This window comes from Leptinotarsa decemlineata, unplaced genomic scaffold (assembly GCF_025532065.1).
Source record: "Leptinotarsa decemlineata unplaced genomic scaffold, Ldec_3_MD MMD2_tig00078363_RagTag_RagTag, whole genome shotgun sequence".
NCBI lineage: Eukaryota > Metazoa > Arthropoda > Insecta > Coleoptera > Chrysomelidae > Leptinotarsa > Leptinotarsa decemlineata.
In genome coordinates this window covers 645,403-713,830 of record NW_027412728.1, presented here as the reverse complement: position 1 = coordinate 713,830, position 68,428 = coordinate 645,403, and the positions used below count along the sequence as shown (strand labels likewise).

Below are 68,428 nucleotides of genomic sequence, written 5' to 3'. Positions count from 1 at the left end.
GTTTTTTTTCCATAATAATCACTAGAATTTCTCCTAATAATCGCTCAGAGTTTCATTCTTGATGTTTTCGAATCTCAAACACTGTTCTACATTTCACCCCCTCCATTTCATTTCTTCCAATATAAATATAGCAACAATCCCAGTTCTATATCATTCTTCCACAATGTCGAGTACAGGACCCATCCAAGTACATGAAATAGATTCAACGTCTGATCATTTGAGTACAACCTTCGCTCAATTTCTGCAGCGAATCTATGATCTTCCTGATGATTTCGCAGAACGAGTGGAACAAGGTATTCAGGACGACATAGATGCTGTTGACGATAATAATGCGGATGATGTGATTAGTATATCATCTGATTCAGCTGATTATGACGACGACGACATCATGAGTATATCATCTGATTCAGATGACTACTATGAGGATGATATCATTAGTATATCATCTGATTCAGATGACGATACCATAATTATTGTTTCTGATGATGAGGAGCGTTAGTCCATATCATTGCATGGATTAATAAAAAAATAACAGCCCTTTTCAGGGCTACAATTAAAGACTGAAACAATAAAAAAAATAGCTCTTTTCAGAGCTACCATTATACTTTCAAACAGAAACAGATTCATACCATTGTTAACATTATGTTAACATTATAATCTCAAACGAAATATATGTATGTGAAAGTATTCATCATTATATGCATATGAATGATTGACAAATGCCAACTTCAACTTTCATTTAAAGTAGTACTCATCATATGCATAGATATTCAATGACTATCAAATTCCAAATTTCGACTTTTCAGTCAAAGTAGTAATTTATTTGTCATATAATGTATAGATATTCAAAGACTAACAAATTTCCAACTTAGACTTTTATTAATCAAAGTATTCATTTGTCACATAATCTATGAATACTAATACAACTAACTACTGTTTGTGTGAATAATGTAGCCCTGAAAAGGGCTGTTGTTTTTTTTTTGACCAGTAGGTCCACGGTTATTGTGCCACAGGTTGGACATTATTACATATAATACATGTAGATACTCGGGTGAAGTTTGTTAGTGGCCTCTCGCAAGCTTCACACCAATTCTGTCCCATTTCCATAATTGAGACAGTGTTGTGGGTGTTGACATGGGCATACCACCCTCCATTATTGTTTCTATGCGAATAAAACCGAAAGCAGCACCAACATAGTTTTTTGTTCTCTCCATCTATTGTGCTGATCAATACGTATGCATCCAATGCACAATACAAATCCAAGGGATCTTCCAGTGTCTCACTGACATTGAGTGTTCGCATACCGATCCTCATAGCACCATCACCTTCAGTTGTGTCAGCTTCTATCCCTTCATCATCTCCTTCTTCATCCATGACCCTCTCAAACTCCATCACGTCATCATCTTCGTCGCTTTGGTTGGCCTCGTTTTCAACTTCGTCTATCTCATCTTCATCGACTCCAACATCTTCTGCTTCAACTATTACTTCCTCTAGCGGAACATTGACATCCTCATCATCTGATTCGTCTATCCAATTGTTTTCATCAACAGCAGCTATTCTATTTAATGCAGCATTTATTTTTGCAGAATTCATCTTGTTGTTGTTTGCTCACAGTTGTAGAGAGTGAATGAATGAACTCTAGGTTTGCAAGTCAACTTATATAGGAGGTGATGCGACTCCCACTTGACTCGTTTAGAGTGGAATAGTAGGAGAAGTTATCCCACTATACTTCCACATGATGTTGATTTGTATAAATAGAGATCGTAGGTATAGGAGAGAGCATTCAGAGTTTCTGTAAGTCATCTCTTTATATTTCTAATCGAATTAGTAAAATGCCGTTTCCAAAAGAGTGGAATGAAAAACCAAAAGTGTGTGTCTACCCAATGATGATTGCAGGGGCTATTGTGTGCTACTTTTGTCAAATAAGTAGACCTAAGGATTCAATCAATCCATGTACTGGTATGTGTAGTGATTGCGTGTTGCGGATTCAACTATCGCCTCCTTCTCATCCACCGAAGCGAACAAAATCGGATTATCGTCAACAACAGTTACAGTGTCTGAAGTGTTCCGAACCTATAATATTTAACAATATAGGTATCTGTAGAAATATTTGTGGTATCTGTGCTGCCGTTCCAACTCCACTGCAACGTTGTTTGCGTTGTGATACATATTCCATGAATTGTTGGAATCATGTATGCAATGCATGTAGAAGTACTTGGGATCTGTGTGAGAAGGTTGGTCAACTCTACCCCAATAGGAGAATCCATTTTTTTCAATGTTGGTGTTTGACGCACGAGCAACAACTATTGAGGAATAGAGTCAAAGAACGTTCCACATCCACAGAGACATATTAACATTTTTCATTTTTTATTATCGTTATTGTCCTCTATTATTAATAAATATATATATATTTTGAATTTATTTGTATTATTTTCTAACATTTAAAAATACATGCATGCAACACAAAGTTTTCCTCTTAAATGACAAAGATTGTTACATGCGTGAATAGTTTAGTGAGAGAGCGCATGTGCCAGTTGATGAAAGAGCGCATGCGCTAGTTTATTTTCTTCTATAAATGGTGAGGTCTCAGTAACATCATCACCTTTCCTATCCACATTCTATTGCTATCACATATCATTCCTCAGACCTTAATAATCATGAGCTCTATGCCGCTATTGATTGCTGAAGATGGTTCACCACTTGTTGATATCGATCAGACTGATTTTGAAAATATTCCAGTATTACATTTATCGAGTCAAGATTCGATAAATGATTTTGATATTAACGACTTCGTTAACTTTGCAGATGTGCCAGAACCAAATGAGCAAATTATTATTGAAAATCCGATCGTTTCGCAATTATCATCACTCAAACACTCTTCATCTACCCTTCCTCTTGGTGTTGATAAGAAATCTAGAACAATCAAGAGGAAGGTTACTAAGGCATCTTCATCGATTGTCACTGACTTTAAAGAAAAGAAAGAATCCAAAAGTGTTGTGCGACAGAAAAAACCCGCAACGAAAAGTGACAGATCGAAGAGGAAGCCAAAAGGTACTCCTAAAGAAATGAAGAGTGATTTGAAAGCTGAACCGCTATCTTCTTTCAGCCCCCTCCATCGGTTTGGGGAAATGAAAAGGAAAGCAAAATGCCGTCTTGTAAAGGCACAGATGACTATTGCTGAACTTGAAAAGAGTGAGCGAGCTATTAATGCTAATAATGAAACTCTTGAAGCATTAGATGCCAAGATTGCATTAGCGAAGGTTGAATTGGCTAGAATGTCTAAAGATGCTGATGAACTCCGTTCAAAAATTGGTAAAGATAAGCAATTCCATCAACGTTCGAGAATGCAAGCTCAGGCTGAGCTTGAGGAGTCGACTAAGCTTTATGAGACAGCATTATCAGTGAGAGATAATTGGCAAAAAGAGTTGGATACTGCATTTCAAAGTGACGGCGATTAGTTTTGGGAATGATAATGTGTTTTCAATATCGTGAGTTGAAAAATATAAGCGGGAATGGAGTATACAATTAATTTGGTTTGGTATACACAGAACATTGCGAATGGCTGGGGCAATGTTTACCGCTGCAATATTTTTCAGTTCACATACTTATAATTGAAATGAAAACAATAATGAACTTTAATATTACTTTATTCATAAAAGTCACTATTATATACATTTAAACCATATTTGATTCATCAATCCAAGAATTTTGTTCGCTAGGAAGGCCTAACCACTTTACATATACTTTATTTTTTCTTCTCTTCAACACCTTCTCAATCAGATATACGTCAGGATTCTCGGTTCGTAATAACTCTTCTTCGTAAAAACATCCTCTAATCGGCTGTTCATTCATATCTTCAAGATTATAAGTCGTTGGGATGGTTTTATTAATTTTAACAATCTTGAATAGCTCCGTGGTAAAATTCGCAGTGTAAGACTTTTCAAAAATATGTTTGTATTTACTTATACGTACAATATCATTTAATTGGAATTTGGGTTTACTTTGTCTTCCTCCAATTCCATTGATACCCTTGAATTTTAATTTTGTTGTTGAATCAACATTGATGGGTGCCATACCTATTGTACGATGAACTTTATTATTATATCTACTAGTTATAATTGGAAGAATATCAAGCCATTTGTGGTGACCTCTCATCGAAAATTCCTTGTAGAGCCATGCCTTTATTGTACGAATCACTCTTTCTGCTATAGCTGCCTTCTTTGTGCTAAATGTTGAATAATGATTGATATTATATTCTCGCATGAGAGATGAGAAGCTTTTATTGAAAAATTCTTTCCCTTGATCGCTTTGTATGTGTTTGGGGGAGTATTTGGCTTCTTTCAGTACATGTTTCATTGCATTAGTTACTGTACTACCTGTTTTATCTTTAACTGCTACAGTCCACAGATATTTGGAGTAACAATCTATCACTACAAGTATATATCGGTATCCTTCATTACTTTTTGCATAAGGTTGCAGTTCAGCTAAATCTATTTGCCATAGATCTGCAAAACCTTTGATGGTGGTTATTCTTCTACGAAAATTACGTCTTGCAGGTTTATGTAATTCATTAACAACTTGTCGTTTGACATCACTTATTTCATTAGTCATTCTATTTCAATATGATTAAAGAGAAAAGGTGATAATGTTACTGCATTGAATGATGATGTGACAGTGATCATTACATGTGAATATGTTAATATATTATACCTTCTTCACGTAATTCTTCAATTATTGAAATTATTTCATTATCATGTCCGGTATGTCCGGCTGACTTTGAAGCTACCAATAGTCGTAGGCGAGCAACTAACTCTTTCGGTGAATTCCAGTACACATAATTCACAGGTTTAGAATTATATATTTTCTCCATTTTCACTCGTTTGAGTGCTCCACCAATTTTACTTCTACTTCTTATTGGATATTGTCGTGAGTCTAATAGAGGTTTGATAACTTCACGAAATTTTTTAGAATTTGTATTTTTAAAACCATTCTTCAGATGATATTGTTTATATGGAGCATTCGTTATTTTCAATATTTTGGAATATACTTGACGAGTTTCTTCATTATCAACATCTTGTGGATTCTTCAAAAAAATCATATCATACAATTCTGGACTACCTGCGCATTCATATTTTTTCACTTTATTAGCATCCCAAAATGAAATGTTTCCATCTTTGAAATTTACCACTAGACTTCCCATTTTCAGCTTTTGTGTAATTGGATCCATACGTACGCCAAATGTTCCATCATATGCTGGATTTCTAGATTTTATATTATTCAAATGTTTCATCAAAACATCTTCACCACTTTCATTCATAACAGGTGAGATGTCAGGATCCGAGGAATCGATGTGGGACGATGATGGTGTTTCGAATAGAGTTGTTCTCATATCGTCTTGAAGTGTGCTCGTGTCACTATTCACAGATGATACACTACCAAAAGATTGTTTTCTTCCTATTGGAGTACTCATGGGATAATTTGAAGTAGATTGAACAGTTCCATGATTTGGTGATAACACTGGTGATTTAGAAGTAGCGTTTGATGATAAAACATTCAATGGTTTCATTATGGGCTCATACAATCTTTCAAGTGTCGTACGATTTTCAATATTATCATTCTTGATAGAGTTGAATTTCTGCCTGACAGCTTCTGTTGTCTCTACTAGTTGACGTTTCAAATTTATTTCATTGTTTTTATTTTCAGGATCTTTTTTTGTATTCATAATGCCCTTTTTTTTGAATTAAAGCTTAATTCGTTGGTGAAGTGACCACTACAATATTCAGTGATCGAATAAGTTCCAAAAACAAGATCATGGGTATATAAAACTATCGAATCCTTTGCGATATCTACCTTCATCTATTTTTCTATCCTTATCAATGACTAGAAATCCATATTGGTCCTCCCAGCATTTAACACACATCAATTGGAATTGTTTGAATGTTACATCGGGTGAAACATGATCTGAATAAATGTGATGTAAATTCGTCTCATCTTGTTTGAACATTATAATGAAATTGGTATTGTCACGCACTAACTGTTTGGGTACCCGTGAATATGTCTGTGCTAGATAAAAACAATCAACATCCTTATGACGTCCCATACAGAAATATGATCTAATAATATCTTGCTTTTCACATATTACATCATCGAAAATGAAAACAGAATTAGGCTTAGCGTCGGAGGGTTCCACTATTTCTGCATTATTGCTGAATGTATAAAAACCTAATCCTTTTATAGGTTCCAAAACACTTCGCAAGTACTGATATTTAGGTTGATTGAGTGATTTCGAATAGAGATACACATTTCTAAATCTCAGTCCTTGTGGATGTGTTAATAGTGATATCATTGCATTCGTCTTTCCACAATTTGAAGGTCCTATAATGAGTCCTCGAACTGATGATGGAAGTAGTGGACCATGTCTGAATACCCTTTGTCCATTCAATCCACAACCAAATTTCTCATCTAGATTATCTACAGCAAACTTTTCTTTCTGTTTTACAATGCGCATCGTGCCGTGGTTGGAGACTATATAAATGTTATTAGCTTATTCATTTCAATGTGTACCATCAAACGATACGGACGTATTGAAAGTGATCGTAAAATTAAAAGAGGTTGTGGTTTTGTTAATGATTTAATAAACAAACTTCCTTTCGAATTACATCTACCGGAGGTTATCAATACTGTGGACCGGGTACAAAATTGAAACAACGTTTAGCTCGTAACGACCCTGGAATCAATAAATTAGATATTGAATGCAAAAAACACGATATTCAATATTCTAAGCATCCATCCGATCTTGCAGCAAGACATTTAGCCGACAAAGAACTTGAATACAGCGCTTGGGATAGGGTTAAATCGAAGGACGCGAGTATTGGGGAAAGAGCAGCTGCATTACTTGTCACCAACATTATGAAAGCGAAAAGACATATGGGCATGGGTTGTAGTACCAATAAGAAAAAATGTAAGAGGAAACAAACGAAGAAAAATAAAATTAAAAAAGTTGCATTTGGTGCTGGGATAGTCCATAAAGTGCGAAATGTATTGAAGAAAGCTGGTGGGAATCAATTTGTGACGAATAATAGCAAAAAAGCTATCACTGTGGCATTGCAGGCGGCACGTAAATACCTTAAAGCTGCCGGTGGAAAGAAGAAAATCCGCACACCACGCATAATTCCTGTTCCCAAGATCGGTGGACTTTTACCATTGATACCAATTTTTGCTGGACTATCCGCACTAGGAAGTTTGGCGGGAGCTGCTGCTGGTATTACCAAGGCCGTGAATTCGGCAAAAGCCAGCAGAGCGGCTTTAATGGAAGCCAATCGTCACAATAAAACCATGGAGGCTGTAGCATTAGGCAAACGCGGAAGTGGAATATATCTCAAACCATACCGTAAAGGTTTAGGACTATATTTAAAACCATACAAAGCCACAAACAAAACAAAAAACTAATTGAACCCCTACCTCAGAGGCCTCTTACTGATCTCGATCTCAGTTATTATGCACAAAAAATGAAAATTCCACATTTTCGTGGTGTTTTTATGCGTGATAGATTACCATCTTCAGGTCCAAAACAAAACGAGACAGCTATTGTTAATTTAGATGGAATAAGTGGACCAGGAACACATTGGGTGGCATATAAAAAATGTGGGAAAGAAGTCACATATTTCGATAGTTTTGGAGATCTACCCCCACCATTGGAATTGACTCGATTCTTTCGAAAATGTTCGAATGTAAAAATCAAATATAACTATGATCGACAACAGAAATTTAATACAGTTCTCTGTGGTCACTTGTGCTTGCAGTTTCTCTCTAAATAATTTTCCAAATAAAAATGGATTCAACACCAAAACTGGATCGGGAGGCTATCAAGGGAATGGGGTTTTCACTTAGAATGTTTTCAAAATATGGTACCTTGAAAAAAATGGATAAAGTGATGCTTGCAAATATGCCTAAGGAAGTGATACTTGCATGTGTTGCACATGAGATTGCATATGTTTGGGAAAAGTTGCCTAAGCATCTGCAAGATGACATCGATATAATGAAACATAGATATTGTTATGAGCACCACCACCACGATCAAAATTCAGAATCGGATGTTAATGACGGTCCTATACCTCGGAAATCTATGTGTTGTATTTGTAATATAGAGGATGTGAATATTGGTATCAATAAAAATGATACTTATTACAATACAACACCTTCCAAAAAGTGTAAATTGTCTCAAATGTGCTGTTGCTGTGTACAATAATAAATTGAAATGTGTTTCAAAATATTCATCAGTCATGTCACGAAAGTTCGAGCTACAAGCTGTCGGGACAAGTGTCTTGAGTGCGGATTTTTTTCCACCAATTGAATTGGATAGGAACAGTCGTTATGGATTAGGACTTTTGGGATTCTATGGATGCAATACAATCAATAATATAACTGAAGCTAATAACTTAGTTAGTTTTAGAATCAGTAATGACAACTCATCGATACCCCAAAAGTTGACAATTGAAATTCCATGTGGTGCTTATGAAATAGAAGAGATCAATGCCGTCATACAGAAACATATCATGTTCAGATTGTTTCATGATAAAAAACCAAATGATGTCGTTGCAGATGATATTTTCTATCTACACGCCAATAATAATACATTCAAATGTGAAATGCGATCCAAATATGAAATTGATCTGACACATCCAAATTCAATAGCAGAAATGATGGGGTTCGCTCATGAAATATTTCCACCAAATCAGATACATGAATCATCATTACCAATAAACATTACAACTGTGAGACTTATCCGCTTAGATTGCAATATAATATCTGGTTCATATATAAATGGTGAAGAATCCCACATTCTTTTCTCATTCGATATTGATGTTGAACCTGGCTACAATCTCACTAAAGAACCACACAGTATTATATATATGCCTGTCAGTCCAGAAGGTCGTCAATTGATTCACAACATTACAGTGCGTATTTTGGATGAAAAAAATAACCTTATCGATTTTGGAAGTGAAGAAGAGATTTTCATTATTTTGGAATTGAAGAAAATCGAATAACTGTTGTTATGGGTTTCATTTATAATAGACAAAATCGCATTGAACAATCCCAAACGAGTTGCACTATCAAAAAGAAAGGTGTGCATAAAAAGAAGCTCATTCCACAAGTGTATGCTAAACAGTTAGCACATAACGCTCTGTCTGTGAGTGATCTTAAATTTTTGAAATCGATTGGATTGAAAGTGAGAAAATAACAATGGTGCTCGAAACAAACAATGAAAAGTTGAATATATTCAATGAACCAGTGCTCGATCATTCTCTCATAAGTTTACATGAGCACACATATAAGCCCTATGGATCACCGCTATTCAGGAATTCGGATGAAATCAGAATTGCAATCAATAATCAAGATGTTATACTAGATATTGCCGAGAGCTTCATTTACATAGAAGGTAAATTCACCCCCAAAGATGTAGCGAAAACATGCTATCTCTCGAATAATGCAATTGCATTTCTCTTTGACGAAATTCGTTATGAAATGGGAGGTGAACAAGTGGCTGTTGTTAGAAAACCTGGGATAACATCTACAATGAAAACCATGATATCATTTGGACAATCTCATGCTAACACATTATTGACATCTGGTTGGGGACTTTCACAATTGAAGCAAGATATCTTGGATACAAACAGTCATGTTTTTAGTGGAAAACTACCACTGAAATATTTGATGGGTTTTGCTGAAGATTACAACAAAAGTATCTTGAATGCCAAACAGGAATTGATTTTGATTATCGCTCGATCATTCAAAAACTCATATATAGGTGAGGTTGATGCTGATTTGGAAATAAATAAAATCGAATGGAAAATAAGGCATATTGTACCAGATGATAAACACAAGCTCAAACTTTTGAGTAGAATAAACAAAAGCGGTCTGAATGCCAAAATCAAGTTGGCGTATCGTATGTGGGACCTCTATGAACTACCATCATTACGTGGGACTTCTTCAGACATATGGGCCATCAAAACAACTAACGCATTGGAAACTCCTCGTTTTGTCATCATCGCATTCCAAAGTACTACCACATCTGAAGATAGAACACAAGATATTACAAAATTCACAACTGCTGATATCAATAGTATTCGAGTATACTTGAATTCTGAAGTTTATCCATATGAGCGTTGGAATTTGAATTTCGATAAAAAACTTGATGCTCCTGCTTATTATGCTTTTGAGAGTTTCCAGCGAAGTTATTATGATAAAGATATGAGTGAACCTCTGATGGACATTGGACAATTTAGAGAGAATCCACTATTCGTCATCGATTGTTCCCATCAACCGAATGCAACAAAATCATCAACTATTGATATAAAGATTGAGTTTGAGACGAGGAAGACCAAGTTTCCAGACAACACTAAAGTATATGCATTAATTTTGCATGATACAGTTTTAACATACAATGCATTGGATGGTTCAGTTCATAGCAGATATTGACACTTTTTTTTTCACTCTATCATGTACTGTTTTATGATCTTTTTTTTTTATTTGTAACTGACTTATATCATGTATTGTATTTTATATCATATTTATTGTTTTGTAATCATTTTCTATTGTATTTCATCAGATTTAAATAAATAAAACATGAAAATAATACAAAGTTTTTTATTTGACATTATTTATGATTCACAGGAACATACAGACTATCTAAAATAACTTCTTCCTCATAATCATCATTTTCGCGACCATCTTCAATTTCCTCTCGATTTTCATCATTCAATTCAAAGTGATGAATAATCCATTCTGGCAAGTATGGTTGGAGGCTATACAGGAATCTTCTTAGGTTCAGTTCAATCATAACCTCACAAAGTTGCCACAATTCCAATTCATTATCCAAAAATTTGTTGCAAACTTCTGCACCACTCCAATAGTTCTCAGCATCACGAAGGCATAATTCGATTTGTTTTTCATCATAGCATACACTCATATCATAAACGCTTGCATGTTCGGCTCCATCACCCAACACCTTCAATTTAGACGACAAATGTTGAACCGATGATTTGAGATCTACAATATCGACCCAATCTTGACTTGCGTACTGCATCCACATCTTTAAATGGTGGAACTGAAATCGAACAAAAAAAAAAAACAATAAGCAACCTCCAATTTTTCAGTGATATAATACTCACATTCCCATTTTACTTGTAGTTACAAAGTGAGTGTATTCAACTAAGTTAGTAATGTTTATATTTCCATATAATTATCATCTAATATATGAATATTAATAAAACAATAAGAAATTCATTATAATTACTATTATTATTCAATCATATTGAATTTGACTAGAGTTATCGTTTTCACACCAAAAAAAACTTTGTAAGCTATGACCTAAAGAAATTCACTATAAATTATTACTATTATTCAATCATATTGAATTTGACTAGAGATCGCGTTTTCATGCCAGCAAAACTTTGTTGGCTCTGTCCTAAATACATCATCGTATATTTACCACCTGATGAGTTGATACAAGATATATCGTCATCACTGAATTGCAACGAAATACGTTTTGGTAGCCATGTTTTAAATAATTTATCATTGCTCACATCTTGCAAAGTTAATAAAATTGATTTACCAAATCGTGTAGAATAAGTTGACATATTTTTAATTATGTACACTTCATCAATTGGCAATGATGATAAGGCCTTTTGCTCTAGTATTTCAACCTCCTGTACAATCAAATTATTAATTTTATTCAAGTCTACTTTTGAAACGGACATGATGAAAATATATATGAAAATATAAACAATTTCCAACAGACAAATACACTCACCGTCTTCCTTCTATTACGAACTGAATAACACTCTACCAATTGCTAACTGCTGCAGATATATTCGTCTACTGATTTCATAGTGTGCCAGGCATTTCTTTTATATTAAACAGTGTGAGTCACCCCCACCATGAAACCGTGAAAGATTCACATTGCTAGTTGCTATCCACTAGAGATGCCTGACGTCACAGCCAAGCCCATCTCCCAACTTGATGCGATAACAGTTGCCGGTACGAGCAAGCAGTGGTCGTTGCGGTCTCGGAGAGGGTAGACGCTAGGCAAACAGTCCTCGGCTGCCGTTGTGTCACCATGGATAGCGGGGCTAGAGCGAACCTTCATCGCTTCAGGAGAGGTGAGGGCAGACCGATGAATACGCATTACTCTGCCACACGTCGTGGAGTGAACATGTCGCTCTCTAGCCGTTGAACGGTTATTGCTGTGACGTCACTCCACTACTAACTTGGTGCCCTAACACCGATGGAGCATTTATTACTTGGAGGATCTTCGAAGTATGCAGACGTATGTTTGTACATAGACAAACAAGCACATGATGAAACCCTGTACCGTGCATTCTCCTACACACACACATAAACACACAAAATCTCATATGAAAAAAAAATCTGAACGATCCATGCACCAGACACTTCAAGGTCACAACGCCTTGACTTCACTGCACAACAAAAAAAACTTCACCAAACAACAACCAATAAAAAAAGCAATTAATACGTCATAGTGGTGGGGGGAGGCCGAGAATCAGCTGTAAACAACTACTACCCCTCTCTCCCTGTTCAGGCTAGCTGTGAGCATAACCCTTTGCTTCACCTTGTTTACGTAACCATTTGATATAGTTGTTTTTTGTACAGTTCAAAGCTGTTAAATTTATTACGTAACAAGCCCTTACTCACTCTGTTTACAGTTTTCCATGTGATTCAGTTGATGTGATGTAATATCGTGAAAAAAATGATTCTGATATTGCCAAATTGAAGAATGATTTCAACGCACAATGGAGAGAGAAATTTACGAATATAGAAATGAAAATATTATATGTATCATGATCAAGTATCAATTCACCGATTCTGAGTTTGCTGCCATTCCACTGTCATTTCTGGAACTTCTGGGAAGCGTTGCTTTTTACCGAATGTGTTTGTAATACTGAACAAATATTTTCAATTATTTTGGAAAGCTGACATTTGTGAAAATAACTAATATTCGTATGTTGACTTCTGCAGTTTCTTATAGTGGTAATTGTTAGATCATCATTATCAGTTATTTTTGAGGTGTCGTATATTGCTAGTGTTATGGAAAACGAAAAATGTTGCTGAATGTCAAAATGAAATGATAAGTTGAAAAGTCAAAAGTATATCTTTCTTCTGGACCAAACTACGGAAAAGGCATTGACCAGTTGAAGACCTGTTTTGCTAGAGACGAATTTTTGATCGAGATTTACGTGAGAGAGCTACTGAATCTTGTACTCAAACAAATGACTTCGAGAAGTGAAGCAGGTATGTCTTTATCCACTCTTTATGACAAACTAGAAACCCAGTTAGGAGCGATAGAGTCACTTGATACGCAGATATGTTGTTTCTTTAGTGCAGTCGGAGTTATCTGATGAGCTGTTGGAAATTTGGGAGAGACATCCCAGTTATGACCTGGAAAATCAAAAATAGAGTGATTCAGAAAGTTTTAAAGATACTAATTACTTGAATTCATTGTTGGATTCTCTGAAATTTGAAGTGAAATCGAAGAAGCGTTTGAATTTTGCACAAAAGGGATTCCGAAAGGACAGAAAATAGACTAGAAACAATGATATGTTGAAGTTCACTCCGAAAACAGGTGAGCTTGAATTATATTCCACTGCTCTTGATACATTGAATACAAAAAATTATTCAAGAGAAGGTGAAAAACCTATTGTTTATTCTGTTACACGACATCACATAAAACACAAGATTATTTGAAGGCTCAAAAACTTCCAATTGACGAAAATAATAATGCGAAAAAATTATATTTTTCTTGCCCAAACCAACCATACTAGCAAAAGTTATATAATTCTTTTTTTGAATAAATTTCATTAGTTCGGACTTCCATCATCTAATAATATGTACAATGATTTATTTCAGGGTTTTTTTTCTTGATTCAATTCTTACTTTCAGCAGAGATAAATACACGAGATGACTATGAAGAGGAAGTTTCCAAGCATTTCAACGAGTCAGTTATTTGGTATCCAGAGAGCAGATATGAGATACATTTACCATGGCAGGAAAGCCATTCTACAATTTTAAATAATGAAGAAGTAACCTGTCCAAGATTTATGTCGAGAACAAAAAAACTCAAGGCTATTGGTGAGTTAGAGGATTACGACATACTTTTGAGAGAATGGTAGAAACTTAGAAATTATAGTGGAAGGTGTAGAAGACAGTGAAAACGTGACACAATTACTTACCACACCATGCTGTTTTGAAAGACGTATATAAGACAACGAAGGTTAGACCTGTATTTGACGACTCAGCTGAAGATGAAAGGGGACTTATTCAATGTTTGGAAAAGAGTCCAAATTTAATTGAAATGATACCCTCACTTCTTATACATTTCGGAATAAGTAAAATAGGAGTAATTGTTGATATTGGAAGTTCTTTTTCACAAATTGTTACTCCCGAATAGCATGAACGAATGATGATGATAATAAAAGAGCAGTTGCGGCGGAATTTAGGAAAATGTTCAGTTTATTATGATGAATTTATGACTGTGTTGTGTGATTGCGAGGCAACTATAAACTTCTTTCCACTGACATATATATATATATATATATATATATATATATATATATATATATATCTAATGATGAAGAAGTTTTAGTGCCTATAACATCTTCCATGTTTACCAATACCAACATCCTATACGGAGATTCCTAAATTGGACATAGTAGCCAGACATATCTTGATAAAAATATTAAATTAAGTAGTAGATTCAAAAAAGAGTATCCAGTAGAATTGGTCCATACCGGTCAAAAATTGATAGATAATCTGAAAGTGAGTGATATTATACTCATTGACACATATAACAAGAAGCAAACTGACTGGCTTCTATGGAAAAAATTAAAACTGTTTTCTGAAAGAGACGGGATCCATAGAGTAGCAAGAATCGAATGGAAACGCGGAAAACTAATTCGACCAATTCGGAGATAATATTCTCTGGAAATTGAATCTGAAGAGAAAAGTTACGGAAACAAAAATTCGGATGATTGCAATATTGCGAAATTCTAGAGGAGAATGAATAAAAGAAGAAGGACGAAAGGGAAAATGATGAGCAGATATTCAAAGAGAAGAAAAAAAGAAGTCAATCAAGGCCCAGCTGTTGATAGATAAGGTCGAAAAGTGAATAAACAAGATAGTTTGGGATAATGTTAGATATTCATTATTAGTTATTTTTGTACCCGTATATTGTTCGTGTTATGAAAAACAAAAAATGTTGTTGAATTTCAGGATAAAAAATAAGCTGTGAAGTTCAAAGTATATCTCTCAATTTCTCATTTATAGAGTAAAATCTATCTATGTTTTTTCTGAGTTTGAGGTTCAAATTATAAAATCTAAATGTCGCCACTCTCTAGTCCTTTCGAATAAAAATAATGTTTTACGTAACTCAGACTTCATTTGATGATGACATTTTGGCCAACGATTGTAAACTTGATTTACAATGCACCCAGACTGGGTCGTAAAGAGCTCTGAAAGTATTGTATCAACTTATCATTATGTTGTGAAATCACAAAATCAAACATATTCCAAGTTTCAAATATATAGTAGAAGAAACGGAGATATCTTGTAGGAAATTAATTTGGTCCATATCATAGTGCTTCGAAGGCATACAACGATATACCTGTTATTCTGAAAAAATCTAGAAAAATTTTGATTCTCCTAAAAAATAAAGAAACACTGAGATGTTTATATTTATATATATATATATATATATATATATATATATATATATATATATATATATATATATATATATATATATATATAAATAGGAAAGTTATTGAGTGTCTTGATATAGAAAGAGAAGTTAATATCGGACATAGCACTCATGAAAGTGGCAAACCATAGACACGTGTTTCGGGCTTTTGGCCCATCATCAGTATGGTGCAGCCAAGTGTAAGGATGGGCAACACTTGGTTACCAAAAGATAGAAATACAAATGCACGGAGCCACCAACAGGAGCCAACCGTGCATTTGTATTTCTATCTTTTGGTAACCAAGTGTTGCCCATCCTTACACTTGGCTGCACCATACTGATGATGGGCCAAAAGCCCGAAACACGTGTCTATGGTTTGCCACTTTCATGAGTGCTATGTCCGATATTAACTTCTCTTTCTATATCAAGACACTCAATAACTTTCCTATTTGTATAATTTCCTGGACCCGGATGTCACGCAGGTAGCTGTAACTGCCTCCGTGGTGATTTTGATAGTTTTCTTGTAAACACAAGATCTATCATCTGAAACCACAAATGTGCGGTTGGCTCCTGTTGGTGGCTCCGTGCATTTGTATTTCTATCTTTTGGTAACCAAGTGTTGCCCATCCTTACACTTGGCTGCACCATACTGATGATGGGCCAAAAGCCCGAAACACGTGTCTATGGTTTGCCACTTTCATGAGTGCTATGTCCGATATTAACTTCTCTTTCTATATATATATATATATATATATATATATATATATATATATATATATATATATATATATATATATATATATATATATATATATATATATATATATATATATTTGAGCGAGCGAGTGCAAAGTATCAAACTAGATAATATAGTATCCAGTCCATTGAAGATAAATCGCGATGTTCCACAAGGCTCGATTTTAGGTCCTCTTCTATTTATATTATATACCTCAAACTTTGTGAACGTAATCAAATACTTCAAAATAAACCTATACGCTTATGATACACAATTACATATTTCATTCCACCCTTTGGACATGATTACTGCAATGCAGATGCTAATTGAAGACATAGCCTCATTGATCATCCTTGATTCAACCAACAGACAATGTCTCAACAAAAAAGTAAAAACCATACTCTGTGAATCTCTTGTATTATCCAGATTTAATTTTGGAAGCACAGTCTATGGACCATGCATTGATTATGAAGATAAGAATTCAGGTTGATCAAAACAATTGTCTACGTCTAATACACGGCATCAAACGTGGCCAACATATATCTCATAAACTCAAAGATACCAACTGACTCAATATGGCAAAACGGCAATCATTACATGCTGCTTGTCTATATCATGAAATTATCACTGAACAAGCTCCCAAATATTTATACAAGAAATTGTCATACCGTTCAGATGTCCACAATATCAACATTCGTTACAGGGGAAGACTAACACCCCCCATACACCGTACAGAACTATTCAAAAAATATTTTTCATACCAGATCGCACGAGTGTACATCCATTGTCAATAAGAATGGTGGTTCGTAACGTTACTACCTTCTTTTTTCAAACCGTTTATAATTATGTCTAATATACTATTATGTCAATTATACATTTAATACTTTCACTCAACAATTTGTAAATAGTTTTGAATATTTTTCTCTGTTATTTTTTCTGCAGATTTTTTTCTCGTTTTTTTGCATTACATATGTGAATGTGTGTATATGGGTACATATATGTGTATATGTATTGTGTATACACGTATATATAGTTCTTTTTTTTGGCCTAAGATGAAAAACAGAGGTTGCATCTTTTGGTGCAACCAACTGATCTTCAGCCTTTCCCGTTTATTTAATGTATCATTATGGGAATAAAGACCTATTATTATTATTATTATTATTAGATAATAAGAACACCCACGGTCCTTCATTGAAGCTGAAGCTACAAGAACTGGCTTGTTTGGAAGCAGAGATTCATACTATTCTTACAGAAAAGATTGGCATCTGACAAATCAACACCGTCGTCGTACAATCACTTTTCGAATCGAGAGAACGAAAGCGCGGCTCAGCGGTTCGAATGATAAAACGACGGGTACCCAGGATGGATGCTATAATCACGTTGGCGAGACAATATGCGTATTGTGTGACGGACAACAAAACTTTTACGCCCGCAGTGCTGTGAATATACACCAAATTACGACGTATCCATTACACATAGGGTCGAAGTGTACTGCAGACCACCGAACATCCATAATCACTCAACGTAGACATTCCATCCCTAACGCAACTCAAAAATTCAATATACTTCAATATACTGAACTCAATGAACTTTCATAACTCCGGATGATGTTAGAAGAGCCCTTGTGGATTCTGAAAACTTTACTGCACCAGGCCCAGATGAGCTGAACACTTATTGGTGAAAAAAATACCAAGCACTTTTTGCCATTTGAACAGATATTTCAATCAAGGGCGGATCGTTCTCATCCCTAATAGTGATGATTTGTCGATTCCTAACCAATACATAGCGATAACATGTTTGAATTCATGTTATGAGTTGTTTACCGGCTTCATATACACACACGAATATTAACCTCAGTTGACCGAGTATATAGAAACAGAAAATATCGAAGAGAGTAGTCGCTGGATGTTGGGAGAATCTGCTAAAAAATTGTGTATCGTAGGACTCGATATAGTATAGGCATAATCTCTCTATGACCTGGATCTATTATTGCGAGGCATTTGATACATTATCACATGAGCACATCTTGCATTTGTCTTAGATGCCTTGCAGTACTCGACAAAATAGTGAGCCTACTTTGAATAACTGAAATAACTCTAGCGGACCCGCTACCATAATATCTGATCATGCTAGAGTCTAAACAGGGTTGATTACTTTTTTCTTTGCATTTCACTTTTGTCATTATGAGATGCGCTCAGAAATACTCGAGGATATAACTGTGGCATCTTGCTGCCGGAGAGACGTTCACTCACTTCAGGGTGGAATAACATCACTCACAAGTGATACTAGCAGTGAAGACCTCTTCCGTGGCATGTATAAGCACAATCTCCGAGAGATCTGGTCATCGGAACTGTCGGGGAAGAACAAAGTCCCCACTACGAATATACTTGCCGCTTAAAGCTTACTCTACTCGTACAAAATGATCAAGAATGAATTCATTATATACTTACTGAAATACTCCGAAAAACTTTGAATATACAGTGTCACACATAAAGTCCGCATCAAATGTGATTTTTTTTTGTTCATCTCTTCAAGCAAATTTTGATATCTCAATTAGGTTGTGCTTCAAAAATGATGCCAGATGACATGCATATGACCGGTCAAGTGATTTTTCTTCCCTGTCAAATTTGACATTTTTTCCAAAAAATGTTCAGAAAAGCAGTTATTGCTCGAAATTTCGAAAATCGGTAAAGAGAAAAGATGATTGTTTGTTCATTTTTAACCCATTTTTTAGCTCACTAGTACAAATTTAGTTTTTTTACAGTTTTTCGAAAATTTGACATTTTCCGATTTCTCAAATTTAGCCAAACCTCAACAAAGTTAGTGCTCTATGCCTAACTCATCTTTCCAACACATTTTTATCACCAATTGCAATTCTAAATACAACTTATTTCGCAAAAATTTCAAACACCAGAAAAAATTACGCCAAAAATGATGCAAAGTTGATTACAACGAAATCAAACTAAGGGTACTGTGGAAACAATTGAACTGAACTGAATAAGCAAAATATTTTATTGTCATATGACATTTGTTGAATAACTCAAAATAGTGTTTATCAGTTTCAGATTTAAAATAGTTTATTCGTTGTCTAGTGTGTTGTTAAAAATGCTGAATCTTCAAGATAAAATTGAAATCGTTTTAATATGCGGCGAGAATACCGGTCACCGACAATTAGCTGATATTTTCAATGCCAGATATCCTGCAAGAAATATTCATCAGTCAACAGTTAGCAGGATAATAGCCAAGTTTAAATCTACTGGCTCGGTTGAGGGTAATTTTAGAAAAGCACATCAGCCTTCTAGGCATACTGAAGAAGTGGAATTTGAAATATGTTTGGATGTCGTAGAACATAAAAAACAAGTATTCCAGATATTGCAGATAGAACAGATGTATTTTACACAAAAATAAATTTACGCCTTATAAACCGAAATTTATCAATACATTAAAAGAAGGGACTTCGATATGCGCTTGTATTTTTCTTTTTGGTTTCAAGGGGAAAAAGAAGAAAATTATCATTTTCCTTATCAAATTTTATGGACAGATGAAGCGACCTTTTCTTCAAATGGCGTTGTGAGCTCGCAAAACTGCAGGTGGTGGGCAAAAGAAAACCCACATTTTGTAATCGAATGTCGAGATCCATATTCGTTTAAGACGAATGTATGGTGTGGCATATTAAACGATCAAATTATAGGACCATACTTTTTTAGACATAATTTAAATTCTGCGGGCTACCTAAACCTTGTGAATATCGAACTATCTGAAGTTTTGGATAATATGCCCCTTCAAGTAAGAAATGTTGTGTGGTATCAGTGTGATGGTGCACTTATCCATACTACAAGGGTGGTTAAAGAGCGTCTTTTGGAAATATTTAGGAGCAAAGTAATCAGTCGCAATATGGAACACTTTTGGCCGCCTAAATCTCCTGATATAACCCCACTAGATTTCTTCTTGTGGGGTTACTTACAACAAAAGGTGTATAAGCAAAGACCTCTTTGAGATATAAACCATTTAGAGGTAGTTATTCAAGAATGTGTTGTAAGCACGAAACCCCGTAGTATAAAGAATGCAGTTAAAGATGTTTTAAAAAGGACAATTGATTGCATTGAACGTGGTGGAAGGCACACCGAAATGTGACTTTTTATTTTGTATTTCTATTGGTATTTACATGGTTTAGGCATATGTTTCGATTTGATTTAGTGTTCTTAATTTAAATTATAACTTTATTTTAACAGATGTTTGTTAGAATTTTTTACGGTTTAGTTTTCTAGGCAACAAAATCTAAATTGATTTCTGAAGTAATTTTGTTCATTCATACCTCATGAAAGATATTTAGTAAATGTGAAATTACTTTCGTATAATTCCTTCCCTTAGTTTAATTGCGTTGTAATTTTTCGTGATTAGTAAATCAAAGTTTAACTGTTTGAAAAGTGCAGTAAAGAATAAATTATTGACTTTTCATTGATATTGTTTTTTAATAATGCTTATGTATCAAGCTATTTCGCAAAAAGTAGAAATAAAGTGAAATATTTATCTGTTTTTAAAAACTGTATCAACTTGGCATCATTTTTGGCATAATTTTTTCTGGTGTTTTAAATTTTTGCGAAATAAGTTGTATTTAGAATTGCAATTGGTAATAAAAATGCGTTGGAAAGATAAGTTAGGCATAAAGCACTAACTTTGTTGAGGTTTGGCTAAATTTGAGAAATCGGCAAATGTCAAATTTTCGAAAAACTGTAAAAAAACTAAGTTTGTACTAGAGAGCTAAAAATTGGTATATGGGTAAAAAATGAAAAAACAGTCATCTTTTCTCCTTACCGATTTTCGAAATTTCGAGCAATAACTGCAGTAGAGGGGGAAAGACGGGTCTGGACCTCCCCCCAAGGGTATGCCCCCCCAGATACACACCACTGACTGTGACCTTGATTCGTTTTTTTATTCTCTGTCTATGAGTTGACCTTGAGTTGTGTGTAACATGATGAGGTGAAACCCCTTTTTTACTCTCCGCCCATGACTGGCATTGAGATGTGTGTGATTTGGCCTTGCATGGTCACATGACCTTGGAAATTTCCTAAGCGATTTCGAGCTACGAACACGTCATATGACCTTGGGAGAAAATTCTGATCGATATTGACCTCGGAACACGTCATATGACCTTGAACACAAAGTGTGGATAGACAACCGGCTTTGCCCTTGATACATGAGCTCAAATATAAAGAAGATGTAACCTTGAACCCCTTCCCTCCTGATAATTTTTCTATAAGTATGGAGTTTCATACTTTCACATTCAGTTCATATAATCTCAAGTGTTCGAATAGGTGATTAGTATTTGTTGAGTTTCAAGGTGATAACGAGAAGTAACTAGCAATCCAAGTAGTGAGTGTTGACATCGTCATAGAGGTGAACATATTTTTTATATTCTTAAACTGTAATTTTCACTATTTTTTTTGAAATGGATAATTTGAAATTTGACATTGAAAAGATTAATTTTGCAATTAATCAACAAAATGAAGTTTTAGAGCAGAGATCCATAAAATCATTGATTGTCGATAAGGGTTATAAAATTGAAAAAATGACTATGCTTTCTACACGATATGGTAAATCCATCCAAGTAGTTTTATTGGATGAGGAAAGTAATACTTCCTACAAATCGTGGCTACCAAAACGTGTCACAGAGCAATTCACAGAGGACATCATTCGTGAAGTGAATTCAACCAAATCTAAATTCATTTTTACATATATGGGTCAAAGTTCTCAGGATTATCCTGGTGCCAAGACCCGCTCATTGGTAAAATTTGATATTTTAGATTGATGGTGTTGATTGTGTCTTTATTCTCTTTGTAAATAGTGAAAATATGGTTTATTTATATGAAATATGTATCAACTCTCTCGCTTCAATCATGGTCAAATTTCAAGTGAGTGTTTTTTTTTCCATTCACAATATATCTCCCAAACTAATGAATGTGATTTGTGTTTTTTCAGAGCTGTTCATTCTGCAAATATGTGGATGCAATATTCAGCACAAGAGTGGCCGGAAGCTGTGGATTTGGATTCTGCCATAAGAAAAATGGCTTGGGAAATGGCTGATCTGAGTTTTGACGCTCTACATTCATCAAATTATGATTTAAGTGTATGTTATGATGCTGAGGAGGTGCGAAAACTTTTGGAGCTTAGTGAAAAGTATGAACTTGGTGTGGCATTGTGTCATAAATATTCGTATGGAAGCAGGAATTTGGATGACTTCTGTAAGCTAATAATTGAAGCAGACTTGAAACATTTTCTTTACGATATATGCACATACCTGCCGCAGAATATTATAGAGAAATATTAATTGGAACCGCGAAGTCCTAAGCCACAACTGGAAGAATCATTAACTGATGGTGATGTAAATAATTGAAATCTGTTGTATATGGTATGAATAAAATAATGTTGCATATTTGCCTATATCTAGTGAATAAAAGACACAAAATAATTATTGATTGTTTTATTATTTATCGAATATTTCATGATGAATTACATGTCAATCTTATTATAATCCAGTCTGAACAGAGCCGTTAAGAGCATTATATGATAAAACAGCATCGTGGAGGATGAGTGCATATATTTTGGTGTTTGCTGGAAACTTCATAGCATCGGGTTGATGGGAGCAGTCGATGATGAATAGTGGATTGTTGCGAAAGCTGCCAATATCCATCATCGGCTCACTCATAATTTTATCGTAGTAGCTGCGTTGGAAGTTTTCATATGCATAGTAGGCTGATGAGTCTAACTTCTTATCGAAATCCAGATTCCAACGCTCATATGGATATACTTCAGAGTTCAGAGATAGTCGAATATTATTAATATTCACATGTGAGAATTTAGTTACATCTTTTGATATATTTTCGGATTGATTAGTATTTTGAAAGCCGATAATGATATATCGTGGTCTTTCGAGACTGTTGGTTGTCTTCACAGCCCATATATCTGAGGATGTATCACGAAGTGTGGGTAATTCATAAAGGTCCCACATACGATAAGCCACCTTCACTTTAGCATTATTAGAATTTTCATTGATGCGATTCAATAGTTTCAATTTTTGGCGATCTTCCGGCACAATGTGTCTGATTCTCCATTCTATTTTATTGATTTCTAAATCTGCATCAACTTCTCCTATGAATGAATTTTTGAATGAGCGTGCTATAATCAAAATGAGCTCCTGCTTCACATTCAATATCCCTTTATTGTAATCTTCAGCAAAACCCATGAGATACTTCAAGGGTAATTTGCCGCTGAATACATTGCTGACGGAATCCAATATATCTTGTTTATTCACATCAAGACCCCATCCTATCGGTAGTAGTGAATTTGCTTGTGTTTGTCCGAATGATATCATCGTTTTCATTATTGTAGTTATACCAGGTTTTCGAACAACGACCACTTGTTCACCCCCCATTTCATAGCGAATTTCATCGAAGAGAAAAGCGAGGGCGTTATTGGATAGGTAGCACTGCTTCGTGGTATCAGATGGTGTGAACTTCCCCTCGATATAAATGTAACTGTCTGCTATATCCAGTATAAGATCTTGAAAATTGATTGGAATTCTTATTTCATCTGAATTTTTGTAATATGGTGAACCATACGGCTTATATGTATGCTCATGATGGCTAATGAGGGAATGGTCGAACATTGGCTCTTCGAATACCTCCAATTTATCACTTGTGGTGATGGTAGCCATGTTATTACTATTTTTTATATCGCACCTTCAAACCAATGGATTTGAGAAAGTTCACGCTACTAGCACTTATTCTATATCTTGACCGTTTGGCTAACATATGTGGAATGAATCGACTTTTAGATTTCCCCTCCTTTAAATGCACATGACTATACTCTCCACCAAATGCATTACGTTGATTCATCAGCTGCCGCTGCTGCAATCGATGACTATTAAAGCACAATCCCATTTTTTTTTACAATACTTGTGGAGTTTATATCTTCATCAAATATTATCATCTGCACAGCGCTGGGAAGTAATAAATACTGAGTTACTATTTTATCAGTTTCAGCTTTATATTGATTTTTTCACAGATGATCATCGCTCACCATCGTTTTTGGTCAATTGTTTGGATACTTATCGAGGGTTGTTTTTTCAAATCAGATTGCATCGATTTGATATCCTTTTCCATATGCTCACAATTTCTCACAGTTTCTACTAACTTCAGTCCAAGCGCAATGAGATCTTTTCTAACAGATGAGGAATGTGTTTCTACTCTATCTAATCTCAAATTAATTTTATCAATGTCAGAATCTATTTCTCTTCTAATCTTTGAGATGTAAAAACCAACATAATCACGATTAACACAATCCGTACTCTCTTCAGGTTGTGCTATATTTTTCAAACGTTTATTTTCCATATCGAAGTTTCCATCGGAAGTCAATTTGAAACCGGCTCCAGGTGGTCCTCGCAAAACAGTATTTGAAACAGCCTTACTTCTGCGACCAAACTTATCGATGCTTCCTCCACTCATTTTTGTGATACACTTATGACGGTCATTGATGTTGTGATTCAACATATGAGAAATGATGATTGTTATAGCTTTATCAATTCCAATTTAACTATTATTTTTTCACCATTGAAATTAATCAGCTTACCATTATCATCCAATATGCGTAGAGTGATATTGTCGAGATACTGACGACCCCCAGGTTGGATTGGCATATATATAATATTTTGTGGCTCTTTGGTGAGTTTGTAACCGGGCTCTACATCAATATCAAATTCAAAGATGCTATGGATTTCATCACCATTTGAATATGCTCCAGCTGTAACATTACAATCCACACGAATTATTCTTACCTTATTGATATTCACAGGCAATGTTGATTCGTGTGTTTCACCACAACCGAACACATTATTATCAAACCCCAGAAGTTCAGCAATGGTGTTTTCATGTTTGAGATTGATGAAATATTTGGAGCGCATTTCGCATTTCAGAGTGTTGTTGTTTGCAAGTAGGAGAAATACTTCGTTGATATTTTCTTCATCCCCATTTTCTAGTTTCACTTCTTTGGATTTGATGAATCTTTGAATCACCTTATTGATTTCATCAATTTCATAAGCCCCAGGTGGAATTTTTATAATAGTGGGGGGTGAGTTTATTGTCTGCGAATAGCCGATAACATTATTCTTAGCATCTACATTAAATATGGAGTTGTAAGAGTAGAAACCATGTAATCCCAGACCATAATTACTGGTGGCATCCAATTCGATGGGAGGGTAGAAGTTGGCGCTCAACTCGCTAGAGTATCCCGACAATGAAAACGTACGTGACATGACTGATGAATTTTCACTGATTCAAGTCTTTTTATTGCTGACAGCAGAAATTGTGGAGTAATCGTTGCTTTTTCGGCGATCTATCCATATCACTATGTGTGACTACATTCACATCATTCACTTTACAATAACAACAGAAAATTTTTCTTGTAGGTGGACCATCATTCACATCAGAAATACAGCTGCTGCCGCCGCTGGAATCATTGTAATGCTCTTGGCAGTACTGATACTTCATCACATCAATATCATTTTGTAGGTTTTGTGGTAACTTATCCCATACAGATGCAATTTCATGTGATGCACACCCAATCAACACCTCTTTCGGCATATCAGCGAGTTGTTCTTTACTCATTTTTCGTAAAGTGCGTGCTCTGGAATATGCGATCAATGAATGACTCATCCTCTTGATACTCTTTCTGTCCTGTGCTGGTGTTATTTCCATGATTTGTTCTGGAGAAACTTCAAACACAAATGACCACACCATACTGTGTTGAATTGTTGTTTACGCTCATAGTTATAAGTAATAGTATTGATAGAATTTGATCCCTTATAGAAATAGTAAATCAATTCTTTGGGAGGGGGTAAATCACCAAAACTATCAAAATATTTCACAGAAGTGCCGCTTTTTCTGTATGCTACCCAATGTGTTCCTCGGCCATGTCGACTATCCAGATTTACTATAGCAGATTCATATCGGCGTGGTCCTGATTTTGGTAAATCATCACGCATATATACCCCCCGAAAATATGGAATCATCATTTTCTTAGCGTGATAGATGAGGTCGATGTTGGAGAGAGCTCTTTGAGGTAGCAAATCTATGAGTTTTTTGGATTTTGAGGTTTCAGATATAGTCCTAATCCTTTACGGTAAGGTTTCAAGTAGATACCACTCCCTTGTTTACCTAAAGCAATTGCCTCCATGTGTTTATTATGTCGATTTGTTTCACTCAGCTGCTCCCTACTCGCTCTGGCTGCTTGAACTGCTTTCGTTATGCCAGCTGTAGCACCAGCTAAACTTCCTAACGCTGATAAACCAGCAAAAATTGGAATGAGTGGTAGTATTCCACCAATTTTAGGAATTGGTATGATTCGAGGTGTGCGAATTCTCTTTTTGCCACCTGCATCTCGCGTATATTTGCGTGCAGCTTTTAATGCAATTTCAGTTGCTTTTTTAGAATTTTTGACAATAAATTCACTTCCTCCCGCTTTGTGTAAAACATCGCGCACTTTCTTAACGATTCCAGATCCAAAAGCTATTAACTTAGAATCTTTTAATTTTTTTGTAGCTTTTTTTTTCTTGATAGGACGTTTTTTTTGTATGCGCGACGGCTTGGATGGTGACTTGCAACCCATACCAAATCGACGTTTTCCCTTCATTATATTTGTAATTAGCCAAGCGGCTCCTTTCTCTCCAATAGAAGCGTCTTTTGCCTTGAATCGATTCCAAGAACTTTCAGCAAGTTCCTGATCCGCTATGTGTCTAGCTACAAGATTGTTGGGATTATGTGAATATGCAATATCGTGTTTTTTGCATGCAACATCCAGTTGATTGACACCTGGATCACCTCTCACCAATCTTTTCTGCAATTTGGTGCCGGGACCGCAATACCGATAGCCAGGTAAGTGTAATTCGAATGGTAGATTATTAATGAGTGAATTTACCAATCCTCTACCAACTTTATTCGAATGCAATTTAGTAGATCTGCATCGGTTCATAACCCCCATTTAAATAAAGAAATCGATATGGAACCCTACTTATATAGTCTCCAACTGTCATACAATGCGCATACTACAGCAAAAGCAACAATTTTCCATCGATAATTTCGATGAAAAAGTGAGTTGTGGATCGGGAAGTGGTGTCAAACAGCGTCATGGATCTTTACTTCCACTATCCATTCGCGGACTGATTATTGGACCTTCTAATTGTGGCAAAACAAATGTTATGATTTCTCTGCTGACTCATCCTCTAGGATTACGATTTGCAAATGTTTATCTGTATTCAAAATCTCTTTATCAACCTAAATATGAGTATTTACGTGAAGTGCTAACTCCAATTAGAGGATTGGGATTTTACACCTTCGCCAATAACGCAGGTGAAATAGTAGAACCGTCAGATGCCAAAGCGGATTCGATATTCATTTTTGATGATGTCATGTGTGAGAAACAGGATGTTATACGATCATATTTCAGTATGGGTCGTCATAAAAATGTGGATTGTTTCTATCTAGCCCAAACATATTCACGAGTCCCAAAACAATTGATTCGAGATAATGCAAATTTTATTGTGCTGTTCAAACAAGATGATATGAATCTCAATCATATTTTTTCCGACCATCTGTCACCAGATGTTACATTCAAACAATTTCAAGATATGTGTGCGAGATGTTGGAAAGATAAATATGGATTTTTAGTAATTGATAAGGATCGAGAAGTGCTAGATGGACGTTATCGAAAAGGATTTGACGCTTTCATATATCCTTGATGTTCTTGAAATAATTGATTCATTCAAGTGCTGGATAGTGTAGACAACACTTCATTGTACTCATTTTCGGAGTGAAAACAATATGGAGGGGAAAAATGATGACGAAATATGTTTAAAAAGAAAATTAATTGAAGCAACGGATGCCGTTCGAAAGAAATTCAATTATATCAAGAATAGTCGCCAAGGTGATCAATCAACACTCGAGAGAATCTACGAGCCAATAATTACACCATTGAAAGCAATATCTGCCAATACTGGAGGATTATCTCAAATGAATGGAGTTATACAGAAAACAGATAGTGGTACACCATTCACCGCTAAAACTATAATTAAAAGTGAGTTGAAACCAAAATTTAAAGGTGCTTTTTCGAAGGCTCATCAATCTTCTCAATTGTCAACTTCAAATTCAGAATCACCAAATGCACTTGATAATGGTGATGAAGTACAAATGCATATACAAAAGTTACTATCAGGAAATCCCTCATACGATACAGTCTTTGGAGTACACATGAACACTGATACGGGAAATTTACAAATGGGTGTAGCTGATGTGAAATTTATCGATGAGAAAATTGTGTTCAAGAAAAATGGTAAAACTATTGCCACATATCAGGGCACACCAAAATTATATAAATTGATATTCATGAAGGTACCATCGGGAAATATTCCCTCTTCCGATATGAGCACTTATGGTGATATACTCAAATTAACAAAGGCGGCATATAAATATAATGAAAGAAAACAGGGTCTACTATCGAATAATTGGAAGATATCGTGAAATAATTCTACCACTATTATCCAATGGAAACCCTCTGCCAAACTCTAGTAGAGAAGGTGCTGGCATGATCAAACCGCCAACCCAAAAAAATATATCAGAAATAAGCATATAGATTATGTATATTGGAATAAACTCGAAGAATTGATTGATCGCCTTCGATTACTTTGGAGTTCACGAATGGCTGGTCATACCGGCCACGATAATGAAATATTGTCCATAATTGAGGAATTACGTGAAGAAGGATTAGTCTATTAATCACAAAGTCATAAACACAGAATCAGTTTGTGAAACTGACTCATCACTAAATGATTTGAGGAATGTGGAAATGTGAATTAGCGTTATAAATGAATTGATTGGTACTTTTACTGAGCGAGTTGATGAATTTGATCAGTCAGTAATTAAACCTGCACTTGAACAGTAGAGAAGTGAATCCTTAACATAATAATCTTGAGTAATATGAGTGATGCAAAATGGGAGATTGTGAAAGAAATACATAAGCCAGCGCGTCGAAATTTTCCCCGTCGAAAGACAATAATAAAGGGATTTTCGGACTTGTGGCAGATGGATTTGATGGAAATGCAATCATATGCTAAAGAAAATAACGGGAATAGATACATACTCATAGTAATCAATTGTTATTCAAAATATGTATGGTCAAAACCGTTGAAAAATAAATCTGCTGATTCAGTTACTGCAGCTATGGCAAGTGTGTTGGAAGATGCAAAGCATGTGCCGAGAAACTTACAATCTGATCACGGTAGTGAGTTCTATAATTCAAAATTTTCATCGTTAATGAGAAAACACCATATCAATCATTACTCAACATTCAGCACAAAAAAAGCTTCAATTGCCGAATGAGTTATCAGAACTTTGAAAAGTTGGCTTTATAAACAATTTTCACTTCAAGGCCATTACAAGTGGTTGAAAGTTCTTCCTAAAATTACCAATCAATATAACAACAAAGTTCATCGCACCATTGGCATGAAGCCTGCAGAGGTAAAACCATCTACAAAATTGTTCGTTTATACAAAATCTGAGAAGCCAAGTGGTAAACGTGAAAAAAGTCAATTCAAAATTGGAGATATGGTACGAATTAGTAAATTTAAAAACATATTCGCCAAAGGCTATACTGCAAACTTCACCACTGAACTTTTTAAAGTTGTGAAAATTAATAGTACAGACCCTATAACTTATGAGCTAGAAGATGTGAATGGACATCCAATCAAAGGTTGCTTTTATAAAATGGAGTTGAATAAAGCGAAAGATCCCAATACATATTTGGTTGAACGAGTTTTGAAAAAGAAAGGACGTCGCCTATTTGTGAAATGGTTGGGATTTTCTGGAGATCATAACTCTTGGATTGATGAAAATTCATTAATGTAATTGCAGTATTATTGTTTTTGATGAAAAATAAAGATATATAAATGAAATTGAATTTTTTTTTTTGAATTTTGATTCTAAATAGTAAAAAAAACAAACAATATTCAAACTGATTTTATTCATCACATTTATATCTATTAATGCATTTGTTTAATTATTAGCGTTCGTTGTGATAGGTGGCACCATAACCAATGGAATGTAAGATCGAATAACGTTGCCATAGATTTCTAGTCTCCTCATCTGATCTTCACTCTCCAAACACCAACAATCCCGGAAGTGAAAGTTCTCATCGGGATGGAAATCACCAACATTTTCACATAATATCCATCCATTTCTACACATACTACATAAATTGTTCCAACAATCTACTTTGTAGTTATCACAACGCATACAACGTTGAATTAGTAACTCGCGATTTGATGCACAATTCACACACATATTTCTACAAATTCCTATATCGTTATACACGATTTTGGTAAAACATTTGTAGCACTGATGATGGACGCATACTTCAGGAGATGAATCATTTGACGTCTTCGGAATTGTGAATGGACTCGGAACTGGAACTGGATTCTCCAACACACATCTACGACACAAACCAGTACATGGATTAATATACGTCTCAGGCCAATAACCTTGACAATTATTACAAAATATAGTTTTATCAATTTTAATTGGATCGCCACACACTTTCGGTTTTGAATTCCATTCTTTCGGAAAAGGCATATTAGTATTCACTATTAGATGGTGCAATATTCAACTGACAAATTCAACTGCACTCTCATGAACCTATTTTTCCTATCATAAACTCATAGAGAGAATAGAGGGAGAAGAGTGGTGGGGCTACCACCTCCACAATCGAACAAATCATAAAAATCGAATGCTGATTCTGAAACTTCACTTCACTAGTACTATTAGTAACTTCAAGCTTTTCACTCAGAAATAAAGAAAAATGAATTCTGCAAAAATTAATGAAGTTTTGACAAGGTTGACACTTGAAGATGAAAATAATTGGTTTTCGGATGAAGAAGACGAACTTCCCAACATCATTATCGAAGGAGAAGATAACATCGGAGGAGAAATCGATATATTCGATGTAGCACAAGAAGATGGTGGAGCCATAGCTGCTGCTGATAATTTGCAGGATAATGAAGGTGTAATGGATCCAGAACTTGAAGATGAAGGCATTGATGATGATCCAGCGACAGACAATGGCAACATTATAATAGGGAGCCGGTGGATGAACATTAGTGAGACAGTGGAAAATAATTTAGATCTGTACTGTGTGACGGACTCTCATGTGCGTATACGAAGCATTAATGATAGCATCCACACATTATGTTGGTGTTGTTTTAGATTTTATTCCCATCGAAATAGAAATAATGGAGGCGAATATGAACATATGGATTTACATTACACTATATCGATGATGGAAATAACACAAACTTGGTGTGAATCTTGTGACAGACCTCTGACGAATTTTCGCCGTTTAGATGCATGCATTATTTGTAACAATGTCCCTCCACAATGAAATGTTATAATAAATATCATTGATTTCACTATTGTTGATGTTATTTTAATAATGAACCTTTTGATGGAGAAGAAAAGTCCTTCTCAAAAAATATGATTGACACAATATACATGATAAACTAAAGTATATTGTTGAGACATCCAAGTTTTTTTCTTAAAAAATAATTGTATTCTAGTAGACGATTTGAATTCAATTGAATTCTTTTTCAGAGCTCAAAAAGTAGTTTTTTCGTGTTAATGATATTAATAATTTAAAACCTATCAGAGATAGTAGATATTTGAAAAATAAAAATCATTGCAACAACAAATTTTCGAGACAACATCAACACAAAACGAGATGAAACAAACAAATGGCTTTATCTTTATATTCATCATTCATTTTTCACATTGAATTTTGTATTGAACTTACCTAATTTTTTTCTAACATCTATAAGTGATAGATATGAGTAATCAGTTTTCAATAAAATAATGTCTTAGGTTGAACACTGCCCCAAATCACGCAGTATTCCGTGTGCACCAACCAAATTATGTACACTCCGAGTACACTAGCGTAACCTAACCATTCTGATCATCATCGATAACGACTATTTCAGGATCTGGAGAATCAGCTATCATAATGATTTCTGGGGGGTCGGCGAATTGATTTTGTACAATTTCTTCATCCAAATACGGTTCCATAAGGTCAGGGCTGGGTGAATCCCGAAAGATTGGAAAAAATTCATTCATCACACCAAAGTCGCCGTCGCTATCATTTGGGTCGTCAAATAGACCGTATTCGTCAGCGTCGAATTCGAAACCACGGTCCTCATCCAAATCAATTGTGGTGTCTGAATATCCATCAAAGTTGTTGTCCACACCCGTTGAATTGATAATTTCAACTTGAATGTCTCCATAAGCTGAATCCTCAGAAGGAACGAAATATGGTTCACTCGTTGAATCGGCTTCTTGCACAACCGGTGTTACTTGCTTCATGATGAGGGAACAAGTGGTCTGTTACTTGCAGTGTGAAGCTGAAAATCTCCAATCTTTCGACATTGACAATGAATGACATCACAAATCCTTGGGATATTTCCCAAGGATTTGGGATATTTCCCAAGGATTTGTCACATGACCTCGATATATGAACACAACTTATTTATATCTCATATGACCTTGTGTTATGAAATGTCATATACCCTCCGACATGGAGTTTTGGCCTTGGTTTTACTTGATTCATTATGAGGGAACAAGTAGTCAGTTACTTGCAATGTAAAGCTGAAAACTTCCAATCTTTCGACATTGACAATGAATAACATCACAAATCCTTGGGATATGTGTGTCATATGACCTTGATTATATTTTGTGTCACATGACCTCAGTAGTTGTTTACAGCTGATTCTCGGCCTCCCCCCACCACTATGACGTATTAATTGCTTTTTTTATTGGTTGTTGTTTGGTGAAGTTTTTTTGTTGTGCAGTGAAGTCAAAGCGTTGTGACCTTGAAGTGTCTGGTGCATGGATCGTTCAGATTTTTTTTTCATATGAGATTTTGTGTGTTTATGTGTGTGTGTAGGAGAATGCACGGTACAGGGTTTCATCATGTGCTTGTTTGTCTATGTACAAACATACGTCTGCATACTTCGAAGATCCTCCAAGTAATAAATGCTCCATCGGTGTTAGGGCACCAAGTTAGTAGTGGAGTGACGTCACAGCAATAACCGTTCAACGGCTAGAGAGCGACATGTTCACTCCACGACGTGTGGCAGAGTAATGCGTATTCATCGGTCTGCCCTCACCTCTCCCGAAGCGATGAAGGTTCGCTCTAGCCCCGCTATCGATGGTGACACAACGGCAGCCGAGGACCGTTTGCCTAGCGTCTACCCTCTCCGAGACCGCAACGACCATTGCTTGCTCGTACCGGCAACTGTTATCGCATCAAGTTGGGAGATGGGCTTGGCTGTGACGTCAGGCATCTCTAGTGGATAGCAACTAGCAATGTGAATCTTTCACGGTTTCATGGTGGGGGTGACTCACACTGTTTAATATAAAAGAAATGCCTGGCACACTATGAAATCAGTAGACGAATATATCTGCAGCAGTTAGCAATTGGTAGAGTGTTATTCAGTTCGTAATAGAAGGAAGACGGTGAGTGTATTTGTCTGTTGGAAATTGTTTATATTTTCATATATATTTTCATCATGTCCGTTTCAAAAGTAGACTTGAATAAAATTAATAATTTGATTGTACAGGAGGTTGAAATACTAGAGCAAAAGGCCTTATCATCATTGCCAATTGATGAAGTGTACATAATTAAAAATATGTCAACTTATTCTACACGATTTGGTAAATCAATTTTATTAACTTTGCAAGATGTGAGCAATGATAAATTATTTGAAACATGGCTACCAAAACGTATTTCGTTGCAATTCAGTGATGACGATATATCTTGTATCAACTCATCAGGTGGTAAATATACGATGATGTATTTAGGACAGAGCCAACAAAGTTTTGCTGGCATGAAAACGCGATCTCTAGTCAAATTCAATATGATTGAATAATAGTAATAATTTATAGTGAATTTCTTTAGGTCATAGCTTACAAAGTTTTTTTGGTGTGAAAACGATAACTCTAGTCAAATTCAATATGATTGAATAATAATAGTAATTATAATGAATTTCTTATTGTTTTATTAATATTCATATATTAGATGATAATTATATGGAAATATAAACATTACTAACTTAGTTGAATACACTCACTTTGTAACTACAAGTAAAATGGGAATGTGAGTATTATATCACTGAAAAATTGGAGGTTGCTTATTGTTTTTTTTATTCGATTTCAGTTCCACCATTTAAAGATGTGGATGCAGTACGAAAGTCAAGATTGGGTCGATATTGTAGATCTCAAATCATCGGTTCAACATTTGTCGTCTAAATTGAAGGTGTTGGGTGATGGAGCCGAACATGCAAGCGTTTATGATATGAGTGTATGCTATGATGAAAAACAAATCGAATTATGCCTTCGTGATGCTGAGAACTATTGGAGTGGTGCAGAAGTTTGCAACAAATTTTTGGATAATGAATTGGAATTGTGGCAACTTTGTGAGGTTATGATTGAACTGAACCTAAGAAGATTCCTGTATAGCCTCCAACCATACTTGCCAGAATGGATTATTCATCACTTTGAATTGAATGATGAAAATCGAGAGGAAATTGAAGATGGTCGCGAAAATGATGATTATGAGGAAGAAGTTATTTTAGATAGTCTGTATGTTCCTGTAAATCATAAATAATGTCAAATAAAAAACTTTGTATTATTTTCATGTTTTATTTATTTAAATCTGATGAAATACAATAGAAAATGATTACAAAACAATAAATATGATATAAAATACAATACATGATTTAAGTCAGTTACAAATAAAAAAAAAAAGATCATAAAACAGTACATGATAGAGTGAAAAAAAAGTGTCAATATCTGCTATGAACTGAACCATCCAATGCATTGTATGTTAAAACTGTATCATGCAAAATTAATGCATATACTTTAGTGTTGTCTGGAAACTTGGTCTTCCTCGTCTCAAACTCAATCTTTATATCAATAGTTGATGATTTTGTTGCATTCGGTTGATGGGAACAATCGATGACGAATAGTGGATTCTCTCTAAATTGTCCAATGTCCATCAGAGGTTCACTCATATCTTCATCATAATAACTTCGCTGGAAACTCTCAAAAGCATAATAAGCAGGAGCATCAAGTTTTTTATCGAAATTCAAATTCCAACGCTCATATGGATAAACTTCAGAATTCAAGTATACTCGAATACTATTGATATCAGCAGTTGTGAATTTTGTAATATCTTGTGTTCTATCTTCAGATGTGGTAGTACTTTGGAATGCGATGATGACAAAACGAGGAGTTTCCAATGCGTTAGTTGTTTTGATGGCCCATATGTCTGAAGAAGTCCCACGTAATGATGGTAGTTCATAGAGGTCCCACATACGATACGCCAACTTGATTTTGGCATTCAGACCGCTTTTGTTTATTCTACTCAAAAGTTTGAGCTTGTGTTTATCATCTGGTACAATATGCCTTATTTTCCATTCGATTTTATTTATTTCCAAATCAGCATCAACCTCACCTATATATGAGTTTTTGAATGATCGAGCGATAATCAAAATCAATTCCTGTTTGGCATTCAAGATACTTTTGTTGTAATCTTCAGCAAAACCCATCAAATATTTCAGTGGTAGTTTTCCACTAAAAACATGACTGTTTGTATCCAAGATATCTTGCTTCAATTGTGAAAGTCCCCAACCAGATGTCAATAATGTGTTAGCATGAGATTGTCCAAATGATATCATGGTTTTCATTGTAGATGTTATCCCAGGTTTTCTAACAACAGCCACTTGTTCACCACCCATTTCATAACGAATTTCGTCAAAGAGAAATGCAATTGCATTATTCGAGAGATAGCATGTTTTCGCTACATCTTTGGGGGTGAATTTACCTTCTATGTAAATGAAGCTCTCGGCAATATCTAGTATAACATCTTGATTATTGATTGCAATTCTGATTTCATCCGAATTCCTGAATAGCGGTGATCCATAGGGCTTATATGTGTGCTCATGTAAACTTATGAGAGAATGATCGAGCACTGGTTCATTGAATATATTCAACTTTTCATTGTTTGTTTCGAGCACCATTGTTATTTTCTCACTTTCAATCCAATCGATTTCAAAAATTTAAGATCACTCACAGACAGAGCGTTATGTGCTAACTGTTTAGCATACACTTGTGGAATGAGCTTCTTTTTATGCACACCTTTCTTTTTGATAGTGCAACTCGTTTGGGATTGTTCAATGCGATTTTGTCTATTATAAATGAAACCCATAACAACAGTTATTCGATTTTCTTCAATTCCAAAATAATGAAAATCTCTTCTTCACTTCCAAAATCGATAAGGTTATTTTTTTCATCCAAAATACGCACTGTAATGTTGTGAATCAATTGACGACCTTCTGGACTGACAGGCATATATATAATACTGTGTGGTTCTTTAGTGAGATTGTAGCCAGGTTCAACATCAATATCGAATGAGAAAAGAATGTGGGATTCTTCACCATTTATATATGAACCAGATATTATATTGCAATCTAAGCGGATAAGTCTCACAGTTGTAATGTTTATTGGTAATGATGATTCATGTATCTGATTTGGTGGAAATATTTCATGAGCGAACCCCATCATTTCTGCTATTGAATTTGGATGTGTCAGATCAATTTCATATTTGGATCGCATTTCACATTTGAATGTATTATTATTGGCGTGTAGATAGAAAATATCATCTGCAACGACATCATTTGGTTTTTTATCATGAAACAATCTGAACATGATATGTTTCTGTATGACGGCATTGATCTCTTCTATTTCATAAGCACCACATGGAATTTCAATTTTCAACTTTTGGGGTATCGATGAGTTGTCATTACTGATTCTAAAACTAACTAAGTTATTAGCTTCAGTTATATTATTGATTGTATTGCACCCATAGAATCCCAAAAGTCCTAATCCATAACGACTGTTCCTATCCAATTCAATTGGTGGAAAAAAATCCGCACTCAAGACACTTGTCCCGACAGCTTGTAGCTCGAACTTTCGTGACATGACTGATGAATATTTTGAAACACATTTCAATTTATTATTGTACACAGCAACAGCACATTTGAGACAATTTACACTTTTTGGAAGGTGTTGTATTGTAATAAGTATCATTTTTATTGATACCAATATTCACATCCTCTATATTACAAATACAACACATAGATTTCCGAGGTATAGGACCGTCATTAACATCCGATTCTGAATTTTGATCGTGGTGGTGGTGCTCATAACAATATCTATGTTTCATTATATCGATGTCATCTTGCAGATGCTTAGGCAACTTTTCCCAAACATATGCAATCTCATGTGCAACACATGCAAGTATCACTTCCTTAGGCATATTTGCAAGCATCACTTTATCCATTTTTTTCAAGGTACCATATTTTGAAAACATTCTAAGTGAAAACCCCATTCCCTTGATAGCCTCCCGATCCAGTTTTGGTGTTGAATCCATTTTTATTTGGAAAATTATTTAGAGAGAAACTGCAAGCACAAGTGACCACAGAGAACTGTATTAAATTTCTGTTGTCGATCATAGTTATATTTAATTTTTACATTCGAACATTTTCGAAAGAATCGAGTCAATTCCAATGGTGGGGGTAGATCTCCAAAACTATCGAAATATGTGACTTCTTTCCCACATTTTTTATATGCCACCCAATGTGTTCCTGGTCCACTTATTCCATCTAAATTAACAATAGCTGTCTCGTTTTGTTTTGGACCTGAAGATGGTAATCTATCACGCATAAAAACACCACGAAAATGTGGAATTTTCATTTTTTGTGCATAATAACTGAGATCGAGATCAGTAAGAGGCCTCTGAGGTAGGGGTTCAATTAGTTTTTTGTTTTGTTTGTGGCTTTGTATGGTTTTAAATATAGTCCTAAACCTTTACGGTATGGTTTGAGATATATTCCACTTCCGCGTTTGCCTAATGCTACAGCCTCCATGGTTTTATTGTGACGATTGGCTTCCATTAAAGCCGCTCTGCTGGCTTTTGCCGAATTCACGGCCTTGGTAATACCAGCAGCGGCTCCCGCCAAACTTCCTAGTGCGGATAGTCCAGCAAAAATTGGTATCAATGGTAAAAGTCCACCGATCTTGGGAACAGGAATTATGCGTGGTGTGCGGATTTTCTTCTTTCCACCGGCAGCTTTAAGGTATTTACGTGCCGCCTGCAATGCCACAGTGATAGCTTTTTTGCTATTATTCGTCACAAATTGATTCCCACCAGCTTTCTTCAATACATTTCGCACTTTATGGACTATCCCAGCACCAAATGCAACTTTTTTAATTTTATTTTTCTTCGTTTGTTTCCTCTTACATTTTTTCTTATTGGTACTACAACCCATGCCCATATGTCTTTTCGCTTTCATAATGTTGGTGACAAGTAATGCAGCTGCTCTTTCCCCAATACTCGCGTCCTTCGATTTAACCCTATCCCAAGCGCTGTATTCAAGTTCTTTGTCGGCTAAATGTCTTGCTGCAAGATCGGATGGATGCTTAGAATATTGAATATCGTGTTTTTTGCATTCAATATCTAATTTATTGATTCCATAAATTAGATATTGCTAAACGTTGTTTCAATTTTGTACCCGGTCCACAGTATTGATAACCTCCGGGTAGATGTAATTCGAAAGGAAGTTTGTTTATTAAATCATTAACAAAACCACAACCTCTTTTAATTTTACGATCACTTTCAATACGTCCGTATCGTTTGATGGTACACATTGAAATGAATAAGCTAATAACATTTATATAGTCTCCAACCACGGCACGATGCGCATTGTAAAACAGAAAGAAAAGTTTGCTGTAGATAATCTAGATGAGAAATTTGGTTGTGGATTGAATGGACAAAAGGTATTCAGACATGGTCCACTACTTCCATCATCAGTTCGAGGACTCATTATAGGACCTTCAAATTGTGGAAAGACGAATGCAATGATATCACTATTAACACATCCACAAGGACTGAGATTTAGAAATGTGTATCTCTATTCGAAATCACTCAATCAACCTAAATATCAGTACTTGCGAAGTGTTTTGGAACCTATAAAAGGATTAGGTTTTTATACATTCAGCAATAATGCAGAAATAGTAGAACCCTCCGACGCTAAGCCTAATTCTGTTTTCATTTTCGATGATGTGATATGTGAAAAGCAAGATATTATTAGATCATATTTCTGTATGGGACGTCATAAGGATGTTGATTGTTTTTATCTAGCACAGACATATTCACGGGTACCCAAACAGTTAGTGCGTGACAATACCAATTTCATTATAATGTTCAAACAAGATGAGACGAATTTACATCACATTTATTCAGATCATGTTTCACCCGATGTAACATTCAAACAATTCCAATTGATGTGTGTTAAATGCTGGGAGGACCAATATGGATTTCTAGTCATTGATAAGGATAGAAAAATAGATGAAGGTAGATATCGCAAAGGATTCGATAGTTTTATATACCCATGATCTTGTTTTTGGAACTTATTCGATCACTGAATATTGTAGTGGTCACTTCACCAACGAATTAAGCTTTAATTCAAAAAAAAGGGCATTATGAATACAAAAAAAGATCCTGAAAATAAAAACAATGAAATAAATTTGAAACGTCAACTAGTAGAGACAACAGAAGCTGTCAGGCAGAAATTCAACTCTATCAAGAATGATAATATTGAAAATCGTACGACACTTGAAAGATTGTATGAGCCCATAATGAAACCATTGAATGTTTTATCATCAAACGCTACTTCTAAATCACCAGTGTTATCACCAAATCATGGAACTGTTCAATCTACTTCAAATTATCCCATGAGTACTCCAATAGGAAGAAAACAATCTTTTGGTAGTGTATCATCTGTGAATAGTGACACGAGCACACTTCAAGACGATATGAGAACAACTCTATTCGAAACACCATCATCGTCCCACATCGATTCCTCGGATCCTGACATCTCACCTGTTATGAATGAAAGTGGTGAAGATGTTTTGATGAAACATTTGAATAATATAAAATCTAGAAATCCAGCATATGATGGAACATTTGGCGTACGTATGGATCCAATTACACAAAAGCTGAAAATGGGAAGTCTAGTGGTAAATTTCAAAGATGGAAACATTTCATTTTGGGATGCTAATGAATTGAAAAAATATGAATGCGCAGGTAGTCCAGAATTGTATGATATGATTTTTTTGAAGAATCCACAAGATGTTGATAATGAAGAAACTCGTCAAGTATATTCCAAAATATTGAAAATAACGAATGCTCCATATAAACAATATCATCTGAAGAATGGTTTTAAAAATACAAATTCTAAAAAATTTCGTGAAGTTATCAAACCTCTATTAGACTCACGACAATATCCAATAAGAAGTAGAAGTAAAATTGGTGGAGCACTCAAACGAGTGAAAATGGAGAAAATATATAATTCTAAACCTGTGAATTATGTGTACTGGAATTCACCGAAAGAGTTAGTTGCTCGCCTACGACTATTGGTAGCTTCAAAGTCAGCCGGACATACCGGACATGATAATGAAATAATTTCAATAATTGAAGAATTACGTGAAGAAGGTATAATATATTAACATATTCACATGTAATGATCACTGTCACATCATCATTCAATGCAGTAACATTATCACCTTTTCTCTTTAATCATATTGAAATAGAATGACTAATGAAATAAGTGATGTCAAACGACAAGTTGTTAATGAATTACATAAACCTGCAAGACGTAATTTTCGTAGAAGAATAACCACCATCAAAGGTTTTGCAGATCTATGGCAAATAGATTTAGCTGAACTGCAACCTTATGCAAAAAGTAATGAAGGATACCGATATATACTTGTAGTGATAGATTGTTACTCCAAATATCTGTGGACTGTAGCAGTTAAAGATAAAACAGGTAGTACAGTAACTAATGCAATGAAACATGTACTGAAAGAAGCTAAATACTCCCCCAAACACATACAAAGCGATCAAGGGAAAGAATTTTTCAATAAAAGCTTCTCATCTCTCATGCGAGAATATAATATCAATCATTATTCAACATTTAGCACAAAGAAGGCAGCTATAGCAGAAAGAGTGATTCGTACAATAAAGGCATGGCTCTACAAGGAATTTTCGATGAGAGGTCACCACAAATGGCTTGATATTCTTCCAATTATAACTAGTAGATATAATAATAAAGTTCATCGTACAATAGGTATGGCACCCATCAATGTTGATTCAACAACAAAATTAAAGTTCAAGGGTATCAATGGAATTGGAGGAAGACAAAGTAAACCCAAATTCCAATTAAATGATATTGTACGTATAAGTAAATACAAACATATTTTTGAAAAGTCTTACACTGCGAATTTTACCACGGAGCTATTCAAGATTGTTAAAATTAATAAAACCATCCCAACGACTTATAATCTTGAAGATATGAATGAACAGCCGATTAGAGGATGTTTTTACGAAGAAGAGTTATTACGAACCGAGAATCCTGACGTATATCTGATTGAGAAGGTGTTGAAGAGAAGAAAAAATAAAGTATATGTAAAGTGGTTAGGCCTTCCTAGCGAACAAAATTCTTGGATTGATGAATCAAATATGGTTTAAATGTATATAATAGTGACTTTTATGAATAAAGTAATATTAAAGTTCATTATTGTTTTCATTTCAATTATAAGTATGTGAACTGAAAAATATTGCAGCGGTAAACATTGCCCCAGCCATTCGCAATGTTCTGTGTATACCAAACCAAATTAATTGTATACTCCATTCCCGCTTATATTTTTCAACTCACGATATTGAAAACACATTATCATTCCCAAAACTAATCGCCGTCACTTTGAAATGCAGTATCCAACTCTTTTTGCCAATTATCTCTCACTGATAATGCTGTCTCATAAAGCTTAGTCGACTCCTCAAGCTCAGTCTGAGCTTGCATTCTCGAACGTTGATGGAATTGCTTATCTTTACCAATTTTTGAACGGAGTTCATCAGCATCTTTAGACATTCTAGCCAATTCAACCTTCGCTAATGCAATCTTGGCATCTAATGCTTCAAGAGTTTCATTATTAGCATTAATAGCTCGCTCACTCTTTTCAAGTTCAGCAATAGTCATCTGTGCCTTTACAAGACGGCATTTTGCTTTCCTTTTCATTTCCCCAAACCGATGGAGGGGACTGAAAGAAGATAGCGGTTCAGCTTTCAAATCACTCTTCATTTCTTTAGGAGTACCTTTTGGCTTCCTCTTCGATCTGTCACTTTTCGTTGCGGGTTTTTTCTGTCGCACAACACTTTTGGATTCTTTCTTTTCTTTAAAGTCAGTGACAATCGATGAAGATGCCTTAGTAACCTTCCTCTTGATTGTTCTAGATTTCTTATCAACACCAAGAGGAAGGGTAGATGAAGAGTGTTTGAGTGATGATAATTGCGAAACGATCGGATTTTCAATAATAATTTGCTCATTTGATTCTGGCACATCTGCAAAGTTAACGAAGTCGTTAATATCAAAATCATTTATCGAATCTTGACTCGATAAATGTAATACTGGAATATTTTCAAAATCAGTCTGATCGATATCAACAAGTGGTGAACCATCTTCAGCAATCAATAGCGGCATAGAGCTCATGATTATTAAGGTCTGAGGAATGATATGTGATAGCAATAGAATGTGGATAGGAAAGGTGATGATGTTACTGAGACCTCACCATTTATAGAAGAAAATAAACTAGCGCATGCGCTCTTTCATCAACTGGCACATGCGCTCTCTCACTAAACTATTCACGCATGTAACAATCTTTGTCATTTAAGAGGAAAACTTTGTGTTGCATGCATGTATTTTTAAATGTTAGAAAATAATACAAATAAATTCAAAATATATATATATATATATATATATATATATATATATATATATATATATATATTTATTAATAATAGAGGACAATAACGATAATAAAAAATGAAAAATGTTAATATGTCTCTGTGGATGTGGAACGTTCTTTGACTCTATTCCTCAATAGTTGTTGCTCGTGCGTCAAACACCAACATTGAAAAAAATGGATTCTCCTATTGGGGTAGAGTTGACCAACCTTCTCACACAGATCCCAAGTACTTCTACATGCATTGCATACATGATTCCAACAATTCATGGAATATGTATCACAACGCAAACAACGTTGCAGTGGAGTTGGAACGGCAGCACAGGTACCACAAATATTTCTACAGATACCTATATTGTTAAATATTATAGGTTCGGAACACTTCAGACACTGTAACTGTTGTTGACGATAATCCGATTTTGTTCGCTTCGGTGGATGAGAAGGAGGCGATAGTTGAATCCGCAACACGCAATCACTACACATACCAGTACATGGATTGATTGAATCCTTAGGTCTACTTATTTGACAAAAGTAGCACACAATAGCCCCTGCAATCATCATTGGGTAGACACACACTTTTGGTTTTTCATTCCACTCTTTTGGAAACGGCATTTTACTAATTCGATTAGAAATATTAAGAGATGACTTACAGAAACTCTGAATGCTCTCTCCTATACCTACGATCTCTATTTATACAAATCAACATCATGTGGAAGTATAGTGGGATAACTTCTCCTACTATTCCACTCTAAACGAGTCAAGTGGGAGTCGCATCACCTCCTATATAAGTTGACTTGCAAACCTAGAGTTCATTCATTCACTCTCTACAACTGTGAGCAAACAACAACAAGATGAATTCTGCAAAAATAAATGCTGCATTAAATAGAATAGCTGCTGTTGATGAAAACAATTGGATAGACGAATCAGATGATGAGGATGTCAATGTTCCGCTAGAGGAAGTAATAGTTGAAGCAGAAGATGTTGGAGTCGATGAAGATGAGATAGACGAAGTTGAAAACGAGGCCAACCAAAGCGACGAAGATGATGACGTGATGGAGTTTGAGAGGGTCATGGATGAAGAAGGAGATGATGAAGGGATAGAAGCTGACACATCTGAAGGTGATGGTGTTATGAGGATCGGTATGCGAACACTCAATGTCAGTGAGACACTGGAAGATCCCTTGGATTTGTATTGTGCATTGGATGCATACGTATTGATCAGCACAATAGATGGAGAGAACAAAAAACTATGTTGGTGCTGCTTTCGGTTTTATTCGCATAGAAACAATAATGGAGGGTGGTATGCCCATGTCAACACCCACAACACTGTCTCAATTATGGAAATGGGACAGAATTGGTGTGAAGCTTGCGAGAGGCCACTAACAAACTTCACCCGAGTATCTACATGTATTATATGTAATAATGTCCAACCTGTGGCACAATAACCGTGGACCTACTGGTCAAAAAAAAAACAACAGCCCTTTTCAGGGCTACATTATTCACACAAACAGTAGTTAGTTGTATTAGTATTCATAGATTATGTGACAAATGAATACTTTGACTAATAAAAGTCTAAGTTGGAAATTTGTTAGTCTTTGAATATCTATACATTATATGACAAATAAATTACTATTTGTTAGTCTTTGAATATCTATACATTATATGACAAATAAATTACTACTTTGACTGAAAAGTCGAAATTTGGAATTTGATAGTCATTGAATATCTATGCATATGATGAGTACTACTTTAAATGAAAGTTGAAGTTGGCATTTGTCAATCATTCATATGCATATAATGATGAATACTTTCACATACATATATTTCGTTTGAGATTATAATGTTAACATAATGTTAACAATGGTATGAATCTGTTTCTGTTTGAAAGTATAATGGTAGCTCTGAAAAGAGCTATTTTTTTTTATTGTTTCAGTCTTTAATTGTAGCCCTGAAAAGGGCTGTTATTTTTTTATTAATCCATGCAATGATATGGACTAACGCTCCTCATCATCAGAAACAATAATTATGGTATCGTCATCTGAATCAGATGATATACTAATGATATCATCCTCATAGTAGTCATCTGAATCAGATGATATACTCATGATGTCGTCGTCGTCATAATCAGCTGAATCAGATGATATACTAATCACATCATCCGCATTATTATCGTCAACAGCATCTATGTCGTCCTGAATACCTTGTTCCACTCGTTCTGCGAAATCATCAGGAAGATCATAGATTCGCTGCAGAAATTGAGCGAAGGTTGTACTCAAATGATCAGACGTTGAATCTATTTCATGTACTTGGATGGGTCCTGTACTCGACATTGTGGAAGAATGATATAGAACTGGGATTGTTGCTATATTTATATTGGAAGAAATGAAATGGAGGGGGTGAAATGTAGAACAGTGTTTGAGATTCGAAAACATCAAGAATGAAACTCTGAGCGATTATTAGGAGAAATTCTAGTGATTATTATGGAAAAAAAAACTAATAAGAGGGAGAGGAAGGGAGGAAGACACTGCCCCAGCCTCGCAGTGCCTCGTGTACACCAACCAAAAAGTGTGTACTCCGTGGAAGGAAAGGAAAGGAAATGATGGACGAGTAGATGATTATATGTCATCATCGGAATTGAGGACATCATCATCGATTAGGATTGGGGATGGCGGAGGACTATCTTCGATGAGGATAGGGGATGGTGGAGGACGTCTAACGTCAAGCTCGTCATCAGCATCATCACCAGAGTCGTCGTCGTCATCATCGTCGTCGTCGCTACTCATTGGGACAATGTCATCATAAGCAGGGTCCCACCATCCGTCAGGATCTGGATATTCCGAGTCATCCAAGTGTCCTTCGTCACTGCCAGTGACATGTTGAACTTGCATCCTGATGTCGTGATCCCGGTATTCGTATGGCGGACTGTGGGGTTCCGTGGTAGAAGAGACTACCTGTACCTGGCTGTTATCCCAGTAATTGAAGTTGTACCCCTGATCCGGGCAGCTATAGGGTTCGGAGGTTGAATCGGGTTCCATCTCGATGCTAGCTGATCAACTGAATGTTTCATCAGATGATTTCTACTTTTATACTTTCGAGAGGGAGTGGGAGAGGAGTGGAACATTGAGTAGGGGTAAATTGTAGTGTGACATAAGACATATTCAATGAGTAGGGGTAAATTGCAAAGTGACATAAGACATATTCAATGAAAGAGATACTTGAATGGATAAAATACAAATGAAATATACTTGTCGATTTCACTATGAAACATGTCTATTTTTTATTTTTTAAATTTTCTTCACATGAAATTATTTACAAGTGATTAGAGAACACAAAAATTGATGTGAGGTATTTGTCTAGAAGAACTTGGAATTGAAATAAAAAAAATAATAATAATAATAAGAGGAAGTGAAGAAAAATGCTCCAACCATCGCATTGTTCAATGTGTACCAAACCAAAAAACAGTGTACACCCTTTATTTCACTTCCTTTTCCTTTATTCAATATAAACTTAACAAATATAAACTTAAAACTACCATAATTAAATACTCCTAACTAACCTAAAACTAATCTTATATTTACACTTCATCTACAAAAAGAGTGTCCATAACTGTCACTGCCTGGGCTCCGCCCAGGTGGGTGGGGCCTCCGGCCCCAGGTAGGCGGGACATCTGGAGAGACATCTACGCCCTCTTCGCGCGCGCGTTCGTAACATAATATGCAACCGAACACCTAACCTAACGTATTAACGTATTAACGTATTAACGTAACCTAACCTAGTACGCTAACCTACCGCTATGCAACCGAACACCTAACCTATCGTATGTATTAACGTAACCTAACCTAGTACGCTAACCTACCGCTATGCAACCGAACACCTAACCTAACCTAACCTAACCTAACCTAACCTAACCTAACCTACAGTAACTATTAACCTAACCTAACCTAACGAGGGAATACTAACCTAACACCTAACCTAACGTAACTATGCAGCTAACCTAACGTAACTATTAACCTAACCTAACGAGGGAATACATTCACCATGTTGGTTCCATTAATACATCATCAGTTGGTTTTGGTTTTGGTTGTATTATTCTATGATTTGGATTAATGTTCAGTCCTGGATATCCCAGTCCACCTGATGATGATGGCCTGACTTTATAGTTTCTCTCCAAAACTTCTTTATGGTTTTTCTCCAATACTTCAACTCTCTGTTCCAGTACATCATACTTTTTCATTGTAGTCGCTGTTATGTTTGACATAGCATCAAATTTTTTATTTGTAGACGCTGTTATGTCAGACATTTTTATGTCTACATCACTTGTAAGTTTGTCAAATTTACGAGTGAAAGTTATCCGCAATTTGCAATTTTATCGTCAAATGCTTGCCGGGCGTCCCGAGCAATATTGCCTATTGTGGATTGTATTGCAGCTTGTAGGGCTAGAAGTATAACTTCCTTTGCTCCATTAATTTCCCCCTCAAGATATGATACAGTTACACAATCACTCTTGTCAATTGGTTCACTTGTATTTTTCAATATTTTCCTTTGCATGTCATAATGACCATCTTTTGTTAATTTAAAACCATTCCCAGGAGGACCTCGAATGACATTACAACCCCATTTTCTTTTTCTACCAAACTTATCGATTGTTTTAGACATTGTGCACTCTACGATGATTCTCTTCAAACTGATATTTCTGTCATTTACATTATACTATATATTGCAGTAATTGATTAGGGAAATAGAAATAATACAAATAAAATTTTAATCATTTTATATTCATTACAGTAATACATATACATACATACATAATACATTAATATCACATTACTTCTATCATATATTATTAATTATGAATGGCTACATAAATATCAATATTGAATTTTCCGGTTTTGAAGATATTGAATGATATTTCAATCATTGATCTCGGCAGATAATAAATTAATCAATTGTTCCAATGGAGTCTCCTGAGATTGTGATTGTTGAATAATATTACTTATCCAACGAATGTTCTCATTTGGATCGTTTTCATAAAATTCAATATCATTATGACCCCAAGGAAGAGTGTGGGTAGTATTCGGAATGATAAATCGTTTATCGTCGTGATATGATAATGCAACTTTATTTTTTAATTCAGTATACATATCATGTAACACGCTTCTAAATGAATTCATCTTTCTGAATATCATACCACCTTGTTCGACGATTTTTTGATAATCTTCGCATGTCAATTCATTCTTTATTACAGATCGTTTAACCACTTTGGCTTTCTTAAATTCACCATCAACAGATTTCACATAATATGCTTTAGCACCTGTACCATAAAAACTCATGATTGGATCATTTGGAAATTCATCTTTGAAGTTACCCAAGACTGAACTTGTTACTGGAATATTGAATTGGTTAACTATACTGTAATTGGATGTATCAAATCTACTTATGTTAGTTTTTATGAATTCATAAAAATTTTCTGTGTTTACTTTAAGAATGAGCGAGTCGGTATCTGTGTAAAGTAAAGAGACATTTTCATCAAAGTGTTGTTTGATGCATCCATAGAAAAAGTCATACATGACTGTTTTAGATAATTCTAATATGGAAAATCCCAAATATAATGGTTTATCGTAATGAACCTTCACTCTACCCAATTGAATGGCAACGAAATTATCAGTGAAAATTGAACAATTTTTGAAATTTGGTTTGGCTATGAGAGTGCTGGCACCTATATTTTTCTTTATATTTTCCCAATGTGTAACGAGTCTAACATCAATTCGATTATCTACATTCTCCATTGTCTTTCCATACACCGCATTATTCATTAGTTTATAGAAATCTTTAACAGATTTGTTGTTAGACCTATTACGCATTTCAGTATTGAGATCTATATAGGGTTTCATCCAGCATGATTGTTTGAATTTCAATACTCTATGTGTATTCATTACAATCAATCCATTTTTGACAGCTTGCTGTAGATTCCTATAATGAACAATATATTTTCTTTTATCATTCAAATTTGGAATTAATTTGGGAATTTTCGATTGTGTACGAGGTGGTATTATTTTTTCGACTAAAAATGAAAGGTCAGAATGTTTATCATGCAACTCTTGTGGATAATGAATGTCCTCTTCAAATACATACCCATACGGACTATCAGTACTCACATCCATCACATCGAGATTAAGAATTTCATTTGGTGTCAACCATGTAAATTCACTTGTTGGTAGAGGTTGTGACATACTGTGACCGTATAGATTTGTTGCATCTAAATATGTAATGAATGTGGAAGGTTCGTTGGGATTATAATTGGGTAAAAATCTATTATTTGCTATATGTTTCCTCTCGCTACATTGACTAATTCCACCTCGTATACCTTTTTGAAAAAAGTGAATCATATCAATGTCAGTTAGTAATTCCAATTCAACATTAGTGAACTTCAACATGGCATCCCATGATAATCCAGGTGCAGTGTAATATTGTGCCGGATCTAAGTTATATATCTCTAAACTTGTGGTGCGGAAGTTTTCAAAAATATCACATAGTAGCAATACATCCGACTTCAAATACAAATCAGAGTATTCCCCCAAATTCTGACACTCGAATAAATTCCAAACTTTTCTAGCCCTATCATAATCAGTTTCCGATATATGTTCACAATTGAGTGTGTCATAAAACTGATTTTTTGTCGGAAGTAATGGATAATTCAATTTGTCAATGTCATCAACAAAACTATATGGAAATACACCTTTCTGTCTCATCAAATTGAATTTCTCAATTTGTGGGAAATGTTTGTGCATCTCCAAACATTGATCGGAGGTCAAGTTTGCACCCAACTTCTCCAACGAATTAGTCATAAATTTATAACTATCGATAAATCTCATTTTGAGATAATTCTTCCTAACCACACCATCTTCATCGGTATAGCTGTGTGTACAGAGATGCTTCGTGAAAGATATATATTTCTCTTTAGTTTGCGGGATAACATCAACTTTCTCTTTATTCCTATACAATTCTTTTATGAATAAATGACAATCATAACCACTTAAATTATGAAAAATGATAGGTATGAAGTTTGGTATTTTGAAATTTAAATTACATTTCGAGTGAGCGGCATGTGATCTTCTCTTTCCTGTGACATGACAATGATCTCTTACTTTGACTTCACCATCAGTAAATGCTTTATTACATATACCACAAGTTCTGGCTGCAACAAACTGTTCTTCTTCTTCGACAGTTTGTGTATCCATTGGTTTAGGGTTTCTGAGATGATTTTCATGTATCTCTTTCAAATCATCTTCAATGCTACTCACAAATTTCTGAGCTGCATCTACACCCCTATATGTAACAAATTTTGTCAAATCATCATTATATGAACACTTTATCAAATAAGCAAATGAATATGGGGCATGTTTGAATGTTTTAATCGTGTATGAACTTCCAGGATTTGGCTCATTCACATGAATCGGTTTAAGCACTGATTCAAAATCAGCATACACTACAAATGGCACCCTCATTTGCCTCTCAAAGTTTTCAAACATTAGTTTATTTTCCGCAACCATTCTACCATATTTATTGATCTTTAAATTAGTAGTTGGTGTTGTGGTACTAATGTGATTACAATCATACATATTATGACGTAAAAGCAATCTCTCATCAGAAAAATATATCAAACATCCGTCACAAAAATATTTTTTCTGTCTATGAGCTGATAGTTGATTAGAAACTAATCTTGAAAGATCTTTGATCCAACAATAGTGACCATTACCGGAGTCATCAGTTATAAACAACAAATTGACATGTCTCCGGAGTCTTCTCTGTGAGTATCGCAATGGACCAATCACTTCATACTTCATTTTACCCTTCTCAAATGTACTCTCTAAACCGTAAACATTAATTGAAATATCATTCCTATCTTCGAATATTTCGATACTCTTATTATTAACTTTAACCGGAAAATCCATACCTGTGACATCTAAAACAGTGGAAAAATGTGGATATGACGTAAGTTCGGACACTCGACTATCTGCAGGATATAATGCTGATGTTATAGCCCAAGCAAAACAATATTGATCTTCATTACGAACATTCACAACAGCTTTCTTCCATTGAATACATTGAGGCAGCTTCACATATGAACGTCCTTCCAGTGGACTGTATTTATTAATGTTGACCTCGAGAAACAATATTTTTTCACAAGTCCAACCTGAATTATAAAAAAAAATATTACTATTCAATCTTATTGAAATTTTTAAAAAATAAATACCTGAGTCACGATCCTGGAACTCAGTCGTTTGAGCCACAATTACATCACGGAATCCATCAAAAACAGCATTCAAATCTGAAGATTGGTCCACTATTTTATTTTGGGAATTAAATGACTTCGTGTCCCTCGAATCATCAGTCTGAAGAATATAATTCCCAAAAACTTCCATATTCACCTTGATGCTTTTATGGATCCTGATGGCTGATTCCAGTAATTCAATGACCTTCTGCCTAATCTTATTGAAAAATGACATGTAGTCACTGGTTACAATCGAACTCTCCACCCTGTATGTAGCAATGCGGCAATTGAATGCATTCGTTATAATTTGAACACCGTCAGACAATTGAACACATGCATTATTTTTATGACTCATGGTTCTTCGGTGAGAATTCACTTGGGTCATAGGAATTGTCACATTACAACAATTGCACGTATACATAGGTGTTGCATTATCCACTCTCACCCGTTTCACTGCAGGCCCTCCTTGGCAACTCTGGAGCTGATGCCGACGAAGATTATCACTACGAGTGAAAGATTCACCACAGTCACAGGAATACATTTTATATAATAGTTCTCACTAACTCACTTGATGTAAACTGACATAGCCAACACTCGTACGCTTCTTAAATACACTCTGATAGGACCCGTCAAGACGTCATAGCCAACCCCACTTCTCAACATAACAGAGAACTCTATGGGTTCTAATCAGCTTTAAACCATTACGAAGCGCCTGTTTCAAATTTCTATAATGAACGATATATTTATTTTTATCATTCAAATTAGGTATAAGTTTGGCTATTTTAGACTTTGACCCAGGCGGTATGATACTTTCAACCAAAAATGGTAAGTGTGAATGTAAATCGTGCATTTCAACGGGGTAGTGAATATCAACTTCAAGAATGTATCCTTGAGAATTTTCATCTGGAATACTGACGATATCTAGTTTACTTATTTCATCGGAGGTCAACCATGTGAACCCTCCAAAAGGTAGTGATTGAGACATGCTATGACCATACAGATTTGTTGCATCCAAATACATGATAAATGATGAAGCTTCATTAGGATTATAATTTGGAAGGAATTGATTATTTGCAATGTGCTGTCTCTCCGAACATTGACTAACACCGCCACGAATACCTTTTTGAAAAAAATGCACCATGTCTATATCAGTTAATAATTCCAACTTGATGCCTGTATATTTCAACATAGCGTCCCAAGAAAGTCCTGGAGATGTGAAATAATGTGCAGGATCCAATTTATATGTACTCAAACTCATGTTTCTGAAATTTTCGAAAATATCACACAGTAATAGAACATCTGATTTTAAGTAAATATCAGAATATTCACCCAAATCACGACAATTGAATGTTTTCCATACCTGCTTCACTCTATCATATTCATTATCAGAAATATGTCTTTCATTCAGTTTGTCAAAAAAGTCCGCCTTTGATGGTATAGATGAATAATTCAATTTATCTAAAGAATCGATGAAACTGTATGGAAAAACACCTTTCTGTCTCATAAGTTTAAATTTATCATTTTCTGGAAAATGTTTTCTCATTTCCACAAAATGTTTCTCATCTAAATTATCGCCCAACTCTTGAAGAGATGCACTCATAAATTTGAAACTATCAATGAACCTTAATTTCAAAAATACTTTTTTCAATTGCCCATTTCGATTTAATTTGTTTTCCATAAATAAATGTTTCGTGAAAGGAATATATTTCTCTTTAGTTTGAGCGAGGACGTCAACTTTACTTTTATTGGTGCATAAATCTTTTATGAACAAGTGACAGTCATACCTACTGAGATTATGGAAAATGATCGGAATGAAATTGGGCAATTTGAAATTGAGATTACATATGGAATGTGTTGCCCCAATATTTTTTTCTCCTGTCAGGTGACAATGATCACGGATTTTAATGTCATTCTCTTCGAATGTCTTTCCACATATAGCACATGTAGTGGCATTATTGAAATCATTTTCTTCCTCAACAGTCAAAGGGTTCATTGGAACGATATTTTTCAAATATTTGTGATATATATTGGTGACGTCAGCCTCCAACTTTGAAATGAAAACTTTAGATGCATCAGCCCCTCTATACAATACGAATTTTGAAATTGAATCATCAAAAGAGCACTTTATGAAATATGAGAAAGCGTATGGTTCATGAAGATAGGTTCGATTTGTGAAAGACTTAGCAGGATTTGGCTCATTTGTGTGCAGTGGTTTAAGGATTGATTCAAAATCTCCATACACCGTGAATGGAACCCTCAACTGTTTCTCAATATTTTCAAATTTCAAAATATTCTCAGGTACGCATTCACCGAATTTATCAACTCTGAATTTAGGGGTTGGTGTTGTTGTCGATATGTGATTACAATCATTCAATTGATGTCGCAATAAATCCCGCTCATTACTAAAGTATAATAAACAACCATCACAGAAATATTTTCTATGTTCATGTGCTGATATTTGAGATGAAACTAATCTCGATAAATCTTTAATCCAACAATAATGACTGTTACCAGAATCATCCATTATATTAAGCAGATTCACATGACTATTAAGTCTACGTTTCGAATAATGTAACGGGCCTACAACATCATATGAATCTTTACCGTTTTTGAAACATTTTTCTAAACCATAAACATTGATAGAGCAATCATTCATAATCTCAAATTTAGGAATATCTTTCAACTTTACTGGAAAATCCATACCTGCTACATTCAACACGGTAGAGAAGTGAGGATAAGATGAAATTTCACACACTCTCACACTGGCAGGATACAAAGCTGAAGTTACAGCCCATGCAAAACAGTATTGATCTTGATTAATAACATTCACAACACTTTTCTTCAACTCAATGAATTTGGGTAACTTGATATAAGAAGAGCCTCCAAGGGGACTATACTTGTTAACATTTACTTCCATAAACAGAATTTCCTCGATAGTCCAACCTGAAAATTTATTTTCTCTTCACATCTAATAACCAATTTTGTGAATACATCACTTACCTGAATCTCGATGTTGAAATTTCATTGCTTGAGCAGTTAAAGCATCAATAAAAATGTTATAAATCACATTCAAATCCATCGATTGATCGACAACTTGATTGGGACTATTGAATGATTTTACTTCTAAATTCTCCTTAGTTTGAAGATAGTAACGTCCAAACACCTCCATATTGACTTTCACACTTTTATGGATAACTAACACTTCTTCGAGTAGTTTAAAAACTTTTTGCTTCAATTCATTGAAAAATGTTGGGTAATCAATGTGACGGTTTTGACTATCCACTCTATAGCTCACAATTCTACACTTGAATGCTGTGCGTATGATTTTAACACCGTCCCCATATTGAATACATGCATTTGTTCTATGTTGCAAAGTCCTCCGATGAATATTCATCTGATCACTTGCAATATTCAAATTGCAACACAAACAGGTTTGCATTTCTGGAGATAATGGAGCGTTTAACCTAGGCCTCTTCGACATTGATGGTCCTTCATTATTTGCAAGAATACATGATTCTCGCTGATGACGCCGCAAGTTATCACTCCGAGTGAAACTATTTCCATATTCACTACACGTATACATCTTTTATATAATACCACACGATTATGATGAGAATACGGACAAAAAAGAAACATTCACAACACACATGTTATATGTGCATAACCCCCCACTCCAATGCAAGGTAAATCTACGTCATTTTATTAAATATCACTCAAACTCAAGGTAATACATCAGTAATATCGTTCAAAATTTTTCCCAAGGTCATATGACGTGTTCGAAGCTCGAAATCGCTTAGGAAATTTCCAAGGTCATGTGACCATGCAAGGCCAAATCATAGCTGTACAGTAAAAAGCAGTTCACGGTCATGACATCACACAAATCTGAATGCCAGTCATGGGCGGGGAGTAAAAAAGGGGTTTCACCTCATTACACATCTCAATGCCAGTCATGGGCGGAGAGTAAAAAAGGGGTTTCACCTCATCATGATACACACAACTCAAGGTCAACTCATAGGCAGAGAATAAAAAAACGAATCAAGGTCACAGTCAGTGGTGTGTATCTGGGGGGGCATACCCTTGGGAGGAGGTCCAGACCCGTCTTTCCCCCTCTACTAACTGCTTTTCTGAACATTTTTTGGAAAAAATGTCAAATTTGATAGGGAAGAAAAATCACTTGATCGGTCATATGCATGTCATTTGGCATCATTTTTAAAGCACAACCTAATGGAGATATCAAAAGTTGCTTGAAGAGATGAACAAAAAAAAATCCCATTTGATACAGACTTTATCTGTGACACTGTATAACTTTTGTATTAACCTTATTATTCTACAAGAATATCATGATATGACGATCGGCAATGGTGTCGTTGATAGATTACAATTTTTCCTTGTGCCTCACGTAGAGCACCATTTGGTTAGCACATTATTTCTAAGTAACACTATGACTACAAGTATAAGATATTATTTTCATTAACAATTGATAGTTGTGGGTCTTCAATGGTTGAGTATTCAGTTGCAAAAGTATTTTGTTAACGAAAACAAATTTAATGTGCTTTGTTATTCAATAGTTTTTTGCAAGACACAATGCAAGACACAACTCTCAAATGAAATGTAAAACGTGAAATACTTAGATGACACTGAAGTAGCTTGCTCCCTTTTTCTCGTATAAATCATGTATTGAAGTAGAACCATATTATGTTAATATACGTACCTTGAAGATCATTTCAGTGTACAAGCTATCCACAGCTTTATATACCTTCGATTAAAATAAATGATAATGAATGCATGAATCACCAAACACATGAGACAAACAACGATTTCATTTCATTCACTGATGATTGATAGTCCATGTGGTAACAGTATAATAAATTGCCGAAATAACAGACATGAAAATTTCACGGAAGCATCTTCTTTTACTTGGATAAAAATCCTTATGGAGAATTATATCATATGAAACATGAATGGAGTAATATCTAACATGAATATTCAGATTTCACAAAATGAGCCAGTAGAGGAACAAGGCCGGCCCGAGCGCAAAATACCATGTATTTTCTTATGGAGCTAAACTGTTTGCATTGTTTTATTCAAACGCAGGATGAAATGAGTATCGGAGTGATTCAAGCGTGGAACTACGCCCTTTGGCCCCCTTAGTACTCAGCCCCACCATTCGGCCCCCTTAGTACTTCGCATCACCGATCGGCCACTCTTGGGACATAGCCTGATCCCTCGGCCCCCTTGTCACGTTCCAGTCACGTGATCCTATTTGAAAAAAGTTAATAGTTTTGAGAATCGTACCCGTATCGTCCGCGTGATAGACATTGTTCTTAGCCTCTACACCAATGTAAGATATTAAAAGTAACTGCGAATGATGGGTATTTATAGCGTAGGTTTTGTCGGGACCGAAACTGACTCATTTTATATACTTGACAGCATTTTTTTCTGTAGAATTTTAGGGAAGTTGTAATCGTCATTTCCTTGTAGAAGATAGAAAAATATACTTAGATTGGGGAAGGAATTGATATTTCATATAAAGATGTGTATGTGTGTGTATGAGTGAGACACACGTGTGACGTAATCGAGGCAAAGAGAGATGGAGATGGCATCGAGGTTATACATTCCTAGCGCAAGCAGGTGTTGCCGGTTGTAAAATAAATCGTTGTTTATTGGGCAATGTAGTGTTGCCGGTTTCAAAATTGAGCATGAAGAGTTAGGAATACGACTCGATGAAAACAGGAAGCGCGAAAGTGATATATTAATAATAATGAATCAGATTTAAGAACAAATATGACAACCCGAAAGTTCAACCTGCGATCCCTCAATGTGTACGATGTGTCTCAAAATACATCATTAAAGAAAAAAATATGGCGTCGAAGTGTACGGGGTGTCTCAAAATACATCACTAAAGGAAAAAACATGGCGTCGAAGGTACAGGGTGCGTCAAAATACATACATCATTAAAAAAAAATCAGTTCCACGAGGCTGTGAGTGCGAGATGTGTTCGAGATGTCTCAAAATACATCATTGAAAACAAATATGACATCGAAGTGTACAGGGTACGTCAAAATATATCATTTAAAAAACATGTCGGTTTAAAATATGATATAAATGTGTGTTCAGGGCGCTTCAAAATACATCATTTGAAAAAATACATGTCGGTTCAACAGAAGTTTAGCGTTCCAACATGTTAGAAGGACATTGAGTCTCGTATCTTTGCTAACCAAGTTAGCTTCATCAGGAGAAGGAGGAGATGGCACCAAATTTGTCGGGGAATTTGTGTTTGTGTTTGCGTGTTACCGTTTCGTGTGCTTTTCGACCATTTTTCGTGCAATTTCGACCGTTTTCCGTGCGACCGTTTTGCAAGCGTTTTCGACCGTTTTGCATACGTTTATTTGTTATCGTTTCATCGTTATTGTCGTAACCGTTGTTTGTGTTTCAATATGACACTAATTTATCATTTACCGCGTTTCTCTAACCAAGTAGGCATCATCAGGAAAGTCCATGCTTTGTCGTATAAAGATCCATTTTACGAATTTTCAGACTCCTGAACGGAACCTTATGGAACACTCAGCCTAACTTCTGGTACAGAGTGGTGTCGTCAGCCAATCAGAATGCAGAAATCAAATATCAGTAGAATGATGGTGTTAGATGAAATTGAACTGAAGAATGTGGGTCGAATGATAATAATAATAGTAATAAAATATTAAAATTCAACTTGTGTTACAGAGTAGTGTCGGTCAGCCAATCAAAATGGTGGAATCAAATATCACTCGATTGATTGTGTTAAATGAAATTCAACTGGAGAATGAGGATCGAATAATAATAATAATGGTGATAAAAAATTTAAACTTCGAAAGTGACGTAGTCAGCGTGGGAGGTGGTGGCGTGTGTGATGATTTGTGGAAATTATTGAGTTATTACACAAAATAATAGCGCAAGCGTCAGAATGGTACTAAGTTATATATTTACTAATAATGATCGGATCGTCGCGTACAGCACGTCGAATGAAAGGATGAGAAATGCAGAATTCATCGACAAAAATAAAGCAAAGATGGCGCAACATGTCAGGAAAGCACTATGCCAAATCTTCGTTAATGATTGTTAAATCTCAACGTGCAGCACATCAAATGAAAGGGATATGAATACAGAAGGTGCCGACAAAGAAAAAACGAAGATGGCGTAACAGACATAATATCCAGCGTCTAATGTGAAATAGCATAGGAAGAATTTCATCAGTTCAGACTTCCATTGTCTGATATAATATAAATTGATTTGAAATCCCTGGAAAAAAATTGAAATTGTTATCGGAAAATAACAATTTTATTAAACAAAAACTGTAATGAAAAGAAATAACATACAAGCAACAACCAAAAAAATTAAAAACTGAAATAATAATGAGAGCTGAAAATTAAAAAATATTATTAACAAAAAATAAAAAATCAAAATTCAAAAATCAAAAGATTCCAAACCAAAATATGTCATGGCGTACCGATTTTTAGTATCCACAATCGTCTTCGAGTGATAACTGTTAACACCCGGATCTTTTAATTTTTATTCTTCATTTTTTGTTAACAATAGTTTTTAATTTTCAGCTTTAATTATTATTTCATTTTTTTTTTCACTTTATGTTTGATGAAATTGTTATCTTCGGTTGATCCTTCTAATTTTTTTTCAGGGATTTCAGATCAATTCATATTATATTAGACAATGGAAGTCCGAACTGAAGAAATACAGCACGAAACAATGTCAACCACCTTCAAACAAGCATAAGAAAAATTGCAAATCCAAAGAAAGTCATTGAATAAACTCGGAATTGAAAGATGTTGGGTTATGAACAACTACGGATGCAATCCAATTGCAGAAACTTGATTCAAAACGCAGAATTCATTGATAAAAAAAATTATAGTATACTGAAACATTTGATATATTTGTATTCCTTAGAGTGGAAAGGTTTCGAATCCATCAACAAACGAATACTTCCGGTTTTCACTTCCGGTCGACATCAATGGATTCGTTCACATGTCATGAAACATAATTAATCATTTGTCAAAGCCAAAAGGGCCTCATAACCTATTTTCATTATACTAGCCGCAACAGACCGATATGGGTACTCATTTCAAATGATTTCATTTGTACATCATGAAAAGTATAATGTACAGCGTCTAATGTGAAGAAGCATAGGAAAAATTGCACATTCAAAGAAAATCATTGAACAAACTTGAAATTGAAAGTTGTTGGGTTATGAACAACTACGAGTGTAATTCAATTGCAGAAGTTTGATTCAAAACGCAGAATTTGTTGACAAAAACATGAAAAATTATCGTATACTAAAACATATGATATTTTTGGATTCCTTAGGGTGTGAAGGTTTCGAATCCGTCAAAAACAGGTCACTTCCGGTTTCCACTTCTGGTGGTCTGATTCTGATGATTTTGACATCAATGGATTCGTTCAGATGACAAAAAACAAAGTTAGACATTTGACGAAGCCAAAAGGACCTCATAACCTATTTTCGCTATACTAGTCGCAACAGGTCGATGTGTGTACTCATTTCAAATGATTTTATTTGTAGACTGTGAATTATATTATTATAACATCGAGTGTCTAATGTGAAACTGCATAGGAAAAATTGCAAAAAAATCATTGAAAAAACTTCGGATCGTCACGTACTCATGTCAAAGGAAAGAATAAGAATTGCAGAATTCATCGACAACGTGAAGACAAATACGATGCAATATGTGAGAAGGGCACTGAGCCATATTCTTTAATGATTGTTGAGTCTCAACGTGCAGCCCATCAAATGGAAGGGAAGCAAATGTAGAATTTATCGACAGAGAAAAAACAAATATGACGCAACGTGTCAGAAGGCACTAAGCCACATCTCCGTTAATAATTGACGAATCGCCATGTACAGCACGTCAAATTAAAGAAGAAGAAATTCAAAATTCATCGACAGAGAAAAAAAAGCTGGCGCAGTATGTCAGAAAGACACTAAGCCACATCTTCGTTAATGATAGTTGTATCTCAACGTGCAGCACATCAAATGAAAGGGAAACGAATGCAGAATTCATCGACAGGGAAAACAAAAACAGAGACGATGCCAAAAGTGCACTGAGTTGTATCTTCACTAATAATAGTCGCATCGTTACATGTAACACTTCAAATAAAAGGAAAAACAACGCAGAATTAATGTGTTTGTTGCGCTTCTCTATTCATACCCAAGGTGACATGGATCAATGTCAACGCTGAATAAGCATCTGACAATACGCATTCGTTTCATTTCAGAATATGTCATCACTAAGTTTTACATGCATACCTCAGGTGACCTTGATCACTGTCAATGCTGAATTAGCATCCGGAAATACGCAGTTCTGAAAGCGACGAAACAGACTTTCATTCTCTTTTGTTTCATTTTAAAATTTCTCATCACTTATTTTCCCATAAATACATCCTGCATAACAAAATGAATTAGTTGCATCCGTTGAAAGTGATACCAGTGACAAGTGCAACGATTCTATTTGAAATCAAGTGTTTTTAATTTTTTAATTATTTCACCTATTTTTACGGAACTTTTACGGATCAATATCGATTATGTTCACAAAGAGGCACTTTTTGACGTAATGTGAGATTTTTTCAACTTCCGGTTTTTCCAGAAGTCTTATCAACATTCAATTTTCAAAGAGAACATCTTATGTATCATAACATTTTTGAAATCTACACAATTTTCGGAATCCAATGATACCCCATGCTTGATATTTTGAAAGTTAAGACGCTCCATTTATTTTTCGACTTAGAGGGACATGAACGTGAAAAGAATTAATATTATTTCAATAAAGTCAACACAACGAATCAACATCATTGTATGGATAGAAACTTAGATACTCATTTTTTCATATTGTTATTCATTTAAGGAACAACACTTTTTTTAAATACACAAATGAATCATAACAGCTGTTCGAAATGTAGACCGTCAACATTCAGGCATTTTCGAGCTCGTTTCGCGGTATTTCGAATTACACTGGCCAATTATTGAGGCGTTATATTCTGAATGGCTTGTCTTATTCATACTTCCAGGTCCTCGCGGGTTGTTGGGAAAGTTGCGAAGACAATATTTTTCAAGTGACCCCAAACGAAAAAGTCCAACGGGGTTGAGTCGGGTGATCTAGCGGGCCACCTGATAGGACTATGTGTTCTAATCCATTCCTCCCCAAATCTATCACGAAGGTATTCCGTCACTATTCTACTATTATGGAGAGGTGCTCCATTCTGCTGAAAAAACAGTCGATTTGCCAGATTAGGCGGTAAATTTTCTAAATATCTTTCAATTTCATTCCTGAGAAAACCTATAGTCCGTTCATAATTTGTCGATAGCACAAAATGAGGGCCCAAGTCATAAAACGGTCGTAAAACTCGTAAAATCATAGGCGGAGGTTCCTGAGGTGTTTATTCATTAAATATAAAGCTTCAGTTTATATTCGAAACTTGCCTTGAAAGGATGAAGTTGTTACGAACGAAAATAATTTTTGGTTTATTACATTTTTAATCGCATTTAATTTACGGCTCGTTGGTGTTTCGGCGTCTACGGCAGTAATTAACGTCTCTAATATTTATTTTGCGAATTTTGTGTAGTGCGTGAGTAACTTTTTTTCATATTCCTACAAACATATACGTACCTTTCGTTCCTGCTTGTTTTGTTTGATTGCTTGCGATGGCTTCGTCATCATCATCAACATCATCAAGTTTTACACCGGTACTGTCAGTAAGTCTATCTATTCACCAAGAGAGAAGACTATTGTTTTGAACGTTCACGATGCTCTGGTTTCTCAGAATCCCACAAACACTGTTCAGAACATAATCAAGAGTTGTGCCAACATGACGGGCGTAGGGGAGTCAACAATATATAGGTTCCTATCAGAAAGAAGAAAAAAAGGTATAGCTAATCCAAATACAAACGAATACTTAAAGAGGGGGAGAAAACCTATTGAAATTGATGAATTTGCCAAAAATAGTATTCGAAGGAAAATTCACGAATTTTTTTACAAAAAAGGAATACCCAACTTAAACAAAATTTTACAAAAAGTTAGAGACGACCCGGATTTGCCTCATGTCGGACGAACCAAATTGTGGCAAGTTCAAAAAGAATTGAATTTCCGGTGGGAAAAATCAGACCGAAAATCACTTTTGATTGACCGGGAAGAGATAATATGTTGGAGAAGAAAGTATCTAAGATCTATACGAAAATTTCGGGCTGAAGGAAGGCCAATTTACTATCAGGACGAAACGTGGGTAAACGCAGGTCATACTCTCACAAAAATTTGAACAGATAAAAATATATCAAGCTCCAGGCAAGCCTTTATGGAAGGTTGGTCTACTGGTATTTCCCCACCCTCTGGTAAAGGCAGTAGATTAATAGTTTCTCACATTAGCAGTGAAAAAGGATTTGCTAAGCATGGTTTGTTGGAATTTGAATCCAAAAGTACAAAAGACTATCACGAGGAGATGACAGCTGATGTTTTCGAAGAGTATTTTGAGCAGATGATTGAACATATACCACCAAACTCAATTATAGTATTAGATAATGCACCTTATCATTCACGACTAGTTGAAAGACTTCCAACGACTGCGTGGAAGAAACAGGATATCATTGACTGGCTGCGGAATAAGTCCCTGCCTTACGAAGATGGAATGGTTAAAGCAGAACTTTTAAAAATTGTCCGGCAACACAAATCTAAGTTCAAGAAATACGTAGTTGACAAAATGGCGGAAAGACGAAACATCACAGTCCTTAGACTTCCACCCTACCACTGCGAATTAGATCCAATTGAACTCATTTGGGCACAAATGAAAAGCTATGTGGCTAGAAAAAATACGTCATATAAAATACAAGCTGTACGTGAATTGTTATATGAGTCTTTACAACATATTACAGAACAAAATTGGCGAGATGCAGTAAGACATGCAATAGAAGAAGAACAAAAAATGTGGGATCTTGACAATATAATTGATGCGACTGTAGAGACACAACCGCTAATTATTAACCTGCAAGACGACTCGGATTCCGAAGATGATCCTGTTTATTTTGAATTTGAATAGTTTTGTAAGTAATCGTAGTTTATATCATTTAAAAATAGGTATTAATTAAATGAATGTATCTTTTACAAATTGCAAGTAACTTATTATTTTTGAATAAAATAAAGAAAATTTTTTTAAATAAAAATACAGTTTCAGTACCTACAGTTTAAGAATATTAATATATTTATTTATTTAAAGTAACTAATGTTTTAATCATATACTCTACGACACTGGTCACTCATTTCCACTCAAAATACCTACATAATCGGATTAAAAGTTTTATAGCTGTATTGTATTTCTTCAGATACAAGGCGGGTTAGTCGAAAACATCTTAAACTGCCATTTTTAGTTTGGTTTTTGTTATTATATCATATTAGCTGTCCTCTCTGTATTTCAGTTCTCTAATGAGGGTCAGACTTGCAGTGAGCTATCAACAAATTATGAACGGACTATAGGTATCTATCACCATTCAAAGGACCATCAAATATTATGGGGCCAATTATCCTAACCCCTATTATTCCCAGCCAGACATTCTTGGGAATTTCCCTGCCGAAACAAATTCTGATTTTCTTGTGCCCAATATCGGGTATTCTGTCTATTATAGAAACCAAGATTGGTGAATCTTGACTCATCTGAGATTACAATTGTTTTTAAAAACTCATTATTGGGCTGCACATTATTGTGTAGAACCCATCTGCAATATTCCACCCTTCTTACGCTATCGGCGTCATACAGATGTTGGTGAGGTTGATATTTGAGAGATCGATACTTGTGTTTTTCACAATTCTTCTAATACTTTCACGACTGATATCCAACTCAAAAGCCAGCTGCCTAAGAGATACTGTTTTATCGATTTCCAACCTCATGAGGACATTCATTTCCATTTCTTCAGATATAATGAATTTCTCATTACCCTCATTATGATCAGGCTCACGTCTGAACTCCTCTTCAAGACGCTTGAAATAATTTCTAGCCAGACATTGTCGTACGGGATATCGCTCCGAGTATAACCGGTAAGCCGCAACTGCATTTTGCTGACATTCCCCATAAATCAATAGCATATCTACTTTCTCGTTTCTGTTATACACTTGTGGCATTTTTAACTTATTTCTGTTAGAAATCCGTGTTTAGTAACAATGTCAGTTTATAGAAATGTCAAAAGTTGTTTGTAATTCATAGCCGCCTCATTAACTTACCTTTCTTAGATTGCGAAAATACTTAATAATTTTCATGGCTCTCTAGATCGAAAAATAAACCGAGCGTCTTAACACCTAAAATATCAAGTATGGGGTATCATTGGATTCATAAAATTGTATGGATTTCAAAAATGTAATAATATACAGGGTGTTCTATTCAAAAATTAAACGTTGATAAGATTTCCGGAAAAACCGGAAGTTGAAAAAAATCTCAAATTACGGCAAAAAGTACCTCTTTGTGAGCATAATCAATATTGAGAGTTCCGTGAAAATAGGTGGAAGAATAAAGAAAAAAATGGGGGGGTACCATAAGTCTGTGTCACACGGTATATATTGGATGATTTCAGTCAAATTTTCATCATGTCGTGGTTTGTTTGAAATAGTATTCGTATATACTGTGAATCAAAACATAAACTTTTTATTTTTAATTTTCTACAGACGGATTCACGAAAATTGAATGCAAGTTCGTTCGTGAAGAGAAAGCCAAGTATCAAAATAGCAGATTTATCTGTGGAGATGCTGCCATAATCGTGAAAGGTAAGATTGGTGAGGCGGTCTTATTGAATTTGAAAGATAAAGTATCATTCTTGCCACATCGAGTGACGGGGGCGTATTGCCCTCACTTACAAGAATTTTCATCAGCAAAATACGCTATTGTGTACAAAAGGTTAACAGACATTGGGAAACCCAATCGTGTCGTTTCATTTGAAATCACACGAAATTAAGGTTAGTACTGTTTTAAATTTTTTCTCCATTTAATATGGAAAGAGTTTCTGGTTGTATATAATATTTTTTGTTCGGCTCAAAAACTCTCATTCAAAGTATTGTTTTCATGCAATATTTTTTCTTCATTTAGTACGTTCGGAATATGTGTTTTAAATTCGTTTGAATGCCACTTGATTTTTAATTTTTATTATAAGTGTAGCAATTACTTGATAAAAGACATCACTCTCTTTGTTGACAAAAACATTTCTTTGGTGTATGTTTGTATTGAAAAATCGAATTTATTTCAGAATAATACATCAACGTGTGCAGTATTAGTCAGAGTCATCTCAACAACAACATTCAAAACCGTCATAGCAACCTTTCCTGAACGGGTTTCAAATCTTAGCAGTTTCCATTTTTTTTCGGTCTATAGTTGCACATTATGAGGCTAGCAGTCGTCGATATTCAGGGATTCGTTGGATAGACTGCACAACCGTCGTGAATTTGGAAGACGTTGAAGATTCATGGCGGTGTATTCCAAAATTCAAGAGAAACACGCCGTTCTGTATGGAACATTCCAAAGGAAATACGTTCAGCTGCAGTCTCTATAACGTTGATATTTTATATAAATGAAATTCTGATTCGTTGGGTCATTTCAACAAAAGCTGTATTTTATATCTTGAATTTTATTCAGGACATCATTGTAGATGATTGATATTAGACATTTAATTTCAATTATTATATTTGGAAATTCATTTCGTATTGTAGTTTTTTCGAAACTCCCATTCAAAATAGCATCCTTTGCTATAGATACCGGACGAGTCTATTGCTTGTAGATAACCTGAGTTTTATTTGTATGACAAATCAATGTCATTAGTTATGGTGATGAGTCCATTATAACAGAGAGTGAGATGAGTTATTGAACAGATAAACATAACAAAGTAAGGATACAGACAAATATGAGAAATGGTCATGAAGTAATTCAAATCCATTCAAGTGAATACATGAATTGAAAGATGTTTTAATCTCAACTTCGATATTCTGAAACAAGAACACTCAGTATTCACAATTCAAATAAAGTTGCATAGAAGTACATCAAGCATTTTGTCATACGGTGACCGGAAGCAAAGTTACAACTTCAGCATAATATGAATGTTTATAAATTTTGGGGGATGTCAAGATCATCAACAGGTATCAGGAAATTCATTCGGTATTCATTGATCACTCGTCAGAAATGGTTCCAAAGCTTTCAGAATACAATGCAAATAGTTTTCTTCATGACTATTCGTTCGATATGAAATATCATTACCTCAAAATATATCGAAATCATAACACGTTTGCGGTTGCTATATCACTCACTTTACATTTGTAAAGTGAGTTCCACTTTGGAGAAGTAATAGCCACACATGTTGAAAATTTTGCCATTGTGTGGTGAAAATCGTATTGAAAATTCTACGAAATATAAGCGCGTATATACAGAGTGAATCAATATTTGAAATACGTCGTTTGGCAGAAATAATGCTGTCGTGTTGTGGAGTTAACGTTCGAAAATGGTGAAAGTGAAGTATTCGACAGTTATGCATGCGACCGTTTTACGTGCCTTCATTCATTATCGTTTCATCGTTATTGTCGTTTTTTTCGTATATCAATATGAGAGTCATTCATCACTTAACACGTTTCGCTAGCCAAGTAAGAATCATCAGGAGATGACGAAAGTCCGTGCTGTGTCGTATAAAGGTTCATTTTGCGTATTTTCTGACTCCTGAAAAAAAAACTTGTGGAACACTCAGTCTAACTTCTGTTACAGAGTGGTGTCGGTCAGCCAATCAGAATGTAGGAATCAAATATCGGTCGATTGATTGTGCTAGATGAAATTGAACTGGGGACCATGGGTTGAATAATAATAATAATAGTGATAAAACATTAAATCTTTGAAAGTGACGTAGTCAGCGTGGGAGTGAAGATCCTCATAGTATCACTCCACTCCATTTCAAATTTGATCCTTTTAGTGCAAGAGAGTTCAAGATTATCAGCATTCATAAAAGTTCATGTTTGGTAAAAAAATATCGAAATTAATTTATATCTTCTGAACGGTAATAGATAGGTATAGGGAAATAGTATATGAATTTGTTGACAAAGTGATAATGAATCATAATATGATAATACATACGGGGTGTTCCATTTGAAAAATCAAAGAAGCCGCTACTTTATAGTAGAAACGACAACGCCGCTTCGTCTGGAATATTTTAGGCGTGTAGGTCATATTGATTTATGCATACTGTGAAATTTTCAGGTTGATCCGTTAAATAGTTTGTCAGAAACGGCTAATCAACGGTCATCATGAAAAGCCATGTATATATGTATATCTAGAAAAATTGTGGAAATTAAATTATTCAACAACTCTCACCAACTTTTAATTGAATCACATTTGAATACATTCATCTGAGTCAAACTTGAAAACATTTACTCTCAAATAGAATCGGTGCACTTGTCACTGGTATCACTTTCAACGGATGCAACTAACTCATTCCGCCATGCAGGACCTATTCATAGCAGAATAAGTGACGACATATTTCAAAATGGAACAAAGGAAATAAAAGTCTTTTTCGTCGCTTTGAGAACTGCGTATCTCCGAATGCTAATTCAGCATTGACAGTAATCAAGGTCACTTTGGGTATGCATTACATA

At 35.1% G+C, this 68,428-nt stretch overlaps 1 protein-coding gene across 1 annotated transcript; it reads left to right on the top strand.

Moving 5' to 3' along the window:
* The first annotated feature begins 29,923 nt into the window (after positions 1 to 29,923).
* Positions 29,924 to 32,090, top strand: LOC141487119 (uncharacterized). Its single transcript, XM_074185917.1, has 2 exons — positions 29,924 to 31,739; positions 31,796 to 32,090. Exons 1-2 carry the CDS (start codon positions 31,392 to 31,394, stop codon positions 31,814 to 31,816), a joined length of 369 nt encoding a protein of 122 aa, XP_074042018.1. The 5' UTR covers positions 29,924 to 31,391; the 3' UTR covers positions 31,817 to 32,090.
* Positions 32,091 to 68,428: the final 36,338 nt, after the last annotated feature.

Bases quoted from the DNA above. Each gene is read 5' to 3' on its own strand.
- LOC141487119 (XM_074185917.1), top strand. From the start codon at position 31,392: ATGAATTCTGCAAAAATTAATGAAGTTTTGACAAGGTTGACACTTGAA. The intron at 31,740-31,795 runs GTGCGTATACGA...GTGTTGTTTTAG, and splicing joins ACTGTGTGACGGACTCTCAT to ATTTTATTCCCATCGAAATA.